The 72089-nt window shown below is 40.4% G+C and overlaps 3 protein-coding genes and 2 gene segments (V, D, J or C); 1 reads left to right on the top strand and 4 right to left on the bottom strand.

Annotated features, from left to right (window-relative positions):
• Window positions 1-25991: 25991 nt before the first annotated feature.
• tgfb2 (transforming growth factor, beta 2) lies at window positions 25992-52055 on the bottom strand. Its single transcript, XM_036587455.1, has 7 exons — window positions 50766-52055; window positions 34786-34949; window positions 32153-32285; window positions 30029-30139; window positions 29543-29708; window positions 29279-29432; window positions 25992-28342 (listed from the first exon to the last, which is right to left on the bottom strand). Exons 1-7 carry the CDS (start codon window positions 51109-51111, stop codon window positions 28184-28186), a joined length of 1233 nt encoding a protein of 410 aa, XP_036443348.1. The 5' UTR covers window positions 51112-52055; the 3' UTR covers window positions 25992-28183.
• A 3243-nt stretch (window positions 52056-55298) lies between these two features.
• Window positions 55299-59345, bottom strand: rrp15 (ribosomal RNA processing 15 homolog). Its single transcript, XM_036587467.1, has 5 exons — window positions 59261-59345; window positions 58442-58740; window positions 58035-58132; window positions 57387-57576; window positions 55299-55839 (listed from the first exon to the last, which is right to left on the bottom strand). Exons 1-5 carry the CDS (start codon window positions 59307-59309, stop codon window positions 55684-55686), a joined length of 792 nt encoding a protein of 263 aa, XP_036443360.1. The 5' UTR covers window positions 59310-59345; the 3' UTR covers window positions 55299-55683.
• A 1053-nt stretch (window positions 59346-60398) lies between these two features.
• Window positions 60399-63795, top strand: LOC118813170. The gene is made up of 2 exons (XM_036578365.1): window positions 60399-60512; window positions 62288-63795. The coding sequence occupies exons 1-2, from the start codon at window positions 60494-60496 to the stop codon at window positions 63793-63795; spliced, it is 1527 nt and encodes a 508-aa protein (XP_036434258.1). The 5' UTR covers window positions 60399-60493.
• Window positions 63796-65407: 1612 nt separating this feature from the next.
• LOC118813164 lies at window positions 65408-66613 on the bottom strand. The segment is given in 2 exon segments: window positions 65408-66051; window positions 66580-66613. Coding segments are annotated over 2 exon segments (366 nt in total).
• A 2224-nt stretch (window positions 66614-68837) lies between these two features.
• LOC118813766 lies at window positions 68838-69855 on the bottom strand. The segment is given in 2 exon segments: window positions 68838-69615; window positions 69768-69855. Coding segments are annotated over 2 exon segments (360 nt in total).
• Window positions 69856-72089: the final 2234 nt, after the last annotated feature.

Here is a 72089-nt window from a genome sequence, read left to right as displayed (position 1 = left end):
TGTTCTGAGAGAAGACACTGGATTCCACTATTGTTCTGAGAAAAGACACTGGGTTCCACTATAGTTCAGAGAAAAGACACTGGGTTCCACGATTATTCTGAGAGAAGACACTGGGTTCCACTATAGTTCAGAGAAAAGACACTGGGTTCCACTGTTGTTCAGAGAAAAGACACTGGGTTCTACTATTGTTCTGAGATAAGAAACTGGGTTCTACTATTGTTCAGAGAGAAGATACAAGGTTCTGCTATTGTTTGGAGAGAAGACACTGGGTTCCAATATGTTTCTGAGAGAAGACACTAGATTCCACTATTGTTCTGAGAGAAGACACTGGGTTCCACTATTATTTAGAGAGAAGACACTGGATTCTAATATTGTTCTGAGAGAAAAGAAAGAAGCAGAAAGGAGCAGAAAGAGACAGAGAGACAGAGAGGAGAGAGAGAGAGAGAGAGAGAGAGAGAGAGAGAGAGAGAAAGAGAGAGAGAGAGAAAGTGATACGAATAGATCAAATAACCCCAAAAAGCATAGAGCAGCTTTAGTCCTTCCCTGATCTCCTTAATCTCTGTAGTGAGCACACAGTGGTTAATGTTACCCAGCTGTCAGAAATATCTAACACATGAAGATATACACACAGCCCCACTCACACACACAACCCCCCTGCAGTAATGCACGAACGTACACTCATATCCCACACACCAGTCATTTTGTGAAATTATCCTTAAAAGTGCATGACATTAAAAAACACGAAAAACACATCTGCAGAGCCATTAGCGCATCTCATTGATGTGCATAGCTGTCGGAGGCCTCTCAGCATGTCCGAACACATTTCCACAGCCGATTATAAGATCATTTGTCCATATTTCATGCAAAAATAAGGGAACAACAGCAAACTATGGGTTTAATGTTCTCCCGCAATGTCCCATCTCAGAAAGGGAACACTCTGTCCAGGATTATGAGGGGCTGGAGGATCAGGTGGCACCTAAGGCCTGAGGGAAAGTCTGTGTGTGCGCACGTGCATCGGGGTTGTTGGGGTTGTTGTATGGAAGCATAGCAGGTGCCTGCACGTCGGACAGTACATTAAGGAGAGGCGACAGCCTCTGATCTGGCGCATAGATAGGCTTCACACACTACACTGGCCTGATCTTCTTTCAGCAGACACTTCTGTCACGCGGGATCCCTCCCTCTGTCTCTCTCGCTCTTTCACTCTCTCTCTCCTGTCTCTTTGTAGTCCTTGTCTTTTGGAGAGGATAACGGCGCCAGGGCTGGGTGACTAACTCAGCTTTTTGTCTCTCAAAGTTGATCTTCTCTGTTGATCTGAGACCAGCGTTGAGGTTTCTGGTTGCAATGGTCAAGTTTAGAACTTGAGCAAAGGGAACTTGAATAAGTGCAAAATGGCCTTTTACCAAGCTCTAGCTGATAAAGAGCAGGCAGAGAGGAACTCCAGGGTACTTAACTGGGCCTGAAGACTGTAGAGGTTCTTGTACTTCAAAAGGCAAGGAGGGTCGGGGTGGGTGAGGCAGGGCCTAGACCTCCTAACCTAGAAACCAGCCCTGCAGATTTAACTGCTCAAAACAAACAAGCAAAGAAAGAAAGAAAGAAAGAAAGAAAGAAAGAAAGAAAGAACATAATGTAACATGAAAATCTTACAAAATACAAGGTCATGCTGTGTTCTATAATACAGGATAAACCCAAACATGCTGAGTTCTTGAACTGTTGTTCCTTTTTTTCCACCCTAAACAAATAAAAGTGACCACCAAAGTTCTTCTTTAATCATCACTAATTTTTAGTGTCTGCTATCACTGTCACTGTTTTACTACAATTCTGCAATAGTGTACAAAACAATGTTTTTTTTTAATCACATCATGTAAACACAGTGTTGCTCTGTTTCTGCAGATTATGGAAACTTATCTGAGCTGCGTTCATTCCTAGCAGACACTCATCTACCTAGGAAGCTAGGTATTTGATAAAGCTGACCGCAGTAAAGAAAACAAGGTTCAGTACTGTGAAAAAACAAGAAAAGCGCAATTCTTAACTATTCACCCAAAACATCTCGGCCTAATGCTGTAAGAGGCAGGGCACTAGCTAATAAGCCAATATTTGCCATGGCATGCTGTCAGATGTTATAGTAACTAAACAGTTTAATGCAGCAGTCATGTGCTGAAAATTTCATTTTTTCTGTTTGGTTGTGGAAGCTACATTAAAGTAGCCTGTTTTTTGGGGTTAGCCACACTATAGCAATCTGGGATGTAATGCTTCCCAGCTGCTCCCCCCAGAAACCTACGGGGCCTTGCTCATGACACCCTATATTATTACGAATAATGCATGGCATGCAGTGTTAACACATGGGAACAATATTAGCAAGTTAGTAAGTTGTGGGAGCGAGATCATGCCTTATTAAGCTGTGATCAAGGCTTAAATATCTTATTCCCACTACTCACTAAGTCGTGGCCATGCATTAGGATATCGTTCCCACGCCTTACTAAGTCATGGCCATGACTTAATTATCTTGTCCCACACCTTACTAAGTTGTGGCCATGCATTATTTTTATTTATATGGGATGTTGCCAGCAGGGCTTCGTATAAACCTGTAACCAGGCCCCCTAAAAAATTCTCGCTAAGCCTGGTGCAAAGGATGTACAACTCCTGTTGCATAATGCTAGCATTTCAAACTGACCTACCTGTGGTAATTTGAAGAAGATGCCTGTCCTGTACAAATGGACCCAACAAATCCTTTACAAATTACATAGCCAAACTTTTCCTTATGAGTGCTTAATAAATACAGAGGGGCAGACAGACAAAGTGCCCTCTTTACTGTAGAGAGAGCTATTATTGTGAAGTTCAGCTCCATCTCATGGTTTTCCAAGCACAGATCAAAAGATCTAGCACAAGAATAAAGGCAGGTTATGTCTATAACACAGTATTCCTAAGCAGTGGTTCGTTTCCATTACACAGTCTTCTACTTATGTCAGACTGTAGGATTTGAAATCCTTGACTCTACGCATTGTGTTATTGGCAAACAGTCTTTACGTGCAGATGTATTCTCAAACTGAGGATGGGAACAACAGCTACAGCCAATTGCAGAGCTTCTGTCCCAATGCCAGAGAGCAGGAGCAGTTAATCCTTGACCCGACACACTCTACAAGCAAATGACTTCAAAAATCATTTACGACCTCCAGATTTGTCCATGTGGCTGAGGGCCTTTCGACAGCTAAAAGGCTGCAGCCTCAACTGCACTTTAAGCAGAAGTGTCCAAGATGTGGAGTCACTGCAGAATAGCGATATAACAAACATAACCATGCTGGGTTTTGGATTTCGCCATTGTTTGTATTGGTAGCATGCTATTGTTCTTTTGATGTACTGCCCATTTGTCCTCAACAAAGTTACAACTCTGAGGACTGGCATTAATTCAGGGCGGCTTTTTAAAAATGCTTGTTGATGGGTTGTAGAAAAAAGTAAATCCTGTACAGCCTGTTGTATTGACAATATATATTTTGAGAATAATCTTTCTTGGACATCTTTCACATGAATGACATCTCATTGTCATTGCAAGATAAAACACAAAGCGGCAACATGCAGCAATGCTTAGCCAAGCAGCTAGCCTGAAAGTTCATGTCACTATCTTTTATTTGTATCAGCATTACTACATGATCACTGTTTACATTGTAAAAAATATTGGTCGTCACTTTAACCGAAAATAAATACTTCATGTGCTAACAACCAATTTAAACTGGTTTTATTCAACTCAAATACATACTTTGAATAAAACAATGCAAAGCAAAATATTAGCTTAATGTATAAAATATTGCTATACTGCTAATATTGCTAAAGATATTTTTCTTTAAGTGTTAAAAACATTTAATATCAAAAGCTTCTACATGTGGAGCACTAGCATGTCAGGAAAATCATTTACCCACATGCACATCAGACTAAGAATTTTAGTGACAGACAATGGAAAGAAAATAAAACTACTGTAGTAATAAGGAATAAAGTTGAATTAATAACATAATTATTATTCCTATTAATCACACTGTTTGTTTTTGTGTTTTAATATTGATATCTCAAACATTAGATGTCATGGCAATATGGTAACCCTAACTGTAGGTATTCTTTGTTCATCCACTTTTACATTTGAATCGCTGTATAAAGGTTACCACCTCCTGATGTTGCCCCCCAACTTATAAGACCTAATCTGTACGCCTGACTATAAGTATCTTCTGGGGGCCACTGTAGATATAGACTTCCCTGCGCCAAATGTAAATCAAGCCTTAAAACTGGTATATGTAGTACAACAGTTTTAAAATTTTGGGCTGAATGGGTGGAAGATTTTTTAGGATGAGAACAAACAGAGTGCAAAATTTCTAAACCAACCAATATCCTGCGAAGTTGGAGCTTAAGAAGTTAAAGTTTTAGAGGGGGCATAACCTTGTTTGATTTCTAACGCCAACATTTACCCTAAGTTGTCCCTGGACATGTATTCTCATTAGGAGATCATGCCTGGCCCTAAAAGACTATATATAGTATTGCTACTCTAAGTCTTATTCATAAAGATTGTAGAGGTTGTGTTGTGCTAGATCAGTCACACCCGCAGCTGTTGTGTCTCTATTTACTCATGGCCCACTTGTTAGCTAGGACTTCCCCTATAGGGTAATATCCTCTGAGATGCATGAAGCCAACCACCACATCTTTTTAAGCTCATGCTCAAACACTGGATGACTGAACACACTAGGAGGAGAGTATTTACAACCCAATTCTGTTATGTGAGCCACCAGACACCTGTGACTGGCTAGCATCACATTGATCAACAGAGGGAGAGGGAAACAAGGTCATCCTTCATATCCAGAGAACAGCACATTGCACAATAGGGGATAGGCAGCAGGGCCTATTGTGCTCTTTTGGACTGCCTGCCACAGAAGACCGTAGCATAACTGGGATTCAAACTCACAATCAGCAAAGTCTACACAGTTGCACAATTTAGGAGCACCCAAAATATCATTTATACTATGTTATGGAAAACCGCAACAAAAAAGGGTGCAGGCACTGAATTTTCTTCCACTTTAAGGGAAAGGGATAAGAGTATAAACTGATCAGCCATAACAATAAAACCATGATTTTTTCAGCTCCATTTAACTCATGGGTGCACTTTGTAGTTCTATAATTACAGACTGCAGTCCATCTGTTTCTCTGCATATATTGTTAGCCCCCTTTTACCCTGTTCTTCAGTGGTCACAGGAACACTATACAGCAAGTATTATTTGGGTGGCGCATCATTCTCAGCACTGCAGTGACACTGATGTGATGGTGGTGTGTTTAATGTGTGTTGCACTGGAAGTCGATCAGCCACAGCAGTGCTGCTGGAGTTAAAACAATGTTAAAACAAAAAAGCCTTTACACAAATATTGTAAAGCAAGAAGTCAATGGTCATTTTATAGCCTGTTCTGTTTAATTCTGTTCCCTTTGCATTTCTTTCTTTTTATGCATATTTTGAGGCTGGAGCTGATGTAGCCACACTTTGACATTTGTAACATAATGCTTTATGCCTCAGTTTGATTCATAGCAGATCCCTGATCAAACCTGACACGAAGGAACACAACATCCTGCAGAATGTTTTGCTCAGCAGTTGAAGCACTGAAGACAGAGAGATTGTCAGGAGGGGACTTCTACTTGAAAAAAAAAAAACCCTGATTCAAAGCTTTAATGTTGTTTTGAGGGAAGCAGGAACGGCTCTGACCTGGACCGCAAACACTGAGTCATGGTCTGGAGTAAGCTGATCCCAGGGGGATCTTCACTGTGCTTCTTTCTTGTCTTTGGCAATTGCTGTGGATTGTCTTGAATCAAAACAAGTCCCTCTCTATCTCCAACCTTCAAGACAATGTGCTAGCTGAGTTATGGCACCTCCAGCACCCACTTAAAAGAACGCATAGTGCGGATTCTTCCACTGCGGATGGTCTGCTCCATCACCCACAGCCCCCTCATACCTGGGAGATTATTGTCTTCTGCTGAAATGCTGCAGATTGCTCACATTCTTTCCCCCTGTTTTCATAAGGCTCCGGAAAAGTGAGACGGGAGCCACTGGCTCGACTGGGCCAGGAACAGCCTCTGAAGTTACAAGGTTCACCAGCGGTTCAGTGTATTTGGTTGGAGGTGTATGTGTGAGAGAGAGAGAGTAAAGGAGCTCTGTGCTCAAGGAGGTCTATTAATTTATGTGGGAATGAAAGTGTGTTAGTGTGAGGGAGAGAGCGAGGTGATTTAGAGAGTGGGTGGTGGAAAGACGGCTTTTCTTTGTATGGGAGTGAGTGTGGGGGGGCAGTGTGCGTGAGCGTGAGAGCATGGCTTGAAAGTAATGTCACTGTTAACCTTTTATACACAGATAAGAAACAACAGAAATTTGTAAAGTGGGGGGGGCCTTTGGGGTTTTTTACGTGTGTTACACCCTTCTTGATGTAATGAGTAGATGAAACACATCTTTAATAGGCCTGGAACTTCAGAACTTCCAAAAATGGAAACATTGTAACGTCTAAACTTGGGGCATGAGCACATCATAGAAATACACAATTCTGATGCCATCTGTGGATTCTTATAAGGGCAGACAAGCACATGCTTGTCATAGCGGCACCACTCATTCTGGACTGTAAATTGCCCCCAAAAATCCAGCGTGATGAATATTATTGGCCAAATTCCCAGACCTAGATTAAGCTTAAGCCTAGTCTCGCGGGGCCAGATGTGATCTTGTAAGTCATTTTAGGCTAAATGTGAGCGGGAAGGTAGAATTATTAGGGGTGGAATAAACTGAGTGTGAAATTTCCAAACCAGTCCAGTGCCTCATGAAGAGTTCAAAGTAGGAGGCAATGGTGGGCTTGTCAACATTGTCAGATGGACAACAAACCTGTGGTTAGCCCATGGATGTAAGTTATAATGGGGAAAGTAGACTCCAGTTAAGTATGTAAATGTCTGTTGTGGAAAAAAATAAACATTACCTCTTGCCAGTGAAAAACAGCTCTGTTAGCTAACAATAGCTGGCTAGCTTGTTGCTTGTGTTATTGATTATACTCTGAACGTTAAAACAGCACAGAGTGCAGGAATTGAGGGGCAGGTTTTAGAAGGTGCATTCTGTGGATTTTGCTGCAATCCAGCACCAAAAGTTTAACAAATCATCCCCAGAAGTGTGTTATGGCCCCGTGAGACTAGCGTGAAGACTAAATAGGATTTTTAATGGTTAATTCAGGCTTAATTCATGACCAGGAAACTGGCCCTATATGATTAAGATGGAGAATATTTCCTTCAAGTATGACTGACACCATTTTTGCCAATTTTCCAGGCAGTGGCTCCTACAGTAAATGCTAAAAAAAGGCTCTGGCTTGTCACAGCTGAAGAGAGGGATTCCATTCAGCGGGTCAGAGTCACTCCACAGGCAGCCATGAGAAAAAGGACTTTCAGATTAAGCAAAAATGTGCTCGGGAAGAAACCATGGGTCATTAAAAGAGTGGTGGGAGGGATGAGCGAGAAGAGAGGAGAAGTGCAGGGAAAGGGGGTACAGCAGCATCGGGGCTATGTCTCTGTCTAGCATCGTCTGCAATGCTGATGGATAACCTTTAACCCCACTTCCTGCGTTCAGAGCACCACAGCTCCCTCAAATCCAAAACATTGCACTGGGCTATAGGTCTGGAGGGACACTGGTGCAGGGAGAGCAGACCACCAAGACTTAGCGTGTGTGAGTGAGACAAAGACACTGTGGGCACAGGAAGACACACATACGTCTCGTCTGCCTTTCCCATGCCACTCTTGACTCAGGAGTCAGTTTGTGTGAAGGGAGAAGCACGCTCAGCTCTTCACACAGGAAGGAGAAAAGCACTTGCTGACAGTGTAGCAGACACACACCAGCGTTTCTGAACAAACACACCCACACACAGCCTCTATCGCACGCCCTTTCTTTCTTGTCTGCCCGACTCCCACACACGCTCTGTCTGTAGGGCTGGTCATGGTGCAGACGCCGAGACACACACAGCTTGCGGGATGGAGTGTTTGTTTAAGATAGGAAAGAGAGAGGGGCTTTCCCTGCTAGAGTTAAGCACTTCAGCCAGCACCACACGAGCAGCCTACTGAGAACTAGTGTGAGTAACACAGAACACTGCTGTCTTTCTGCAAACACAGAGCGTTCCTGCCTAATTCAGAGACATCAACAGTCTCACAAATCACAAGAATCCACTGAATACATATACACAATCACTGTCATTTACTTATTCTCCTTCATCATACCATCATCATCCTCATCATCATCACCACCATCATTTCAAACACCCCACCACCACCACCATCATCATCATCATCATCCTCATCAGCCTCTGATGATATTCATCATCTTCAAACATCATCATCAAGCTTAATTACATTTTTTCAGTTAATGTATGCCAAAAACTTTTAAATCTTACAATTATACTAGAAGCACTATTGTGTTACTTTGTACTGTTTATCATCATCCTCATCTGCATCATCATTAACTTATTCTCCTTCATCATTATCACTCTTGTCCTTATGTCCCCACCATCATCATCATCTCAGTGATGATCATTTCTATCACCCTACCATCATCGCTATCAAATTAAACAGTTTCATTAATGCTACCACACCATATTCACCGTTATCATCATCATCATCATCATCATCATCATCAAGATTTGATCATCACCTCTAGAAAAGGAGGCCTTCTAGACATCAATATTGAAATTGACACTAAACAGCTTTCCGAGTCATTACAGAATCATTTACAACTTTGTGCGTTATGCTGGAAACATCCTAAAATTCTTCATCATCGTCATCATCATCAGTTATTGTGGAAAGGCTAGTTGCAGAACACACATATGTTTAGATACTGCTCTATTATAACTTTCTGATCTTTCAGATTAGCTGGGCCCAGCTCCAGCATCTCTCTCTCTCTCGCTCTCTCTTTGAGTCTTTCCAGTAGAACGATCCTCAGCAAGGTCACTTATCTTGCTCCTTCACACACTCCTTGCCTGAATGCACCTACAATAATCCCTCTCTTTTTACCAGCACTCCTCACTGCACTCCAGCTTGCTGCCAGCCGGCGGTGCCTGCAGGCAAGGTCAGGAGTTGAGCAGTGTGAGCCACCCACAGAGATGCACAGGTACAGTCCATCATCGGCAGGAGGGATAGTGTCAGCTCCAGCAGGCAGGGAAGGCAGCCAGCAGGTACTACACCCGGAGCAAACCACCCAGGAAGCGAGGCCTGCGTCTGTCAGAACCGGAGACGCAGAGTCTCGAGCAGAGTGTGAGTTATGGCACAGGGAAGGCAGCTAGAGGCTGCGGAGGAAACATAGAGCAGGTACCGCTGGGGAAGTGCTAAGAAACAGTTTCACTCCCAAAATGCAATATAATCATCAAGTAATAAAACTGCTGGAACTGTATGTGTATGTGTGTATGCTTTTAAGTATTTGGGCTTCTGCAAACAGTCTTAAAATAAAGGGTCCAGAAAGGGTTTGTTGGAGCAATGCCAAAGATGAACCACTTTTAATTACCTAAAGAACCATTCAAATATATGGATATCTTGGATCCACTCCTGGAGGGCACTAGCTGCAGTTAAAATCTGACTTAAGTGCCCCCCTACTGTCAGTCACCACTTCCCTCATCGCCTTTTGCCATTCATGTGAATCACTGAAATTTGAATTAATTTTAATCCCTACTGTCAACAATTATGTATATATATATATATATATATATATATATATATATATATATATATACATACATACATATATATATATATATATATATATATATATATATATATATATATATACACACACAGAGTGTACTGCTGCTAGGGGGCGATAACATTTGGCCTGTTTACACCTTGCATCAACATGTTATCAGTAATCATATCATGTTCAGATTTTACTTGACTGCAAGAAAAGCCAGATGTAAACACCCCTAGGACACATTGTAAGCAATTATGATAGGATCACTCAAACCACACTCGGAGGTGGTCAGAGGTGGATGTCAACCACATTCAACACAAGTGTAAACTGAACGCGTTTTTGTTGTCCATATACAATCATGTAAGCAGAAATGTATCTGCCAAGGGCTAAATAGTACTAAACAAAACACATGTTAATGCAAGGTGTAAACAGGCCCAGAGACCCGTCTTGACCACATTTAACCCAAGTGTAAATGAGAGGCATTTTTAACATCCGTATACAATTACTTTAGCAGAAATGTGTCTGCTGAGTGCTGACTTGCAGGTGAGAGGTGAGATCAACATGTGTTGATGTGCTTTTTATGCGTGGAAAGGAAAGTCAAATCCTATCTGGTCACACTGGGAGCACATTTCAGAGCATATCCAGAGACAATCCATACATGAAATGCTACCAGGTGTAAACAGACATGAATGCAGTTAAATGGTACATAAATGTAAAAAGAGAGTTTCATGAGAAGAGAAATTGGTTTCGTTTTCACATATGATTTCTTTCTCCAATAGCTTTTGAACAGTGGGTGTGAAAAGGTTAATATGTGTAAATGTTTGTTGTTTGCAACCAAGACAATCCACTACCATTTTGTTTTTGTGTGGTGAGATTAGATTACATTTATTTAGGTTATATTTCCAAAAGCTGTTAAATAGCTTTTGCCGTTTCCTTCCTGTGGCTGCATGCCTGCAGACCCCCATAGAAGTTCCTGTTCAACTTCAGTTCAGTGTTCAAACCAAATGCCCTTGCTCTAATGCCTCCTTATTTTTAAGTAGGCATGTAATTGTTTGTGTATATATGTGTGAAGCCATTTAAAAACTGTGTAAGTTTCATAAGGGAATGAAATTGGACAATTAAAAAAAATCTATGTTGTGAATTCATAAGAATCCATTAACCCCTACATTTTCACACCAACTGCAAAAGTCTTACTGTATTGTATGTGTACAGCTAATCACCCAGACATAAGTGGATCTAGTGACTAAGCATAAGATTACTGGATAAGCGTATTTATTTTTTTATGTGTATGTGTGTGTTACACAGACAATTCCCTGCTGAGCCTCCAGCTTACACAGTACACTGCTTATACGGTGGGTCCAGTCTTTTCCTCCATAAAGGCCATTAGTGTACTGTCAGCCTGCGCCAGCAAGTTCTCGTCTATGCTGTATCCTGGCTAGCAAGGCTGCTGTGCAGAAAGAGGCAGCACATTGTTCAGAAGGCATAAGTGCACTCTCCCCAACCCGCACACAGCGTGGCCGGGTCGGCGGGTTTACCCTCGATTAGCCTCGTCACACTGATGGACAGGGACAGTTGGGTTTTCTGGCTTCGGCCCAAGACCGGCGTTCTGCCTGAGAGGCGCTTTATTCAATAAAGAGCCCATTTCACATGGAAGCTTTATTCAATACAGTGCTGTTTCATGTGCTCAACCCAGACTGCTTACAAATAGACACTGCAAACCGAGTTTGTGTGTGTATGCTTGGTGTTTAGGTGAACTACAACTGCATTCATGACAATGAATGCATTTGCGTATTGGATGTGTCAGTTTGTGTCTCTACAGTTTAGGATGGAATGTGAACTGGCATCTAGAATTCATGAGCAGCCTTGTGCTGAAGGCTACTCAGCTGATTCCTATAAACATAACAGACACAGCAGTTACCATGCATGCAATATGTCAATGGTTTTATATTAATCTGTCTATGATCTGATCATGTAAACAGCACAGTTTGATTTTCAAGGTCAGATTAAGGTCTTAGTTAACCTGAGCTTAGTGCGACTGAATGACTGCTCTTGACAGAGTAGGACATGTAAATACTCAGTTCACTCCACTGACTCTCACACAAAGTTTTGTGACATTGGGCTGTGCTTTCTGCAATAACAGTGTGTGATGACAGGTTTATGACAGCAAAACGAACAGGAGTGATCAAAGAGGCCCACACATTTGGAGGAGGAATAGACATCCATCATGTTAAATGTTTTACTGAAAATATATGATCTATCTAGATAGAAGAAAAAAAGAAACATTGATTTTTTAAATTGCAGGAAACTGGCATGTCGTGAAGTTGGCACGCAAAGTGAGAAGTTAACACTATGCTAGTGTGCAGGTAACCTACTGTTAAAAAGTTTGGAATCACTTGTTGTATTAATAATTTTACACACAATAATACCTTACAAAGTAGGTTAATTTGCATTGAAATATTATAAACTAGACACCTAAAGGTATTTTTAGATGTTTTATTAAATATTTTTAGTAATTATTAAATGATGAATCATATACAGTAATTCTCAGTTCACAGTCATTTATGTCAGATTTTCTGCCCCATGATTTAATCATTACCTTTGGAAAAAGAGGCCATCTAGACATTGATGCTTAACAGCTTTCTGAGTCATTTCAGAATCATTTACATTTTGACTCTATTCATTATTCGGGATACATTCAAATTTCTTCTTCTTCTTCTTCTTCTTCTTCTTCTGCTTCTTCTTTCATAGCCTTCTACTAATTTTTTGAAAGATGTGAAGTAGCATATTAGATTATGTTGTTCTCCAATTTATTTGTTTTTATTTTACTGAAAACATTGATTCCAAACTTTTGAATGGTAGCATAAATGGAACTGTAAAAGGACTAGTCTTTTATACAGCTCTTGTAAATGTCTATGTTTGGTCCAGTTTCTAAGCCTAAGTGAGTAGCTATTGGGCTACTGTGTGCATGTAAACTTAATCAGTGTGTTAAAACACAAAGTGATAAAACAGGGAAGCAGCAGAATCCAAGTGTGTGTGTGTTTGAGAGGAACACACATGTGAACTCGGATGTAGAATTTCACCCTGAGACTTTCTGCAGCCAGCCTTTTTTTTTTTCTCTTCCACAAAATAGCAAAAAATGCAAGACATCCTTCGTTTGCTTTCATAAGCCGGGGTTTATGCTCACAGTGATGATATTAGAGCATTGTGAATGGCCTGACTGGACTGTCGGAGATACACACAGCCTTTTTACTCACAACATTGCTACACACACACACACGCCTCTTCAGAATCCAGCCATTGGTCCTCATGGAGCCTAAAGACCAAAATAAAGGTTGTCTTTGAAGATGATTCTGGAAATATGAAATATTCTGGAAATGAGAAGGGGCTATTGTTATAGTTATCTATTATTATCTATTTGTCATGTTCTCTGCCTTGAGATGTGACTGACACCTTTGAAACACAGTCAGGTCCATAAATATTTGGATGCCAACAAAGTTATTATTTTTTAGCTGTCTATCACAGTGTATTGGAGTTGAAATTGAGTAATGAATGTGAACTCAAACTTTCAGCTTTTTAATTTGCATTAAAATCAGGAGAATGGTGTAGGAATTTCAACTATTTAAATTTTTGATGCATAGATGCATAGATATAAAATGTAAAAATCTTGGGTTGATTTCACAGTACTCTTTGGGTCATTATCCATCTACACTGTAAAGCACTGCCCAATGAGTTCTCAGGTATTCAACTGAATCCACATCATCAATAAACACAAGGGAGCAAGTTCACTGACGGCAATATATGCCATTGTTATAACACTACTTCCACCATGTTTGACAGATGAGGTGGTATGCTTTGGATCATGAGCAATTCCGTCCCTTCCCTTCTCTATACACCTCTCTTCTCATTATTCTTGTACGAGTTGATCGTTGTCTCATCTTCCCATAAGATGTTGTTCCAGAACTGTACAGGTTTTTTTATATTGTTTTTTTGGGGGGAAACTCTAATCTTGTCTTCCTGTTTTTGAGGCTTACCAGTAGTTTACATCTTGTGGTAAACCCTCTGTATTTACTGTATTTGGTGAAGTCTTCTCTTTATTGTTGACTTTGATATAGATATGCCTACATCCTGGATGGTGCCCTTGATCTGGCCAACTATTGTAAAGGGAAAGAATTCTTCTGTCATTCACCACAGTTGTTTTCCATGATCTTTCAGGCCTTTTGATATTTCTGAGCTCACTAGTGCCTTCTTTCTTCTTTGGCCACAACTAATGTTTTTGCCATCTTTCTGATCAGTTTGTTTCGGGCCTAAAGACTGGCAGAGACAGCCCTCTGTACTTCATATTGAGAGTTAAAAGCATCAGAATGAAAATGCAAATGCTATACTGGAGATCAACTCTAGACCCTTTATCAGCTGACTTGTAAGTGAAATAACAAGGGAATAACACAATCCAGGCCATGGAACAGCTGAGCCTTAAAAAAGCAGAGGGGAGTGCTATGTCTGAAAGTCTGATCTCACATTCATTATTTTATTTCAAATCCAATATGTGGTAGACAAAAGTAACAATAACTTTGTCTAGGTCTATAAATGTGCCTGACTGTAGAAGTTATTAGGAATATTAATTTATTTCTTACTTCATGCAATTATTTTAGAATCATCTACAGCTTTGTTCATCATTCTGGACATATCTAACATTTTACAGCTTACTATTCATTTTTATTATTATTTATAGTATTGTTTGTGATTATTAGGGTGATTAAAATAATTAACCTTGATTAATCACATTTGTTTGTGTAGTTAATCAAGATTAATTGCATTTGTTTTATTTGCATAAAATTTGAACCTAAAGAATGATTTTTTCCATTTAAAAAGCAGTGTATTTGTTATAGCTTTATGAGAGGACAATTAAGCTTTGTCAAAATGTGTTTAGCAATTTCAATAATTCAACATAAACCTGGATACAAAACTACTTGCAGGCAGGTAGAACATGAAAACAAGGTGAACGCAGTTTCCAGTAAGAGCCCATCTACACTGTTAGAAATAAAGGTTCTGTGCAGGTACATTTTTCATTCATCATGGTACAAACAATGTAAATGTACCCTCAAAGGTATAACAGTGGTTTTAAAGTCCAATTGTGTACCTTAAATAAGCTTTTCCAGGTGGAACATTCATATTTGTACTTTTCATAGCCTAATGTTTTAAAACAGAACAATAAAATAAAAAGCCTGGAGATGAGACAGGGTGTGTGGAGTCAATACAACTTAGAAAATATAATTTCAATGGATTATGGTACAATTATGTTCCCTGACTAAAGGTCATGGTACCACCCCAGTGACAAAAGCGGTACTGCCCCAGTGACACTTTTCGTATTACTGAGAGTGTATGAGAGACTAGCGTTTTGCTATTGCTTTTGTTAATATGTTGCTCATTGACTCATCCACAGTTCTCCCAAGCACTGTCCAGTGTATTTTCCAGATGTTGCCACATCAGCAGTGTGATTTGCTTTTTAAATGATACTTCAGAATTGATAAACAAATTCATGGCACTGCAGTAGTTGGAAATCCCTTTTATCAAGGTAGCCATCAGTAAAAGCTGCCGTATGAACACTATACTACAGTCAGGTTAAAAGGGTCAATTTAGGAAAATGCATTGATAGCACTAAAACCCAGCAGTAATTATATAAACTTGTGATGTTCCACATAACTAGCATGTTAGAATAATTTTATATTATTTACCCACACTAAATATACACCATACTAATTCTACATTATTGAAAACATTGATTCCAAACTTTTGAATGCTAGTGTACATTCACACAGATAGAAATAGGCATGCAATCAAACACAGACACAAACACAAACACACACAGCCCACTTGAAAGGTTGCTGTCCCTCCCAGGAGAGTGTGCTGACTCACTAGTGCTTCCTGCAGACGCTGCGCCCTGGACAGAGACGAGATGCAGCAGAGTCTGACTGGAGGCTGCTCTCTGGAGACGTGGCTGAGCACTGGAATGGTGCTCTGAGGAATGGTGCTCTGATGAGGAGGAGGAGGAGGAGGAGGAGGAAGGAAGGTCGGCGGGTTTTTAGGGACGTGTGAAAAATGACGTTGGCCCTGCTATTGCTCACTGCCGCCAATGACAGCTCGATTACGCTCAGCATTACAAACCATTATGTGCCATTAATCTTGCAGGCTGGCGCGACTCATTATGCACTATTAATCTCTGCTAGCTGGGTGCGACTCATTATGTACCATTAATCTTTAGCAGTGGGGCTCTGCAGCATGTGCAACCACAAGCTGAGCGAGTCCTCAGGTCAGACGCACCTCCGGACTGCCACTCCAAAAAGCCACATTTATCACCAGAAAAGGCCCAGTGCTGTTTAAAAGCTTCCTTAGCTGGTGAAAGGAGCCCAGAGCAAACAGAACAACCGTTACCCTTCCCTTTCTGACATACCTTCACCCCCACAGGCTCTGTCTCACACAACGATATGTGATGGATATCCCTGAACACTTAATTCCCCTCTCTGAGACAACAGTGTGCTAAAGACTGAGAATTTGTCAAATGCATGATGGTGAGAAATACTTCCTTGGCTATCCAATCATGAGCATACAAGGGATGCGAAAATACAACCACTTCTGACTGGTAGATCTCACCCCCTCTGCACTTGTAAAGAATTTTTTGAGGTAGCTGCTTAAATATGAAACTGCTTCCCACTGTTCTGTCACTATATCAGTGACACCCACATTTTCACCTTCATGTTGGGGTGCAGAGAACCCTTTATTTGCAAGTGCAGCCGTTTATTGATGGTTGTTCAGTTAAAATTATGGGATCTGGTTCTAAAATTCAATTGGCTAAGCCATGTTCAATGCATCAATTGAATTGACAGAACAATGCTAAGTGATCTTTCCTAGCAACTGTTGCTAGGTGGACATGCTTTACAAAACGCTAGCAAAAGTCATGTAGAAACTGAAACTGCAAATTTAACATTATAGTGATTATAAACCAGAGGTGCAGACTCAAGACACATAACTTGGAATCAAGTCAGACTCGAGTCATGAATTTGATGACCTTAGACTCAACTCAAGAAAGTGAAAAAATACTTGCGACTCGACTCTGACTGGAACACCAATGACTCGGATAACCTTATGACTCAAAAAGACTTGAGACCCAAAGTGGAAGAAATGTGGCAAAGAGTCTGGCTACAGTCTACAGTCAGTTATTTTTCATGTAAATTGATGCATTTCCAGACGTATTTTATTTCAGAGGACAAGAGACAAGCTTGTCCATAAGTTGGAAACAAGCGAAATTCGAGCATCAATAAGGCTTCACTCAGGAATGGTGTACTGGTATAATTTACCTGGCTATCTTAAAGTTAAAATAAAAATTGAGCTCTCAGTATTTGAATGACTGTAAAACAATTTTAAAAGTCGACAGTTAAACAGCAGTTAAAATAACCATAGAATTCTCCATTATTTTGCTCTCTTTTCTATAAGTGTTTTTTAGTCCGATGATTTTGGTTTCTATGGATTGTTGTCTAAATTCAGTCCTTACTGAAAAGCCACATGTGTGGTCTAAAAATCTCATGATCACAAATAAACACAGGCAACATCCTATGAATGATATACAATCACAGATCACGTCATGCCCTGAAGTGGCACATGATCACATGTTTTTCATATGTGGTTACATTTTCTCATGTCATGTTTTTTATTTTTTATGTCGTCCCGCATTTCTCACGTGATAACATGTTTTGTCAAAAGTATATGTAAAATAACACAAGTGTTACTGTCTAAAAAACATGACTACTCCCATGAGAAATGCATGTGTTTTTATTTATATATATTTTTGTAAGGGAATTCAAACTAGCAGTTGTGTTTAGTTTATGTTCAGCTTGTTAGAGTCATTATCATGTGTCACTTGAAAACACAGAGCATTTTTGCTATAATGATTTATTTCACTGCATTAAAATCACAGAACCTACCCATGGTTTGTTTTGCTTTCTGAATGGGCAGCATTGGGTAATAATAGCAAGCTAAGCTACTAGTCAACTATGTTTATCCTTATCACCTTGCAGCAAAATAATGTTAATGTTGAGTGGAGGTAAAGAGGTCTTGATCATCAGGACTTCAGTGTCAAAACTTGTGATTTACTTGTTACTTGAAACTCAGTAACTTGCTCCACCTCTGCTATACACCAACCAATTTTTTTTTGTTGTTTTGCTAACATCTTCTAAAGCCTGCCAAAAGAAAGCATTAGTGGGTGGCACATGGATGGATTAATTGTTTATTGTTAGTATTATTATTAATTAAATTATTTATAGACATTGATTTAAAAATATATATTTTATCATATTGCATTTTGTCACGGTTTCATTAAAACAATGACTCCACTTTGTGTCATGCCTAGTAACCTTTGATCTTGGTAAAATTGCAGTAGTGCACTCTTGTGACTTATTGCTGTAAGGATACTTTATTAATTATGCAAAGCACCACTTTTATGCCCCATCGTGCGCTTTACCTGTGGTCATCTCAACAGCTAAACCACCGTTACTCTGATCGAGTTGCTGTCATACTTGTCAGCGGAAGCAGCATTCAGTGGGCCCTGGGTTTTATGGTTCTTTAATTTGTACAGATGCAAATTATGAATACAAATGCACATGCATTTGCAAGATCCTATGAATGAGGATTCATGCCAGTTTTCTCCTTTTCAATGATGCACACCATTAATGTGCCCTTTGTGGAGAATCTTCAGCCCGTTAAACATGAGTGGGTGAGTGAATGAGCCCCCTCCAGAGACACAGCAGTAGCATGAGAAGTGACTTGCAGGACTTCAGCCCCCTGCCTGCTGCATGGAGAATCATGGGAAAGCATCTGCTGTGTGTTTCATTACTGCGCACTACTATCTGCTCTTTCCCTGCTCCCACCTCCACAGACAGCCCAAGAAAAATGCTGGATAGGTAATTTGCTCTAAAAAAAGAAAAATGAGAGAGAGAGAGAAAAAATGGAAAGAAAAAGAAAGAAAAAGGGAAAAGGAGCACAATCTGTTGCAAAAACTGCTGTGGTAAAGTAGTGAGTAGAAGAGGAGCCATGCACATAGTTTCCATAAAGTCCTTCTTCCATATCCCCCCGCCTCTCTCCCTCTCTCTCTCAAAGCTGAAAGACCAGGTGGCACCCCCCCCACTCCTTCTCTGTTTATAGGGGGCCTGGGTTGAACCCACTTATTTAGAAAGACCTTTCACTTGAGGTAGACTGCACTCACACGTGTGCACTATTTAGGAGATTCTAATAAGAAGGCCAATTTGCCCCACAGCACGACCTCTTTTTCCTTCCCACTGTCACTAATGCACCCAAAATACTCACTCTCCAAGACTCTCTGAGTTTTTTATTCTGTCAATTTCAAAAAAGAAACACTGTACAAAGTCAGGTCCATTTTGTTGGTCTCGATATTGTATTTAGCCCTGTTTTTCTCTGGTGTTCTTACAAAGTCAGGACATTTTGAGCTGAAAACAAACACACACATACACACACCCACACAGGAGTTGTGGTGGTTGCTTATGTGTTGAGTAAGCTGACATCGAGTAACACCATCATGAGGAATGTCTCATAGGGTACAGTGAGAGAGTGCGAGCGAGTTAAAGTCAGCAGCAGCACGCAGCGCTAGGTAAGAGTTAAACCTTACACGGCTTTCTGTGGATGTCTTGGCAGTCTCCCCATAATGACAATACCAGATTGCTATTATCAGAGGTAATATGAATGCCCAGCACCCGTCTCCCCCCTCCACTCCCTGCCCGTACACTTCTCCCCTCCAATGAGAGGCCTGCTTACTTTCAGGGGCCGTTGAGTTTTAATTGTTATTTGCTATTATGGTGAGTTTTGTTTTTATATGTAAAGTTGGAATGTTCCACAGGGATCCTAAACTTCTCCAGTGCTGAGCAGTGGTCACTGTTTGCCTGCCTGACTCACACTTTGTGGATTTTCCCTTCACAGCAGAGTGAAAGAGCAAAAGACTGAGGTGGCTTTTTCCCACAAGGCCATGCTGCAGTGAAATGCTACTTTATACCAGCACAGTGCATAACAGAGAAAGGAGCCGACACACTGCTCTCTTAGATAAGGTTGATACTTGCGTGTGTGTGTGTGCTGTGAAAGGTCTCCAGCATAGCAAACCGCACTATGTAGAGTATTGAGAAATCAAGTCTGTTCTGAGAGGAATAGAAACCCCACTGTGATGGCACAGCCTGCACTTGAACACTATTTTATATTGCTTTCATACTCGTTCCTCTCTTTACAGCTATAAATCTACACTGCCTGTGCTAGATGTGTGTAGGCACACATGTCTATGTCTGTACTTATGTGCTTATAAATACTTACATACTTACATTTGCATGCAAAACTTGCAAACATCTGGTCAAATTACATGTTTTGTTGATTTTGTGATTTAGTGAAGATAAATTAACACCTCCTCTTCAGGGAGCAAAGTTAAATATGGCATTTTTTTTACAGCACAAATTTCTGTTTATTTGCTAAGTTTAACATATTAGGGAAACCCCAAAAAACATAGCCGTTTTCCCCACAATATGTTAAATTTAGCAAATGCTAATTGTGCATTAAAATGTGTGTTCTCGTTAGAAGATGTGAACTTATTTTCACTTAAACAAAAACTTAGAATTTCACCACAGGTGCCCAAACGTTTGTGTATGTCTGTATATACATATAGACCTATGAGCAGATTTGTTTGTGCGGTTTCTGACACTCTGAGACTTACTGTTATCTATAAATATGAACCAAAGAACTGATAAAACCCAGGCCTCAGCATGTCTGCTACTACTCTTTTTAGCTATGTGACATATTTCTGTCTATTATTATAGATAACGGTATGTCATACAGTGTCAGAAACCATATAAGCAAATCTATTTGAGATAACTTAAATGCTTGAGGCAAACATTAGATTATTTATGCATGCAGGCATACAAAACATGTTTAGGCTGACTGACTACACTTGAAGTAAGGGAACAATTGTATGCCTTTGAGTTCATGCCAAACTGCTGGATTAAGTGGATTGCTTATGTGTACAATAAGAACCTGATAAGTGCCTGATTAATGACTCAGCAAGTAATTATACATGTGTAACTACATGAGCTATTGAATCATCTACCTTTGGCAATTCAACAAACATTCTGCTGATTGGGTTTCTCCTGGAACAGTGTCTTTATCAGCATGAGGCCTTACTTCATTACTCCTTGTGTGTATAGGAGTACATGTGTAGTGTATGAATGTGAGTGGTTTCTGTATGACACACCACCGTTCAAATGTTTTTATTTTTTCATTTTTCAGTAATATACAACCAATTTTGTTACAGACACATGTATAATGGTATGGTATAGTGTAGTTGGTAATACCTTTGCCTTCTGCGCTGTAGCCTGGGGTTAAATCCCGCACCTAGGCCAGCACCCTATACTATACCAATAGGAGTCCCTGAGGAAGAATCCTGACACTACCTTTGCCTACCTGTGTCTGTCAGTCTGGATAAGAGCGTCTGCCAAATGTCATAAAATCTGCCAAATGCCATGAAAAAACACTTTTGCCAAGAAAATAGTCTTAAATGTGCTTAGCTTCCTAAGACTTTTGCTTAGTCCTGAATCAATCTATAGTGTATGTGTTATTATTGAATAAGTCAATAAGACAACTGATTTTGAATGGTAGTGCATGTAAAGCTATGAGAGGTTTAGTGAGATTGTGAATGTGTGTGAAAGAGATGTGGGGAAGGTAGTGGCTTGTTTTGGGTTGTTTGGGTTGGGGTGTGTGTTTGTGTGTGTGTGTCTGGCCCAAACAGCAGGCAGGCAGGCCGGCGCTGGAGGGATTGAATGACTGAGGCTCCAAACTACTCGCCCTGCCTGTCTCTATCATTATACCTCCAAGATGCCTGTCAAACTGAAGGGTGATGGCAGTGGTGGAGGTGGTGGTGGTGGTGGATATTGTGTACTTGGATGCGGTGTGATCCTTTAGTCTGCCTGCTTTTGTGCTGCTTTTCTGCGCCCTTACAAAGAGAGTTACTAATCCTCAGCTCAACAGAACAGGCTGTCCTGTGTAATTACAGACACAATACAAGACTCTGTCTGCAGGGCAATTATTGCTGACATGAGAGAGAGAGAGTGAGAGAGAGAGAGAGAGAGACGGTAGTGGGGGGTGGGAGCAAATGCCATCAAAGGAATTTTGTTAAATTCACATACAAATAGTAAAACAAACTCTCTCTCTTCACTCACTCTCTCACTTTCTCTCTCTCTCTTTCTCTCTCTCTCATCACACACACACACACACAAACACACACATAAACACACATACACACACAAACACACACATTAACACACACACACACAAACACACACATAAACACACATACACACACAAACACATAAACACACACACACAAACACACACATAAACACACATACACACACAAACACACACATAAACACACATACACACACGAACACACACATAAACACACACACACAGAGCTTTTGAAAAGTCATCTCTACATTCTTCTCTGTGCTAATGGGCTCCCTGCATTGCTGCACGGTGACATCACTGCTGAGAATGCTTCTTTCTGATTTCATATTGTTGTGTTCAGGCAGCTGCAGCTGAATGACCAAATCCCCTGAACGGCTGTGATCACGCAGGACTGCCAGCCCTTTTACCCCAAACCTCCCTCCTTCTCCCTCATTTTCTCAGGCCTTTGGTTATGTGCCTGTGCGTGTGAGTGCTGCACTGTGGGCAACTGAAGAGCATATGAACACAGAGGGAGGGTGCGAAGTGAGAAACAATGCAAGAATGAAAACGCAGAGTCAGTCTCTTATTAAAACAGCTAAGACTTTCACTGATCTAGCTCTCTGATGCTTATGCCAAACATCTGAAAAAGACTAATTAAACTATTTGAACAACGTTTTGTCTTTTCCTTTTTCTCAGGGTCAAATAGAAAGCTACGCTGTGTTCAAACTTAAAGCCCTTAAAGTGCAGGCTTATTACTCAGCAGCTACTATGAATTATTCAGTAACCATACTATGAAACTGTGTAAGTTATGTAATCACTAGAGTAAAGAAGTGTGGGCCCACACAGAAGCCCTTACAGTTTTACTCCTTGAACCTTATTGAACCTTATTATTCAGTTACTGATCTTAAGACAAATTACCTGGTAACTATTATAAATTATTTGGTAACTATTATGTGAGGAAAATAAATGTGAGCTGACACACTGGTTCTTGAAGGAGAATTTGTATTGATTTTTTTCAATATCTGCATAAAACAGTCATGTAAACAAAGTCATTTAGAGTATTTTGATGTTAAATGGTGCATTGCAGAGAAACTTACTTTTTTTTTCTTATAATGATGGTGATAGAAACCAGGGCTCACAATTTCATTTACTTTTCAAAACAATCAGTGAACCTCCATGTGTCTTTTGAATGGTAACTCAGAAAAAAAATATATATATATATTACTACTACTGTAGTAATACAGTAAAAAATTTGTTTTATTTTACAATGACCTCCTTGTATCTTTCTGCCATGAGTGGGCTTTAGAAAACACATTTTAGGCCAAATGATTTCTCAAAACCAAACAACATATCAGGCATCAGGCAGCGTATTCATAGCTTTTTCTTGTAATTTCTTTCTTAATTTTAAAAGTTAGCATTTAGGGGCATTATACGCTCAGATGTCTGGTTCCTATCACCACCACTGTGAACAATTCTGACAGTTCTTTAGAAAGAAACATTTTACATCAAGCCACTCTGAATGATGTTTACATCTTAAATATGTAATTATCCAGAAATTTTAGAAAAGTTATTCCACTTTAAGCACTTGACTGAGACTCTTCCGGAGAACTCTGAAGTTGTTCCTTTTGCTGAAAATGACAGGAGGAGGCAGGGCTTCCAGTAACTTTGCAAAAACCAGCAAATCTCACACAGCCTATACTTGTGACCTCATCTGCTTGCAGTGCATTTATCTCTAGAATGTGGAGTTTGGGCTTAATCAAAGCGCATGCCCTTACAGATTGACAGTCTCCAGAGCATACTCCAGCCCTCAGCCTCGCTCCTAAATAAAGAACCACAAACTCCAAGCTAATGAGGTTGGCAGGGCTCCAGAGCCGTGGGGCCACTGGAGGATATACTGTATCAAAGGATCCTCAAAATAAGCTAAAGGGCATATATGGCAGTTGTGTGTGTATACAGGCTCATTTGTGTACGTGAAACAGAAGAAGAGAAAGTAAACGGAAGTGAATTTCTGGGTGCTCCAGCAGGTGACCTTTCCTAGTTTACTTTTGTGATATTGTAACTCTGCGTTTATATATTAGCAGAGCCGTTTTTCTTTCCCGAGTCGAAATAATGAATCAATTTGCAATGTGTAGAATTTGTTTTGGCCAGGCTGTTTGTCTGCTGCAGAGCCAGAGTCTATATTAGGTTCTGCAGTCCCTCCGACCTGCCACAGAGCACGGACCACACCGTCTTTATTTATGCAAACGCTTGCCCAGAAACGCACCACATAATACTTTCACAGGCCACTCTCTCTCTTCCTGAGGAGGAAGCGAAGCATCATTCCAAAACACGAACTGATAAATGTGTACTTCTTCCTCTTCTCTCTCTCACTGTGCATTCCTCTTACTCAGTCTCTCTCGCGATTTCTCTCACTCAGCCCTCTCGGCTATTCAGAGCTCAAGAATAATAGCACATATTTGACTGATTCATTTAACAGATTATATATGGGCTATGGATACACATATGCTATGTACAGTACTGGGCAAAAGGCAGAGATGCCTCATTTATTCATTTCCACTCCAAAGAACTATTAATTAAAGTAATTCATTTTTAAAGGAGATTAGATTATACACAAGGAAATGGAAAAGTCAAAGGAAAAATAAGTAAAAAGCAGGAGTTGACAAAACTGGAGTTATAAAAACTAGTAAATGATATACAGAAAATGTGACTCCTAACAACTGTGCAAGACCTGGTAGACCACCAACATTGTCCCCATCAGGTAAACACTACTTAAAGCTTTCATCTTTGAAAAATGAAGCATGAGAAACCTCAACATCACTGAATGTGTTTGGGGTTATTTGGGTCACGAGACACGAAAATGCAACCAATTTCTGAGACTGAACTTTGGAAGAGTCTCCCAAAAATGGTAGTTGTGATAAAGGCAAAGTGCAATACATTCAATTCTGAAAAAAAGTGACTTTCTATTTAGTTGCTGAGGCTTCTGTGTAATTTTTTTGTAAAACATATGTTTTCACCTTTTTTTCCTTACTTTCAAAAATGACTAACTTGTGCCAAATGGTCATTTTGACTAGAAATAAATGAAGGGAGGTTTTTGACTTGCGCAGTACTGCATACACATCAACGAAAAAAACACACTTACTCACTGGCCATTTTACTTACTATACAGGTGCACTGTAGTTTGACATATGCTGACTGTAGCCCATTTGTTTCTGAACAATTTGTTTGCCCTCTACCCCATCCATCAATGAAAAGGGACCACCACTGGACCACCACTGGCAAGATATTATTTGAGAGGTGGATCATTCTCAGCACAGCAGTGACACTGACATGTTAGTTGCATGGTAATTTGTATGGCTCTGGTAGGAGTGTAACGGGCACAGCAGTTTTGTCAGAGGTTTTTCATTAACCTCTTAAATGGCCAAGTTCCATCGGCAGGCCCAAAGTTTTATTACCTCTTGAGAATAGTCCACCAACCAAAAACATCCAGCCAACAGTACTTCTGTGGTCAGAAACTGACCACTGATGAAGGGCCAGAGGATAGCTAACACAAATAGTGCATATAAAAAGATAGAAAGCTATAGTTTCTAACTGTATATCCACAAGGTGTACCAGAATGGTAGGTATGTCTAATAAGGTAGCCAGTAGCTGTACACAGTGTTTAAAGACTCTTTCAACACTGCTGTGCTTGATACACTGATACCAGCACAAAGTACACCAACACATGACAATGTCAGTGTAACCGCTGTGCTAAGAATGGTCCTCCACCCAAATAGTACCTGCTTAGCAGTAATCCTGTAGTTATCACTATTGATAAACTGTGTTGATAAACTGTGCAGCAACAGATGAACTACTGTCAATAAGTGTAAAACTACAAAGTGCACCTATATGGTAGATAAAATGTAGAGAAAATGTTTAATGAGCATGAGCATTCAGTGCAGTGTTTCTTTACATGAGCTATACGGATTTATGTTGAGACAGAATACAATGAGGTACATCAATGGAAAAAAGGACAAGAGGATGCACGTTCCCTTGTAACTTAAATAATTTATTTACCACTAGAGCACCACAACAATAATGTGTTACAATACATCATAGTGGGTCAACAACATCAACATCATCATCATCATAAACAACAACAATAAACACAGAGGTCACTGATCTGGTCCTTGAGGACCCCCAGCCAGTCCATGCTCTCTTCCACATCTCTCCATATTTGAGCCAGGTTAGCATTCGACAGCCCTTCCATATCTGGCTCAAGAGTATTGGGAATCGGAATTAAAGTACAAGGTGGACTAGCCAGGAGTTTTGGAGGACGGGATTAAGAACCCCTGCTCTAATGTGACAACGCTGGCGCCTGCTTCCACTTCCATTGTCATAAGGAAGTCCACTGGCACTACTGCCCTAAAAGTTGAGGGGTATAGTGTCACTTACGCATCATGGGTCTGTTGGTGGAAATGATGGTTCTACATTGATCTTATGAATATCTTCTGGTTTCCTGTCCCAGAACTGCATAAAAGGGCAATATTTATCAAGAAGCCACATCCTGTCCTGTCATTAACAACATTTTGACACGTGTCACATGGGGGAAGAAATAACTACAAAATAAAAACAAACAAACAAACAATAAAAAGGTAGAAGTAAAATACAGTCAGTGCAATTCGTTGTATCAAAGGATCTCTGTTCCTCAGAGAGGAATCAAAATCACAAAAAAAATAAGGGCTTTGCTCTTGGATTTGAGCGCGGCGCAAAGTTTCCCGATGGTTTTGTGTTCCACGGCTACTCCAGTACATATGTAACAAGTGGCCTCTTGGGCCAATTCATGTCACATGTTGAAACAGGCTCAGCTGGATGTGCTCGTCTCTTACTGACTCCCATTACTATAGTGAGACGCAGACATTGCGCCAGACGTCTGCTCTACAAGCCTCCAATCACTTAGCCAAAATCCTTCTGCTGTCTTCCTGCCCTTCCTCTGACACAATACCCTTCCCTCTCCTCTCTATGACACCTCGTCACCTGCCATGACCCTGCTCTCTGTACCATTCTAAACATGATTGTGTTGCATCACTTGGTAGAAGGTTGACATCAGTGTACCTGGTCAGTATGGGGTGATAAACAGAAGTACAACTGCCTTAACAAAAAAAATTCCCAAAGAGGCCTAAAGGAAACTATTAAAATGTGCTGTTGGTGCTTCGTGTCCTTCCTAAAAATAAAACTGCCCTTTAGGGATGTGTATGTGTGTGTGCATGTGGAGGTCAGTGTTTTTGAATTGTGACAGGTGTGTATACAGTATGTTCTATGGTGTGTATTCATGACTGATTTGTATTAGAAATGCATAAACAGAGCCAACTGTTGCATTTAACCGTATTTACCAATCACTCCCAGTGTCTCCATGGTTACACTTCCCCCACTTTCAGAGCTCTTCAACAAGCAACTTTGTTGATCATTTTTTTTACTATGATAATCCCAAACACTGGACACATCGCGAGGCATTCTTCACACCTGCTGCATTTTAAACTCCCAGCCAGTGACGCTACGCAATCCTGGACATGCTTGCTTTGTGGAAGTAGCCTGTTCATCTCTCATTCATCTCCAGCCATTCAGTTAAGCTATTTTCGGTCCCCTTTTGTCTCTCTGTATCCCTTTGACAGGAAGAACATGCTCACTAACAGTCCTGGAGTCATTGACAACCTCCAAGAACCAAATCCAGCTTTAAAACAACAATAAAATCAACTTTACTACAGTTTTTGAGGGATGCACAGGTAAAGAAAGAACAGAAAGATAAGAAGTGTTTGCTGTAACTGCTTGCTGAAATGAAGGATTCTCTCTTCTACTTCACATGTAGACACATCATGTGCTTCCAGTGTTTGCCATACTCGCGTCCTGGTGTGATAAGTGTGTGAGATGAAACGTGCTGACGGCCATTTTTCCCAGCACACGTGCACACACACACCCACACATACACACACACATACACACACACAAACACACACACAAACACACACGCACACACACAAGTGCAAGGCAATGACTGCATGCATGTCTGGGTATTCTGTTTGAATGCATTTGCTGACTATAGAAACACCTTTCCATTCCATGATACCCTGTCTGCACAACTTTCTCTACCTGCTTGTGATTGCATTTAAGTTATAATCTGTGTGTGTATGTGTGTGCATGTGTGTGTGCCTGTGCGTGTGTGAGTGCAGCTGTAGCCAGTTCCTAGCTGCATTTGCAGGACTTGACGATCATGTTGGAAAGCTGCTCAATTTTGGGGGTCTTGCCAATGAAGTAAAGGATGGTAAGAGGCTCCAAGTCTTGGGACACACAACATGGAGAGGCTGACGCTTCTGGATTTATGGTGTTATATAGACCAAGGACCTGAGAGAGAACACAGGAGACACCATCATCTCTGACTCCATCTCAGTTTATAAGGTACACTTATTACATATCTATGCTATGCCTAGAAACACTTCTTTCTGAGTTACTGTTGCTAGGTTGGACAAATTTTACAGAACGATGGCAAAAACCATTTAACCTAATAAGAGTTTTTGTAAAAACTGTGTAATTCATTTCATATTATATTAATTTTGCATGCTTTAAAAAGTCAAACTATTGGGATAAGTTTTTGTTGTGTAATCAAGCTAATAATAGTATGATGTTAAAATTGGTCATTGTCGTGTTTCAGTCAGCTACAACAAAACAGTCCAGCTCATTTACAACAAATCAGTATAACTTCTCATTAAGCTAACCAGGATTTTGTCCAATGTTCTCTAAAGCCCATTCAGAAAAAGTTGCAATGAAAGAACACATTTGTGGGCATTAAGTAAGTGTAACTTATCTCATAACATAAACTCTGGGGACAACCATGAAAAATGTCAGGCTAAATGTAGGTGGGAACATACACTTATTAGAGTGGGAACAAACTTAATTTGAAATTCACATCTTGTGAAGGCAGAGTTCAAAGTAATGGATGTACCATAAGTTAGCATGGCTGAAAAGTCCCCCCATATAACTACAAATAAGCCTGATGTGTGTGCAGAGAACACATTACATGTGGTAAAAATGAACATTACCTCTTGCAAAGGAAAAATAGTTCAGTTAGCTAAAGATAGTGTTTCGCTAGCAAGCATATTTTGCTTGCGTCATTGAATTTGAGGCAGTTTTTAACAGGGTGTACCACTATAGGACCACCACTCATTTGGGTATTATTTGGGTGGTAAACCCACTGAACTAAACACAAATAGTACACAGGAAAATATATAGTTTCTAATTTTACACCAACAAGGTAGGATTTTGGGCTGTGGTTCTTCTCACCTTGCTATGCTGAGTGTCTGCACTCCAGAGATAAGGACACGCTCCGGCACAGAAGTTAGCATTGTAGCCTTTTGGCTCATGGATCCACTTCCATCCAAGGTCCTTCTTGAAATCAATGTAGAGTGAGCGCAGGCAGCAGTTGTCCTGGACGTTCCTGTGGAATGCAACAGCTGATTTATTATGGTCCAGATGCATGCAAGCCGGGCTTATGGTAAAATGGGAGCGTTTCAGATATGTACTTTCTTGGAGGAAAAATGGCCTGACCTGGAGCAGAAAGCAGCGTCCAGAGCTCGTTTCTGTCTGTGGCTCCTGTGTTGGGACTCCAGGCGATAGGAAGGAAGCAGCATGAGCAGCAAGTGTGGAGACTGGCCACTGTGACGGCGCTTTTTAATCTTCAGATCTCCACTGTGGATGAAGCTATCATCAATCCCTGTCAAGTATCCCCACCAACAAAAACTGATTAGCCAAGCCAAGAACTGAGCACGCTGACAAAAAGTTGTTGCATTTATTTAACAGTTATGCTATTCATCACAAGTGTTTTGATCAGATAGGTGGATTTGGAAAATTAGGTTTGCTGGTGTGAAATATGAACATGCAGAATATGCAGAGCATCTGCATGATTCTCTTATTACAGAGCTGGAAACCTCTGCTCCAGAAAAAATCCACTGAACTCTGAAGGAAACAAATGGCGAATTTTCCCCATTTCCTCCTCCTTTTCACACACGCACACATTCCCACACCCCAACCCACCTGCAAAGCGGGCCTCCAACTCTTCGCTCTTGTTTGGGATGATGTAATTATTTGACGGCACAAACGTGCAGCAGGGACAGTGCAAGCTGATCTTGAATCCATTGTTTCTGTCTGAGGGGAGAGAAGGACAGGAAAGGAAAAAAGGCAGTCAGGTCAGCTAATCTACTGCAGATCGATGAGCTCACCCTGGCGCTGGCACAGGATGCAGGGTGAGTAAGACAGTGATAGCTCACTCCCACTCTCGCGCTCTCCTCAGCCCTGGGGAGGCACAGCCACATCCACCAGTCTCCCCACTCCCGCATTCATCACAGCCATGCAAACAATGCTGACTAACTCTCTGTGCACTCGCTGCTCTCTTTCTCTCTGGCACTAGGTAGACTCCTAATGCTCTCCATTTGTTATTAAGGCAATGAAGTGTGCATGCACAGAATATTGCTTGGGCTTACTTTTCAGACAGAGTGTTAGTGTTACTTTTTATTTCTACTGGATCTTTGGTGAATATTGGACAAACTTGACTTTAAGACACAATTCTTTCCTCTGCTCTGACAATTCTCTCTATTTACTTGAACTCTGTATATTGTATATATGTTTTTTTGTCTTATAGAGCTTATTGGTGGAGCCTGACAGATGTAAGACTTATGCTTAATATAAATAGAGAGTTTAAGAGCTAAATATTCAGATATTTGATAACATAATTTGATGTAATTTCAAATAGTCAAAAATAGGGATTTCTTGATCCAGTTTGTTTGTCCCTAATCTGATGCAAGTACTTTAATATTGAGTATCGGCCGATACTAATCAATCTTTGTTTTCATAGTTTATACAGCCACATATGTTAGGCTGGCAGTAAAATTAGTAAAGTGAAGTGAAGTGAAAAATGTGCTGGGAGTGTATTTTGTATGGTTCACTCAAAAAGCGTTAAAGCCCCAGAAAGTAGACGAAATGTAATCGCTGCATGCTCACATTTTCCGTGCCAGCGTTTAGACGAAACATGGCTAGCTCAAACTCAGTCGAAACACTGGTGCTGCAGTATTTTCCTATTTCACTGTAAAATGATTCCACAGTTGACATTTAGACCACTTTGTTTACTTCTGAAAATGTGCCTCAATTCTGCAGGTTGTGGTTAATGAACTTTTATGTCATCTGCCTGACAGTGGGTAAATATAACTCAAAAAACAAGAAGTATTTTGACATCCCTATTCAAGAATAAAACTGACCCTAATAGTTCTAGTCAAACCAACCCTTACTGAATGCTATGACTGTTATGTGTCAAATATGATTAGCAGTAGGGAAGCACCAAGATGGGACTGGTGGGTCGCTATACAATACTTTTCATGAACGTACTGATGCCAATACATAGTTTCATGAAATATATCAATTGAGACTAAATTCACCGGGAGTAGCATTACAGAGAAGCTGGACATTTACTTCTGTAGGGTTACAAATGCAAATGATTGAATGAATAAAATGCAGACATTTTAGCACAGTAGCTTATTGCTTAAATGTTCTGCTCTTTCAGAACAAATCGTTAATCAAATATCAGTTTAAAATATCAAATCTAAACACCTGTCTGATGTTGATACTTTTTTGTAATACTAATATGATTTTGACAACTTAATTGAGAGTCCTCAACTATAAAATTTCTTAAACTTAAATATACAGCAGAAACTCAAAGGCTTAAATAATATTAATAGAAACCAAGACCCTTTATAACTTAACCTTATAACTACATTATAAAGACCATAAATACCATGAACTCTCAAACAAAAGCCCTTAATAGTACATCTGACTTTGTTCAAAATAGCATGACATTCCTGTCATGACATTCATGTGGTTTACTTATATAACATTAAAAAGAGGCCATTGCCTCTTATCGAAGGTAAATCCCTGAAACTATTGGACTATTTTATTGGCCTGCTGATGTTTTGGCTGGGCTCTATTTTGTTCTAGGTTCTTTGAATTAATAATGTTATTTGATCTACGAACTTAGGCGTATGATTACATAATACATTGGCGAATAAAGCATTTTCTGAATTTCTAAAGCATGTTCCTCTCCTTTTCTCTTTACACACACACACACACACACACAAACACATACACAAACACAAGCATTCTGTTCTTTACCTCTGTGTAGCAGCCATTCACTGACTGCCTCGGTAACATCGAAGGACAGCCACTCTCCCTCCGCATTGGTACGCACCACCTTGCTGTCGATGTAGCGTTGTGTGGGTGATGTGAGGTCTTTATGGCCCAGGATCTAGCAGGAGGAACAGGAAGTAGTTAGGCACCAATGGCTCACAGCCTCCAGACCATCTCCAACCCCTCTTTCCTTTCCCATTCCTGTAGTGTCCCAGTGCAGGGACAATTCAGGCTGGCCCTCTGCCCAGCAGTAAAAAGCCCCAGTCATACACAGTACAGCCACACAGGTCTGGTGAAGGACCCCCCTGGCCCCATACACATCCTCCACCCCCTCCTTCACCTCCTCTACCCCTCCTCCTCCCGTTGCAGGCTCCCTGATCGATTAGCCAGGTCTGGGAAAAAAGCTCGGAGGAGCTGCGCTGGCGGAAACAGATGCTGGCCGGAGCACGCTGTTATTGCTCTGTCCTTCATGGCTGCGTGTTTACGTTGGACCACGCACTCCTTAATGTGTAAAACACTGCTCGGTCTGCAACACTCAGAGAAGCTCAGCCTGCCTCACCTCGCCTCTATGGCAAATGTGAGACATAAGGCTTACACTAGGCCTCAGAGGCACTGGAGACCTGAGCAGCCCACAGTTGGAGCTACAGGCTTCTGAAGGTGAAACTAAGGCCTCTTATCCATAAACCCATGTAACAACTGAGCTTTGGGACCTGTAGTTTGGTTACGCTAGAAACAGTTAACAGGAAAAAACAACAAAATTGAGAAAACCAGTAATAATGTTCGTAGAGCATAATCAAAAACAGGATCAAAATCACTCCAGAGTAAAAACTTTTAAAATGTGGCTAGCTGATTTATAAAGTTATAATTTCATTCTGGTTATTCATCCTTTATTGAATAAATGTAACATTCTAACATTGTCAAAAGTTAATTAAGTGTTAAAATTTGTTCTTGTTTTCAATTAAGTTCTGTGAAAAATATTGTGCATTTTCTGTACAGTTTCCAACAGTGTTTACACCACTACAGGTACTTTGATACAATAAAGTCCACTAACAAGATGAAATGACAGCCTCAGAAAACTGAAGACATCAGAAACGGACCAACAAATAAGAAAGAGATGAGAAAAATGACACCTTCTAGTTTCATCTGAAATAGCCAGTCCATTTTTGCCTATTTTTAAAGCTTCCAGAGGAAGACAGTCTAAAATATGTTCTACGCTGAGCAGAAAAACTTTTGGGATGAATAAGCATCACACAGGCTAGTGTCAGTGAGGGAATTCGAGCCTGAAATAAATGCTCTCTCTTTGCACTTCTGTACAACATACATCATCATCATCTGTGTGTTAGCAAGAGTGAATCCCAGCTCAGCCAATGTTTACTGCACCTGTCATGACTGCCTCTGGGCATAAACAGCACTGTGTGGAGTGGCCCAGAGAGGGGCAGGAGGCAGGTGGGAGCCCGACACCGGTGGGCTTTTCACTCAGCCCCCAAGACCCTCCACACTCTAAATCACAGCACAGCATTCCACACACACTTCTCCCCACACACACATAAAGAGAAAGCTGATCGATGGGCTGGCCCACCTGCTGTAGCCTATGGTCCCCACTATGCAAATAAATGAACAGATGGAATGAGAGAGAGAGAGAGAGAGAGAGAGAGAGAGAGCAGAGATATTTTAAGTTGAAGGCTGTTATTCAGATTAGTGGTAAGTGTTAGCACTTTACATATGGAGAAATGAGTCTGAATGAATCAAGAAAGAAGAAAAGGGCGGACGTTAGCATAGATTTGCATTGATATTAGCATAGTGATTGGGCATACGTACTAGAACAATGATGTGTATATGTAGGTATACCCACCTCTAAGGAGACTGGTTTACCCTACACCCACCTAAAATAGCAAGAAATATGTCTGTGTCTATGTGTTTTGTGCTTGATTTTTGACCGTGAGCAAAGAGTGCAATTTTATACTCATCTATTCACAAGTCATAGCCACATTGTCTGCTGTCATTCCTTTTTCCCACCATGTGCTACAGTCACTGACAAGACTTTGTAATGCTAGCCAGTTAGCAACTAGCTAGCCAATGGCACAATGAAGCAAACATATTAAATAAAGCGAATGCATCAAGGTACATTATTTGATTTTAGGAAAAAGCTTTAAGCCAGGACTGATGACATCATCACCAACAATCATGATAAATCCAACAAATCAGTTTGGTGTGCTTTTGTGGTATGTGGATGTAGGTACAATAGGATGGGGATTCCTTAGAAGGCACAGTATACCCAGTTATCCAGACAACAATACACCACTGAGCAAGCAGAAACAGAGAGCATGTGGGTAACCATTAAAACAGCAAAGGGTAAGCAAAAACACACTAATGAAATAATAGAACAAGTACAAACACTAGTACAGTAAACCACCAGTGCCACACAGTGAAAGACAAAGGGGAGACAGGGGCTATACAAGCACAGATAAATAGGTGCAGAAACTGATTACAGGCAGAAAGAGCTTAAGTGATATAGAGTCAAATCAACGATACCATGAAAGTGGGACCTTCATGGTGACTAAGAACCAAGAATTTGATAACAAGGTGGAATAAATACTAAACTACTGCAGATGGGTCACCTGATATAGCTCAATGCGCTGTTCAGGCACGCGGGCCTTTGGGTTCTGTAGCCGGAAGATCCTCAGCTCGGCCTTCACTAGGTTGGAGGCATTCTTCTCCATGGAGCTCACGTCAAACCTGAGCCGTCTGAAGTAAGGGTTGTAGTGGTTTGAAGAGATGACATCTGTAAGACATAGAGAAGCTTTGTTATTAGCAACCAAAGCCATTGTCACTGGGTGTGTGGGGCAGAGATGTCAAACAATATCAGCACATTTTTCAGCTTTTGGCAGGACTCTTTATAACAGTGACCAGAAGCTGCTGCCAAATAACTGGGGTTACAGAAGGAGCCATATGGTGGACAGTTCAGAGCGTTCCAGAAGACCTCTGGATTACACCTGCAGCACACATCTTATCACTTATTCAAAGGGGGGTTACTTGGAGGATGTTGGAATTGATGTCGGATTGCCTGATTCATAACATCTGAGTTTATTTCAGAAGGAGCTCATGAGTAAAAACTAAGACGTGATGTTACACAGATATTTTGACATGACACATTAGGAATAGGATAAGGACGTTTTTTTGACAGAGGCTAATGAACAGGTCATGATATCCTGTGTATCATAAATAAATCCCTCAAAATGGGATGTTTTAGTAAACAAATCAGAGGCAGCTGGGGTAAGGCCCCACTCCATATGGTGCATGTACGAGCCCAGTAGTACAACAACACTCACGTAATACTCTAAACCATGTGTGGCTGCTGTGTGATTTGACAGGGTCCTGTATACTGCAATGTGTAGTAATAGTGCTCCCAGAACGCAAACTAAACATGCCTTGAATGGTGTGATGAGAAAATTGCTCTGCAAATGAGTGATAACTACCAAAAGCCAAATGCACTACTATGTGATTTATGACATATAACCACAATATTGGGCAATTTTAGTTTTCTAAAATAATGCAATATTTGAAAAACAACACAGTTAAAAGTTTACCCAGATAAGCTTTTCCCAAATGTACATAATGTCTTGCAATTCATTACAACACAAAGGCAGGAACTTGTACAGATAGATACCCCATAGGGAGCTTGAGCCCGTGCCCTTTCACTGTCACACTGTACTTGGTCAGCGTGTATGATAATTGTGATGATAGCCATTCTTAAAGATATGGGAATAGAGCTGGTAGGTCAGCTCAAGTTCAACAAGCTTCATTGGTCCTGGTTGCCCCCTGTAGTGGTGTACTGACTAACTGTGGGGACTTCACCTCAGTACTGCCTACCTGTCATGAATGCATGCATCACCAATCAAGCACTGAGAATCTCTTGTAGTAGTAGTAATATAGTGTCACACTGCATAAGGTGGTTGTTCTGAACAACAACCAAACATAAGATTGTCAGTAAAGGTCATTAATAACTTGTTAAACCAAGCTTTATACCAGGCTCTGCAGAGCTCTTAAATAGAGTTACCGCTCACTATTTTGTAGTAATGAGAGAGTGTAGTGGGTAACATTACAGCATAAAGGATGTTGGGGTTCCATCCCTGCTCTGGGATCTCCTTGTGAAGAACTCAACTAGGTTTGCTCACAGCAGTCAAAAAGTGCACATTGTTTTCAGTTATATCAATATCGCAAAGGAATATATCACAACAATTATTAACAAGTTATATATTGTGCGCTGTGATGGACTGGCGACCTGTCCAGGGTGTATCCTGCCTTCCGCCCGATGACAGATGGGATAGGCTCCAGCACCCCACCGCGACCCAGAAGCATAAGCGGTTTAGATAATGTATGTATGTATGTATATATTGTGCGACCTTAACATAGTACTGCTGTCGGAACAAAACCATGTATCTCCATTTTTGTCGTTTTTCAGTTTTTGACATAATTTGAAACTACCTGTTGCCCTTTATATTGTGTGTAAATTACATTATCATTGCACCAAAAGAAATGGTCCAAAATAACTTGGACAAAAAGTCTGGTTCCATTGACTAACATTAACAGTAAAATATCTTTTTTCCTTCTCCTGTGAAGTTACTATTTTGGAGAAACAAAGTTTTGTTCCAACAGCAGTGATAATCATTATTGGCATTAAAGAACTAAAACTGCAACATCTGAGTCTAAGTGATCACAGCGCAGTTTATTAGGAGCAAACAAAGCATAGCAAGATTCTACTCATACCACAACATGTGTCCCTAACCATGTGTGAGCTGTGTTCTTATCATGCTAGGACAGAGAGAAAACATGTGTATGGCTGTGTGGGCTTAGTAGGAGTCTGCTCAGCAGTGTCGGACAAGGCCCGAAGCCCTAAATTGATGGCTGTTAGGGTGCGCAGAAGCCTGGGATTAGGGAGCTGCGATGGTTTGTTTAAAGAGCCTACACAAGCAGGACGTCCGTCCAGAGAAGACGGAGAGCGATAAAAATGCTTAGCAGCTGCTCCTAGAGCCAGCATAACTGAAAGAACAATCAGAGTCTTCAAGAAAAAAACATTTACCAGCTTCTACTTCAAGGCAAAGAAATGTGTGTGGAATGAAGTAGACTGAGGTTGCTGTGTCCATGCATTAGCCATGTCAGAAGCATTCCTCAGCAGGAGCGTGGTGCCTAAACCATCAAATATTGCACAGGGCAGCATTTCCGGAGGTAATGCATGGTTTGCTGTTACTCCTTTGTGGTATTTTGTCACCACATCTTTTCAATGGAAGTTTCACATAAACTCTGTATGATGTGTAGCGCAGAAGATCAAATGTCCAACAGAACTTTTCTGATCACAGAATAGGGGCCTAACAGATGTAACAGTTGACTGACAACATCAGATAATTTTGACACCTTGTGAACTTTCCATTATTAACGAAATGCACTTATTAAGAGTTTGTTCTTTTTACCCATTAAAAAAAAAAACTCTGATATGAAGAAAACTCTGTTTAATGGAGCAAATGAAATGAAATCACCTAATACAATTTTAATCTATCATTACATTTTCATATTCGCCAGGCCATAATAGAGATTCATTTCCCTAAATCAGGCTTTTGCTTAGTCTCTCTCTCTCTGTCATGGATGATCACAGTGACAGGGAGCCAATACTAACTTTTCACTCTATGACCCGGAGGACAGATGGGCCAAGACTAACGAAGCTCTTGCTAGCTTCCTTCCCATCCATCAACAGAAAAAAGTCACACTTCAAACTTCCAGTGGGCCAGCTTAAGGAGCACAGTTTACATAAACTTCTCCCGAGCATCCTGCCTCTATGAATGACTCTGCTGTGCTCAGCTCCACACTGGAGGCTTTGAGCTGAGAGCTGCCACAGCAAAGCCACGCTGCTATGGTGAACACACGCTATTGTGTGTTTACACACAAATTACGTCACACGCACATACGCACAGATGATGTGACCTCTAATCCTAATATACCACGATTTTCCTGTCACACTCCAATCCACCAGGGAATTTGGGCTGACTCAGTAAGTAAACCACTGATTTGCTGAGGTTCAGTAGCAAAGAGAAGAGTCAAACCACACTACCACTGATTTATATGAACGTGACACGAAAATCATCCACCACAACTGGCGCCACTGTGGGCTGAGCACACGCTCACTCTCACTCAGAGCCGGATTAGGACACTCATCCTCACGCAGTGATGTCACACCAAGCAGTGAGCTCACGCTACGGGGGGCTCATATTGTTATGCTGTAATAAAAACCAAAAATATGATGAAGAAAAGGAGCAAGCAAGTATCTTTCAGAAGTCAGTACATATCAACTCTGCACTGGCTGAAACTTGCCAATTTGCAAAATGACAAATGTAGTAAAGGAAACTAACACTACCTCTAAGAACGCTTGCTTTATGATCGAGAGATGGATTGAATGTGATCTTTTACGTGCTTATTATTTCCTTTTAAGGTGCTGGTGGTGAACAGCAGCTCACTTGCTTATATAAGGACTCTGATAGCGCTTTGTAACCTTATTTGTAAAACCACAGCTATAACTAACCACTATCACACCAGTGTTCAGATGAGGAATGAGATAGTGATAGTAAGAGGGGGAGCTTTGACACAATGCACTTTCTACCTTTCTGAAGGAAAATGGAGCTCATTATAACTATAATCCAGTCATTTTATTGTAGCAAATCAAAGGGGTTCACAGATGCCAGTCAAGATCATTCTTAATTATGAATGCTCCAAATATGATTCAATACAATTCAATTCAGGATAGATTTATTGGCATGGCTGTATTGAGCACAGGGTTGCCAAAGCATATAGGTTATAAATGAACATGTTCATAAGGCGTAATACTACAGGTAATGTTAAGGTAATTTAAATAATAATAAGTAATAATAATACATATCTAACTTCTTTTATATGGGCAGGTGGCTGATAAGGACCACTGTGGTGGGAGTGGAGAGTTTCTTACACATTGCCTCTCTTGGATATTGGATATTTTTCATCAAGAGTTGCGTGCCCTTTGCCAAGAAGAATTTCTCATTTTTTAACACGTTGAAATGATTCTTGGCTTGAATGTACATTACAGTAGTGCAAACGCCACAGACAAACCTTCATTCATTTAATTTCCAATCAAAATGGCCATTAGGTGTAGGTTATTCATTTTTCAGGGGATATTTTCAAAACTTCACCGAAAGATATCTAAAACATGGAACCCCTAACAACCATGCAAGAACCTAGTAGACAACCAAAACTGTCACTATCAGACATAATTTATCATTGAGAGAGAGGAGAAAATCAAGCTCCACTCTTGATTCAGATCTGAAAAATCCACAGGTGTTTCTGTCCATCCTTCCACTGTAAGAAGTCAGCCTGTCTAATCGCAATTTTTTGAGATGATTACAATTATTAAAGCTGACTGCAGTCATTTTCCACAGTCGTTAGATTTCACATATAATGCTACAGCAAACAAAATGTGAATGGGATGTGTTGGGTTGAGGCAAATAAAAGTAAACAAAAGAAAGCAGTAAATTCGTTCATTGAGATGTGTGATGAGCCTTATGAAAACAACAAAAAGTTCTAACTTCTAACTTGGTGCTGTAACATGTGAGGACAGCCCAGAGTAATGTTTGTTTATATTTTTACTCTCATGAAGATCATGTAGCTTTGTTAAATATTTTTGCTTTTTTAATGATGCCAAAAAAAGGCCAATTTGTACTTAATGGCCATTTTGGCATGGTAAAGAACCACCAAACCTTAAAAAATGTTCTTCACACTCACACATCTCAATTACAAAAAAATGTTCTTTGAAGAAGCATCTATTTAATGGTTCTTCAAGGAACCAAAGTTGGTTCTTCTATGGCATCGCTCCAAAGAAGCCATTATGGCACCTTTATTTTAGGAGTGAAACTGCGCTAGTATTTCAAAATTTCAGATGATGTTTTTCTTCTTTTTGAAATGCATCAAATCTGTGCGGGACTCAGTCCTAAGGTCTTTCAGATGTTTCCTTGGAAATAGGATACACCTAAGCCTTTTACAGCTTCACACATTCGCCATCAAGCAAATTTGTGAAGTTGCCAAAGCACTGCGAATAATTATTTCAAGTTTACACATGTAGAACATACCGGCATTTGCACATGCCCTCTTTTCACGCTCCCCTTCATAAATCACTCCATCTCAGGCCATTTCAAACATTTGGCTAATAGATCTTGAATGGCTTCCTGAGTGAGCAGCACTTGTGATGAACAGGAGGAAACTTGTACTCACAGCCATCAAACACGAGCTTCCTTCCTGAAAGGGAAGGCTGAAGCTCATACACACACATGCCTTTCCCTCCTCTTCCTGCTTGGCCTGCAGGCCTGTATGCAGTGGCAGCAGTAGATCTGCGCTCGGCCTGCTGATAATCAGCGACCGCCACTCAGCCTACGCTCAACCAGCTCCCAGCTAACACATCTCCACACCAGCAGCCTCACCTCGTTCACCCTCTCAGCTATGCGCTTACACACAAACACACTCGAGGATATGACATAATGTTTGTTTCCCCGCAGATTACATGCATACTAGCGGAGGAGCTGTTTACCCTAAACAGGACATGCATCTTGGAGGCATTACACTAAATAGACATTTGTTCTGGCACCCAAATGTGCCAGACTCAGCCCAGGAATTTGCTCCCAGTGTCCTTTGCTTCTCTGCTGACCCCAGATTTGTTTCCTGCACTGTGGATTCACTCCAGAATGTCCTGCTGAACAGGAGTGTGTGGGCTTGAAGGCTGGCCTGCTTTCTCAGTGACAGCACTGTCTGTCCGTTTGTCTGTCTGTCCTTGCAGATATAAATACTGTTGCTAAGCAGGCCGTCAGCCTTTCACAGTGGAAATGCAGTGAGTTAGACGGGCATTTAATGGAGAGATGAGATGGCACTCAGATAAGGTTACTCACACATAGGCAGACGCTTACACAGGTACATGTACATAGACATAGACACACTAAAACCAAATAGCTATAATAAGCCTAGGTCATTTTTAAAAATTGAAGGCAACTGAGGGACGCCTTTTAGACTGGTTTTAAACGCAATTCGGACATGTTCTGCCCATGTTATGAATGAAATTGGTGTACAAGCCTCAGTATATGAGCCATATGCATGGTTAAACACAAAATGTGCTTCTTTTTCCCATGCATATGCATTAGAGGGAGGGCCATGTAAACATGTGCGGATCATGCAAAAAGTGGGTGGAGCTATTACATGTGTTGCTGATTATATAATCTTTTCAATTTACTTTGTTTAAGCAACTCACAGCAGCCAGTTTTGTGTCAATTTTTATCCACCTTTTTAAATCAGGCGTAAATTTGCCTGATTTTAAAGGTCTCCAAAGACATGTTGCAGAGGGACTTTCTTTATAAAACACAGTGGTTTGACCACGTAACCATCAGAATAACACTATTTATACTCTCATGACCAGATGAATGCATGCGAGAAGATGTGGTGCAAAATAAGCCATGAAGCACATGATAAAGAATATGTTATTGTTTTACTCTATTTTCTTAGCCGGTTTAAAATAACACCACTGTAGAAAGTTTTGGTGGAAAAAAAAATCTTCATTTTCATCTTTCATTAACTATTTTGTCTCCAGCTAGTTGATGGCTTCATTATTTCTTTTAAACTCTGTGGCTCATGAGCAGTTAGAGGGTGGGGCTATGTGCAGGTTTTGTAGTAAGCTGCAGTCTTAGTAAACAGAATGTTAAATGTAGGGGCATTTTGGACACAAATTGCAGACAGATCAAGGGACATTTTGCACTCACTCATATGCACATCTGGCCTACTGTTTTTTTTAAAGGGCATATTCCCTTTATTATGCTTTACTATATCTGTGTCTTCCCAAGTATAGAAATACAAGTCACACATACACACATTTTCAGGCTGTTGTGTAGAACATTGTAATGGTTTTAGATTTTAGTTGCCGTGGAGACCGAGGGCATGACATGTGGCTTCAATAAAAAGCTGCCATTAAGGATCTTATTTATGAGGAGATATTAATTGCCTTGGTTGTTACAAGCAGTGAAATACAAGGAAAACATCCAAACGTTTGTTCGATTTCAAAAGACGTTACTCTGATTTACGACTTGTAGAAATTACCGGATGCAACTGTTTGCTACCTCAGAGTCATTTTTACCACTCGAAAATGGAAACTGAGACCAAATATTGGTAGCGTGGTGCTAAAAGCTCCAGGACGGGGAGTAGGAGGGAAAGTATTTGACCTACTTTTGAGCATTTCTCACTTCCGTAAGATATGCTCTTGGATTCCCCCTGCTTCCTCTGCAGAAGGACACTCTGTTCTCTGCTTTGCACACTTGTGTAAGGGCCAGAAAGAGAGAAAGAAGAGAAGGTGAAGGTGGTGACCATACGGAAGAGTGGTCAGATGGACGGGTAGAGGAGCTCTCTGAGGCCGGACTATTCTTCCATTAGTTTACGTGGCAAGACTGGAGAGGCTGAGAAGGTTTCTGGCTGAGTCAAGGCCTGGAGCTGCTGGAACTGGATCCAGACTTACCAAAGAGAGCAGCAGGAAACCGGTGGAGGAGTGGGAGTGTGAGGAGAGAGAGAGGGAGAGAGAGAGAGAGAGAGGGAGAGAGAGAGAAAGAGAGAGACAGAGAAAGGAACGGCCAGAGAAGGGAAGGAACTGGAGAGGGGAAGGAGAGATGGAGAGAGGGAGAGAGAGACAGTGGGAAAGAGACAAAGAGAGAGAGAGAATTTAAGACGGAAGAGCGCTCCCGCCTGTGTCATTCCCTGCAGACGCCTCCGCCCAGCCCCTCACCTGCCAATAGCAAATTGAAAACAACTCTGCACATAATCCCTGGGAACTAAAAATACCCAGCACTTTTGAAGGCCCCGTCCATGAAGTCCTGTCAGTCTGCACATGATTCCTTCCCAGCAACAGCCCAACACTCACACATACACATTAATGATGGGGGAAGGAGTTAAGAGATGGGCGAAGTGGAAGGCACTGTTGTCTTGCTGGCATTCTGTACATGGATCCTCTCGACTGTTGTATGGCAACCAGAAAACAAGCAACGGCAATGAATAGCAGTCTCAGTGACCCCGTTAAAGGGAGTGGAGATAGACAGACAAAGTTTAACCCTTTATCGAATTTCTAAATTGGCGACTGTTGCCATAGTTTCATGGATAATTTGCAAAGAAACAACAATGACCGGAAAGCAGAGACCCGAGTTCAAACAGAAGTGTCACGTCTTTCTCTCTCTTTCTCTTTTTTCTCCATGCTATCTGCCTCACTGTGTGCTCTGCTGTCATGTGCTGAACTGTGAAATCATAATAGAGATAAACAATAGCGCTGGCTGGGCTTAGCTTATTCTCTCACGCAGCCTCCTTGCTGCAGCCTCCTCTACGTTTGACTCCATTAATCTTCAGCAGCGCTCCATACGGCTTCCCAGTCCCAGTGTATCCCTCCTGCACACTCTTACTCCTCCAGAGCCCGGAGAGATAGATGGGCTCCAGATCTCTTTCCCACACTGTGCTTTACTTGTGTTAGAATATCGTATTACACAGGACCTGTGCTCTTGCTGTAAACAGTATAAAAGCGTTGGAGGAACAGTTGTTATTCTTTTGCGCTTTCATTCCCCCCTCTCTCTCTTTTTCTCTCTTCTGTAACTCTCTCTCCCTGTTACGCAATAGAGCTTGGCCGCTGGAGAAGCGGCAGCACGTCCAGGTCTTGCGTAAGTTTACTGAGCCCCACTTTTCAACAACAACCCCACCATGCAGAGCCCCCTGAAGCCCATGGGCCGAGTCCTTAGCTTCATCAAAGAGAGAGAGAGAAATAGAGAGAGAGAGAGAGAAAGAGAGAAATGACAGGACAGGGTGAGAGAAAATTAAAAAAAGGGAGAGAAAGATAGAAAAGGAAAGAGAAAGAGAGGGGACGAAAGATAGAGAGTGACAGAAATGGTGAGGGACAGTGAGACAGAAAGAGAAGAAAGAAACAAAGAAAGAAAGAAAGAAAGAAAGGGGGGGAAGAGAGACAAAAAATAGAAAGCAAAGAGAGAGAGAAAGAGGAGTAGAACGAAAGAAAAAGGAAGAGAAAAAGAAAGGAGGAAACAAAGGAAGGGGAAGAGATACAAAGAGAAAAAGAAAAGGGAGCAGGAGAAAGAGAGGAGAGAAAAATGGCAGGGGAGAAAGAAAGTGAGAGCAAGTGAGGGAGGGAGAGAGAGAGAGGGAGATGAAATTTGATTTAGTATTTAAAAAGTAGGAGTCACAGTAGAGAGTAAACAAATCTGTGACCAGGATGTCCTTAATAAAGCCAGACAGTTAAGGCCATATGTGAAGAGCCAAACTGGTACTTTATTACACACAGTGGACCCAGGGCTACACAACAGAGCCTGCAAGATTCACATCAGAGCCAGGAGATTGCAACGTGCAACACATTACTCCCAAGGAGGAGCAGTTCATGAACCGCGGAGCAACGGAGCAACAGATCAAATACAGTTGTTGGCCGCATATTCCCCCATTACGCTCCCCAGGCCTGTGTAAATAAAATGTTATCACATGCACGTTCGCTCCTTGCGGGTTGCTGGAGATCAAACTCTATTTGTTTCCACTGATATCACACAGATGCACTGAAGTTAGCAGGCCGCACGTTAGGAGAGGCTTCCCCTGACGCAGGCTCATCTCTCTCCCTGGCCCTGCGTCCCACACGCTTGGCCGCGCTGGGTTGTTTTTGGGAGAGCCCCTCCACACCACAGTGTTTATTTACAGAGGGAGAGGCAAAGAGGGGTTCGAGTGTTCTCTTGGAGTCACTAAACATAATCTGTCATGCACACGCACCGGGCTTCTCGCGAAGCTGCACAAACACTGACACACTTCAAACTCTCAAGCTCTCCTTCACATACGCACGCACATGCACAGACAGCTGCAGGCTCCTCTTCATGCTGATGTGTGTTTATAATCATCACTGAAAGCATATTAACAAAATACATAATAACAAAATTACTAACCAACATCAATTATTAAAAAAATTATATAGTTTTAGGGATGCATCTATATGAGAATTGCGGGCCAATGTCGATATCTTTTCCACATCTACCCATGTCAATACTTATATATTTATTAAATGTACAAATATTGCATACAGCTACCTCAAATATACATGTAACATCTATTTCTGTATGGTTACCAATGCAGCAAAAAGAATAAAAAACAGACATTTTAATGCAGAAGCCCAGCATCACCTAAACATTCTGCTCTTCTGGAAAATAATAAATACATCATTAAAGATTGGTTTGAAATATTGGTCAAATCTAAACATCTAAACATACTTTTTAAGCAATTACCGCTGATACTGGTATGATTTTGATATCACTGCGCATCCTTGGTATATTTGCTGGTTTCAGTTCAATAGTTTTCACAAGTACAGTATACCATGTGACGAAGTTCTGACAATAAAATGACGTGAATGAACAATGTTATTTCTTAAAATACAGTTATTTTCCAACTGCCTAACTGAAGCCTATTGTACAATTTAAACCTAGCAAATGAGAAAACTAAGCTGCAGCCTGCATTTAGCAGAAGGTAAGTCCACACAATATGTTGTTTGTTGATCACTGCCTTTGCACATTTGATGAGAAAAGGCTGTATGCATGAGCCCTCTAACAACTTTTTTGTGTGTGTTTGTGAGCACTGTGACCAAACTGAGATGTTCCAAGTGAGTTTCTGTAAATGGTCTGATCAATCAAGGTGTTCATGTGATCCATTAACCAAAATGGTTTTAGTCATAGGCCAGTTATTAATCAGGTTATTAGAGTTCTTAATGACAGAGAATGTGTTGCAAAGCATATTGCAATATGTAGCAGTTAACTTTAATGTGGTATTTTGTATGTCATGTTGTCCTGAAGCGTATTACTAGAGTAATGTTATAAGGAGTTGACCAGAATATTGCACTACTACTTTAATTGCCACTCCAAACACTGGCACTATTTGGGAATACTGCATCTTGCTAATCACAATATTAATTGCGTAAACCTAAAATATGGGGTGCTCTATCAGTATGAATGCTGCGCTGTGTGTCACAGCTAACAAAAGGCCGATAAAACTTCATGGCCCAAAAGAGCCTTCACTTGCTTGGGGCAAGTCTGGCATGCAATACCTGATGGTAAGACATACTTTTGGCATCCAATCAATATGCATAAAAAAAGCAATAACATGCATGGGCCTTACTGTTAAACTAGATCATCATGTCTGTCATCTGTTTGCATTCATGCGATTAAACAATCTGTGCAAACCATTAAACAATTACAAACAACTCAATAGAACAGATTTTTCCAATTTGCCAACATTAGTAATGTTAGAGGATCTCATATGACACCTATTACAGAAACAAAGTGGCAAATTAATCAGCTAATCTAAAGTATATGGCTGTGGTTGTATAAATTGTCCATCATACTGTAATAACCTAAAGTGTTAAATTACCAAACTCCAAATTATGTTTAACAGAAACTAGAGATTGCAGTGATCTGGTACTAGGTTTCAGTATTGGGTTGATATCAGTAGAAAATGCTGGATCGGATATGGGAGGGGAAAAAAGAATGAATGTGATCCAAATCTGTAACAAATCTATCCTGAAATAGCACATGCTCACATTGTGGGTATTTCTTCCTGTGAGGTAGTGGAGTTGAGTAGTTTAAGCATCATAGTCTACTTTTAGATGATCGTCCTAAGTGAAGCACTTAAAAATAGCTAATTTGGTATGCTATCATGCCATCTCCAATGGAAACAGATGAATAAAACCTTACACTTTTCATTAATCTTAAAAGTTCATAACTAGTGTCTTTACAGCTGCTGAGCTTTATACACTGGTATATTTCTTTAGTCTTTATTTTGGATTTTGTTCTAGCATCTACAGTCCTCAGGCCAATTAGATCTGAAAGCGCTTTTTACAGCGAACACTGTTAACAGTGAAAATAATTTACTGAAGTTAGATTTTATATGCAGAGAAGGAGAGGTGCAATTCAAACTAGCAGTGAATAATTTCTGATTACTCCATATGGTTTCTGTTTACCTGAGTTTATATTTGGAGCCTTAGGTTTAAGTTTTTATTACACTAATTGTTGACCTTATAAACCTCCATTAAAATGCTTTTCATAAGCATTCAAATTTGAGTTATTGAACAATTTGACTACTACTTAGCACAACCACAAAAATGTCAGCCTTTTGTGCTCACTAAGTGGTTCAAGTAGGTTTTCGCAATTATATGGAAGTCCTCTTGACAGCTCACAATGCATTCAAGAGCCTGCTTGTGCCTCTTTACTAAAACAAGTTGTAAACCTAAATGGTCACATTCAATCATTTACGCTTTCTCAGTCTAGACGTATGTAATATTAAATAATGGCAATTTTTTACCCAGTTGACCGTGCAAATAAGTGAAAAACACACTTCAACAGCTTCTCAACAGGGCATATCATAACAAATCATTCATAACTCAAATACACAAGCCCCATAAAACGACTGCAGCTTAAAACATTTCCAAGCCCTGTGTTCACGTACTAATACAGTGGCTGCCTTGTGTTCATCTGCACATAGCCACAAGGGAGCTCTATACCTGCCTGCAAGAAACATACATTTACTAACATGTGGACAGAGCTACACCATGCTAGCATACATGCATGGACATTTAATCAGTATACGCCAAGGAAATAACAAATCTGGCCAAGTTTATGCCATATATAATGACTGTTTCTGTAGGGCACCAATGTTTCTGCTTTTTTATGCCTACAAATACGTGACAGAATAATCCATGTATCAAATTGTATGTCCAAGACATACCAAGCACATACAGAACCGCTGATATAGTAGCACAGTGCGCTCACTAATAAAGCACATAATTCAAAATGCAATGAAAAAGACATTGCTGAATGTTCCTAATAAAAGAAGGAAACAGTTGCTTTTGAAAATATTTACTTGGGATGAAATCTCTCTTGCTCTCTCACTCTCTCTCTTTCACACACACATACACACATACAGATAAGAGAGTGTTAGCGGTGCATTGATACATGTATTTTCAGGCTCGATAGAATCAAGATTCGATTTGATTTTTGGGTATTTTATGTGTTAAACATGTCTTTCTAAATATATATTACACTGATTGGTTTTGGCTCAAAAAATATGAATATTTAAAAACAAAAGACTGCAAAGTAGCAATAGATCAACCTCTATTCACATTGGATGGGGGTCCCTCTGTTAAACAATGCATTTTTTTCTTCAACAACATTTATAGTATATATTTGATGGAACAGGGTATGATTTACTAAAGCGAACTGGATTATCACCTTCATAGATAAGCAAGCAAATCAGTTTTTTTGAAAGTGTTTTTATTGTGATTAAATACTGTTTTTAATGTAGCAGATTTTCGTCCATTTTATATTGGCATGGCCACCTTTGTGGTGTGGCCTTTTCTGCCTCTCTCCTTTCATTTCTCATTGCTCACTAGCAGCTAAACACAGAGTCACAGCACTGGACACACAAACAGCCCAAAGTGTCCTAGTTAATCTGACAAGGGAGTTTTAGGAAAACTTGAAGTCTGATAAGGGGGTTTTAGGAAAACTTGGAATCTGATAAGGGGGTTTCAGGAAATTTGATTATATTTTCATTCTGCTGGGCGAAAGAAAGAGGCTGCTGCCCTTGTCCTGTGACTGTACAGAAAAGTGCAGCTATAAACAAAAATAGACAGATCACTGACAGTGGTTTCCATTAAGGACAGCAGATGAAAGACCCTCGAAAGAGACCATGGGGCATACTGACAATACAGTTTTACATTTCACTTTAATTTTTTACTTTTCGATTATCTATAGAAATTATTTCACCTTTCATCAGTAAGTCCTATATGAAAGTGTGCATCAGAGCTGGGGGCAGGGTGTAGGGCAGAGAGGACTGTGCGAGGACTGGGCAGAAGGAAAGGGTGTGAAGGGGGAGAGGGGTGTAGGGCAGGGAAAGCCTCTCTGGTGACTAGCGCTCCACACCCCAGCAACAGTGCGTCTCTACGGCTGGAATTTTCCATGGAGCATGTGGCATAGTGGAGCACAGTGCAGCGTATATGCACGCTGCTGCGCTCTAGTTTAAATAGTGTTATAATGTGGGCCCTGCCAGCTCTCTGTCTCTGGCTGAGCCCCACTCACTCGCTCACTCACTCTCTCTCTCTGCATTTTTGTGTAGCTTCCAGTGCCGTTGTGCCCTGCAGTGCTGCCTGTGAGGACTTCCTGGCGCCCAACCAAATAAGGCTGATACCCTCTGCATTTATGTGTGTGTATGTGTGTGTGTGTGAAAAAGTAAGCTGGCAAACATCAAATCTACGCACAGGAGACCAGACACAGGCACTTGTTCTCGACTGAGAAAAACAAACCATGCTCCTTCACGAACGTGATCTCTCCCTCCGCTTTCACAATCACCTCTTCCCTGATCAGCACACTCACAGTTACAGATGAATAAGGGACGAATCCTAAAATAATCCACCTCTTTTCTCTGTGTGTTGACTCAATATTATTTATACCCCATAAACGCCTTCCAGACTGGGGCTGGCACTGAGCCAAATCTATTCATATTTAGGGTATTTACACAACGGGCAGGGCCAAAGATAATATTTAATGCAAAATATACCTCGGGGCATATAAAATACCACCTAATTTATTTTTCCTTCATGCCATGTACTCACATTTGATCTGTGAGAGGAAAACAATTTCAGAATTAATGGCACAATAAGGGCATTCAATATTATTATTATGCTTACACAGCCCTGACTCTGAAAACATGAATGTGCACAGTAGGCCTGTGTAGGTACACAGTGGCTTATTATTCCAGCAGATGGGGGGTGGAGAGGGGGTCTAATGAAATAAGTAGGTCTTACTTACTGAAACATTGTTGTGGAAATGGCCTGTGTAAAAAGGTTTAGTTAATCCAACACATGAAAGTGGCCTTTCACATGAGGCCTATACTAAGCTCTCTCTCTCTCTCTCTCTCTAGATTGCTTTTTCAGCCAAAATATCGTAATGTGGTGGCATCTCAGCTATGAAAATACATGCATGCCACTGCTTACAGCAGTCTGAAGGACTGAACTAAGAAGTGCATGGAGAGATTTAAGCCAATCTCTGAGGCTCCTCGCGTGCCCCAATCAGACACTAGATTAGTGCGCTCATAGGCACGCGCAAGGCCACGCGCATCCTGAAAATATCCTTTAGCAGAGCTGCTTGGGGGTAAAAACGTGCCCTTTAAGATTTGGACCGGCGACCAGGGACAATATGTTCTCCAAAGGGCAGCGCATGAAGTGCAATCTGTCCATGTGCGCTCATATTCCTACATAATCAGCGTAGCATCTAGTTTTAGCACACCCAAGCCCGTTTATAGTGCCCTAAAGCAATAATATATCTTTTATACCACTGGGAAATCTGTTTGAACACACAAATATGGCCTAAATCCGTGGAACCTCAAGAGTAAACAAAGCACAAGTGCGCTCAACCAGCGCGTAATTCGGTTCCACAGCTTTCAGAACACAAAAAAAGAGAGGTTTAAAAGCATGCGCCCCTGAGGCACTTACTCTCTGCGGGGTAGAAGGGGTGCATGTCGATCTTGTGCACCTCCTTGGCGTAGTACTCCTCCTCGCTGCGCTGGCGCTCGCACGTGGCCGCGCGCTCATTCGCCTTCTCCTGCAGCAGGTCGCGTGTGCTGTTGTAGATGGCGATGATGTCCCGGGACACGTCCTCGGGCTCCGGGTACTCCTCGGGCGGGCTGGTCAGCTTGAGCTTGCTGAGGATCTGCCCGCGAATGGCCTCGATGCGCTTCTTCATGAACTGATCCATGTCGAGCGTGCTGCACGTCGAAAGGCCGCGCGCCGCGGGCGCCAGCTCCAGCGCGAGCAGCAGGGTCAGCACGTACACGTTCATGGTGGGGTGGGGGTCCAAACGCGCCTTTCCTGCCTCGCTCTCTTTCCCCGTTCCCCGTACCCAACGCGCACCGGCCTGGACACTTTTCAAAAACACACACGCAAAGAGTCTCGCAGAAAGTCGCGTTAGAGAAGGCGGGACGCGCGCGCTGCGCTCAGCGGAGAGGAGAAACGCATTGCGCACTAGCAGAGTTTGGGGGGCTATATCGAGGCTGGTTTTTCGGGGCTTAAAAGCGTCTGAAACGTTCAACGGCTTCCCCTGTAATTAGTTCGCACCGGGACATCCAGTCCGCGCGCCGAGACCGCAGTGACAACGAGGATGATGATGAAGATGATGAAGGAATCCGCTCCGGACCGACAGCTCATTCCACGCAGCGCGCGCTTAGAACCGTCCCGCTCGTGGCCATGAACTCAAATTCACGCGCCGCCGCCGGGCATCGCGCGCACGCATACATAAACACACACGCACGCACACACAGGTAGGCGCACGGTGCCGCCCGCGGAGGCTCGCGCGTCCCGGTCAGAGAGGAGAAAAGCTGTACGGTCGAAGCGCGCGCACGTCTGAGACGAGAAACAACAACAACAACAACAACAAAAAAAGACAAAAAACGGGAGCAAACGAGACGCCTCAGTGTCCGTTCAGCGCGCGCGGCCGTTAACGCGCCTCTCCATCGCCTCGAGCCGAAAAGCCAAACGCGACACTCGCAGCTTCTCCGTGTTGAAGAGCGCCAGCACTCACGCGCATCTCCTGAAGGCCGGGGGTGCACACACTCACACGCGCACACACAAGCGCAGACAGAGCGGCAGAGAGATTTATACAGGACGAGCCTCACCACGTGCTCTCTCTCTCGCGCTTTTTCAGCCTGAGGTTGTGGTCATCCCGATCAGAGCGGAGCACTACCGCAGCCCACGGTCACACAGCGAGCGACTCAGTGTAAATACTGCAGCGCCGTGCGCCCGGACACACACGGCAGCGCAGAGCGCCACACTGCAGCCACGGGGTCCTAATGCCGGCAGGATGAAGGTCACTGAAGACACGTTAAAGGAATAGTTTGGTTAAAAAGTCGAATGCAACCAATTCCCCCTCACCCCAGATGTACTTGATCAGTCAAAACATGCTTAATGTACTAAGCTTTTAAACAAAATGTCAGTGGTGGAAAAAGTACAGAGAAACTGTAGCCTGTTTACTGTGTCATAATCTTACTAATTTAAAAGTTGAAGCATGGAGCAAAATATATACTTCAGTGAAGTAAAAAGCATCTACATTTAAACATACCCATGTATGTAGAGGTTAAAAGTAAAAAAAAAAAAAGTTTTCTCTGTCTGGTGGTGTGTGATGAAGTGGTTGTTCAGAGGTACTAGTCCCTCCACCAAGACAAGTTAACGCAGTTGTTGGCAGCTTCAGTTTACACTGATATGAATTTGGATGGATGTTTTAAAAAAAAAAACAAATTTAAATGCATAGAAGCACAACTGATCAGCAAGAGATAACATGAAAAAACTGTTTTTTGAGATTTGCAACGAAACTCTGAAGGTGTAAATGAAACCATAAGAAGTAGAAAGTGTGCATTTACCCTTAGAAATCAAACTGAGTGAGAGTACAAGTGTTCAATTTAAATAATACTCAAGCAAAGCGAAACTCTTCCAAAAAATACTTAAGCTTGGGAACAAGTATTTCCCTCCCTGGTGATATAACCCTACACACACCAGCACTGTGTAAACTGCATCATATACTTCATACACTCGCCTCGAATCCTGTCAAACCAGCAAGTAATCTTAAATAGACTTGCTTAGGTGGTTTCTGACACTGCAGGGCATGACAGAACGTCACACTGCAGGGCATATCAGAACCACATAGAAACATTACTGAACACTTTGATGTGATTGGAGGCAGGTGTGTGATAGTCTAGCTATGCAGTGTGTATGATGTTAACTGGTGGGGTTTAAGTTAAGCTTCCATCCAGAACTATATTATTCTTCAGCGCAAAATGAAAGAAGCAAACATGTTTTGGCTGATCAATGTCACTTGCATTTTTACTCGCTTTAATGCCTCACTGTGCTCATGGAACTTCTAACATTATGGTGTTTTTCTCTCTTACACATGTAAAGTTCTTAATTCACAGGACAGCAAATTTTATTATACTGATTAGAGTTAAAAATTACAGCTCCCACTACTGGCATCTTGATATCCTAGTCAGAAATTTCATACTAGCCTTGTTACAGGGAGAAACAGGGAGAGGCCACTCAGGCTTGTCTGTTTATGGATGAGTATTTTGTCATTCCAGTATGGATAAGCTTCCTATCTGTACTGTTTTGAGGCGTTTGTGCTCCTGCCCCAAGTTTCTACCTGTGAAGAGCAAAGCTCTGAGTGTTCTTCAGCTCTCACACAATCCCATAACCCACAGCACCAGTGTGATTTACACTTATACTCCAGAGACAGTCCTGCTTTATTTTTTCATCATTTGCCAAAGCACCCCCTCCCACCCCAGATCTCCCAGCCCACAACCCAACAATCGATCAGCTATGACAGGCAGCCAGAACTGCACTGACCGTCCAGTCCACTGGTGTGAACCAGATGTGGCCACTAAATCAGTACCACTCAGACAGATGTGGAGCGGAAAGAAGCCTTTAATCGCACGTGTGTACGTGCGGAGGGGGGCGTTTCCATATTAAACATGGTGTCAAGAAAGCCCCGCACTAAGTGCACTGACTCAGGCACCTGCTCTTTCTCAAAGGAACCGACAACAGCCCACTCAGGTGAGCTGCTTTAATTCAGACAGACTCCTGCTCGGGCCAGGGAGATGAGCTGGAGAGAGAAAGCATGCAGAAAGGCAAAGAGGACACAGTCTAAGGCCAAGTGTCAACAAGGCCAGGAGGAGGCTGGCATTCCTCAGTCAAAAGGCACAGTGTTGCCGTAACGGATGGCTGCTTTACGTGGCGAGACAGGTCGGCTGAAACGAGGTCCCGTTGCCCTCTCTGGGCAATAAGGTGCTGGGCAAATATTTCCATTCAGTGTGTGAACTGAGTCAGACTGAGGATGACAAAGAGTGAAAGGGCGAAAAAAAGAGCAGTCAGCAGAACTGTCATTCCTACATGGCTGCTCCCTAAAAGGGCAGACCCACACACTGAGCAAGACAGATTTCCTGGCAACCCTGGTACTAAAGGCACGCAGACAAACATGCACTGAGACTCACACAATTTTATATCTGTATAAGTGAAAAATATACATATATTTATAAAAAGTATTTTTATAATTTATTTGATAATAAAAAGTCTTAGGGAACTTATTTTAACTTACGACATTTATATGATGTGTGTGGGTGTGTGTGTCTACAACCCTGAAATGCTACTCAGTGCTCTTGTGATGCCATAAGTTACGAAAATGAAGTTAAACATTATGTTCCCGGAGAGCTTTCTGTTATTAATTCCATCATATTAAGTGAAGTGGGATTTCCCCCAGGTCATAAAGGCACAAAGTGACCTGACCATGCTGTCATACATACCTCTCTTAATCACAGTATACTAGAGTTTGGCAACAGCATCACCTTGTGGTCACACAAACACAAAAGAACAAACTACAAATGAAACAATAGTAACATTTTAGAATGTTACTTTTGTAACTTTTCAGAAGTAAAACAGAGATTTCTACAAGCTTAAACTAAGTATTTTGACAAATTATCTACTTTCAAAGTTGCCTCTGAACACTTTTATGCAGTGGCCATAAGCATGCTAACCCAGGGGAGTTGAAAAGAGGTTCTACAGGCGCTCAGTTTAATGTTCATCCTATTCTGAGCCAAGATAACTCATGAAGGGTGTGGGAACTAGTTAATTCAAGTGTGTTACATCAAGGAAAGCACTAAACCTTTCAGTGCTCTAGGCATTCTGATAGATTGACTATAAAACTGCATATAGTTTTGCAGCTACTTCAGTCTAAAGCACGGGGTACATATATATGTATAAACAGTTTCTTCATGAAAGCACTGGAGACTAATAAAACATACGCAGTACCAGAAATGCTAAGCCACTGACCTCCTGAGTACATCACTAATGCCAAAATAATCTACCACAACTGGCTGCATTAGCGAGCAGCCTAAGAGAGTGTTTGTTATTCATGTCAGTGCTGCTGAAGCCAAAAATGATCACTGTGCCAGTGATTGCAGCATAAAGATTCAAAACTTAAGACATTGATCAAAATCAACAACCTATATGAAGAGATTTTTAATTTCAGAGTGAGGGTCTATAATGGAAAAAAACATATATACAGCACATAAGCAAAACAATGCTTGGCAATTCACAGAATTCTCTGGGAAGATATGACAATTCATTAAAGAGCCAGGAGAGATCAGGGTGACGCTGTCCAGGAACGGCTTCTGACTCCTTGGTGTCTGCCCAATCCACTCTCATATAGGCCAGGCACAAAGAACTCCGGGTGACAGTCCTTTGCCTGAGAGCAGGATCTATGAATTCTACTCCCTCCGCATCTCATGAGATACACAGTACACTTAAAATGTTTGTGCTGGATAAACATACAGCAGCATTCCCACATAGGCACAGATACAACACTGTGCTTAACTCAGTCCGAGTCACTGTTGAAATCCTCTGCAGGCCCTGACTTCTCTTCTCCCTGCTCTTCATCAATTGCCTTGTCCCAGTCCTTCATGGATGCACCCATCATGAAATCATCTCTCAGGACACTCCACACTGGCTTCTCATCTTTCGGCTCTTCAGGCTGTCAGATATAACCAAAACTGAGTTAACATCACATAAATGTAAAGGAACATTCACACATTTTTCAATCTTGTCTCTATCTGCCACATCTGTATCATAATAGATTACCACAGATAATTTAACTGTACTGAGAATAGTACAGAAAACCAACTGATTCAAGTACCTGCCTATTGGCTTCCACTATAAATGTTTCGAGTCAACAGGTTTTATGTTCGTTTATATAGCACAGGGAAACTTTTTAAAGCTAATTTTCGTGACAAAAATAAAGTGTCTTCAGATGCAGCAAATAAAGATTCGGATGAAAAACACTGGAATATTTTTTTTTGAGTCCTATAACAAGGAAAAATAAGTACAACTACTTTTAAGGCAAACAGTGCCACCATGTGGACAAAAGCAGGACATACCTGATAAGACAACTTTAAAGTGCTATTCCATCATTTTTTCCTCAAAACATTTGTCTCAGATATTAAGACTGCTCTTTTACTAATTTTAGAATAGCAGAAGAAGTTTTTCAGGGTGCTCCATGGACAGTCTTTACTAGCACAAATCCATGGTGCTTTGGACCAAAATAAGCATGTAAACATTAATGCTATTAGTTGAGAGTACATTCCAAAGAGAAAAAAAAAATGACAAAGGTCAACGACATGGATATGTCTGTGCATGGGAGAGAGAATCCATGTTTTAGCTCATGTGAAACCAATTTACTCAAGCCATTAAGAAGCTGGAGGAGAGTCAAGTATGAATCATGCATCTTTTCCTGATATTTCCCCATGGAGGCATGACAACTCTAGTCAGACGTCTGAATGAGACCAGACATGTAGGAGCTACAGATTACTTGCTCTATTCCTATTTGTATTATGACAGTGAAAAGAAAACTGGACAGAAAAAAACAGCTCCACTAGGCTGGTCTATATTTTCTGGTGCTCAATGTATGCTTTCAAATTAGGGAAGTGCACAGGTACACAAGTACTCGATTAACTGTTCGAGGTGCCAGTATTCTAACACTGAAATCCCTATTTGGGTATTAATTTCATCACATGAAGACGGAAAAAATATACTGGCTAACAATTATGTTGAACACAAAAAAACAAAATATATAAACAGCACTGTAAAATGTTCCTACTTGTAAGCCTTTTTATTATATTACACTTTGCTGCTCCTAACCCAGCAAAGTGTAACATATGTTAAGGATGTGACTGAGAAGTCAGAGATAGCATGGCTTTATTGCTAACCTGGCTAAATAAGTTACTCTAGCTAAGGTTATCTAGGTCCAGAAATAGTCATATGTTGGAACAACATCCACACTGTCAGACATCTATCACATTACATTACAGGATAAAAGTATTTATGATTCCTGGCATGAGTCACTTAAGTTCTCACCTTTTGGCAACAGCATTGCAGACTTCTAGCATCAAGCCAATGATCAAGTTTGACTATAGTTTTGAAAATGCAAGGTACTGCCTGTCTCCCTTACAAAACAACTCCTCCAAAAATTGATTCAGCATCACCACTATGAAGGCTCATATGATGAAATAACAGCGCACTCACCATAGATTTCTCTTTCTTAATGGTAGGTGTAGTGGCTCCTGCTGTCCCTCGCAGTATATCAATAAAGTCTTTTTTCGACACAGAGGAGAGGACTTTTGCTTTCTTCCTTTCAGACCCACCAACTTCCTTCATTTTTTCATCCAGATTCTGTTGGTGTTTCCGCACTGCATTGAACAACTGCACTACGCCTCTGAGGAGATCATGGAAGAAATGAACACATTTAAAAAAAAATAACAAATAAAAAAAAAAATTATTTTCACCAGCCACTTTATGAGCCACCATGTTAGAGCATCTTGCTCCTCTCTTTAAGTACACTACATGATCAAAGACATATGGACCCGCAAACATCACATACATAAGTCCTTATTCAACACTTTATTCAAAAAGATGGGCAATAAAGCAACAGGCTGCCAAAAATCAGCTTTACCCCCCTCATCCCAAGCACTGGGGACACGATATGTCAACCAAAGTGTTTGAAGTCTGCTTCTTTAATTTTACAGTGGAGCTACGAGGCTAACACAATAGACATCTACATAATAAATAATAATAATTAATCTCTGTGTTTAAACATTTTAGAAAAGCCGCTGAAATACAGAATGCTGAACATGGACAAAACAGATAATTCCACTGAACTGTAAAATAACCTACCTGGTAGCAGTTCTCTGTAGATTTCTCTCCTTCTCTTTGTCCTGTACTACATCTGGCTTTACCCGGCACATCATTTCCCATGCTCTCTTTTTATCTGCCTGTCAGTCAGAACAGACAAATCCACAACAATTGTGAACATCATGAACAGACACTTATACCCACTTACTTGTTTTGATTTCAGCCACTTTGGGGTGCTGTAATCAACCTCATCTTGGATTTGGGGGAATTCTATGTTTAACTGAGCAGTATCACAGGGGCTGATGTTTGACAGGGTCTTTTGTTGTAGGTCTACGTCAATATCATTGCAAAAGATGACAAAGAAATATGTTGACTACCTGCTATTGTCTTATTAGCATACACTATTGTCTCAGTGCTTACTAGACCAAGTTACCAGTTCTTAACTTTACCTGCTTTTTTTTCTCGAGCTTCTCTTTCCTCTCCTTCTCACTGATTTTGTCTCGTTGTTTGTTCTTCAGCAGGATGCAGGGCCTGTCATCTGGCGTTTTCTTCCTCAGGATTTTGGCCATGGCTTCTGCCCAGCCAGCATTAGGGTTTTCTTTCATGTCTTCATTCTGCTCCTCCTCATCCTCTGCCTCTTCACCATCACTCCCAACACTGACGTCTTCCTCCTCTTCATCACTCCCTTCACTGCCTGATCCTTCTTCTTCACTGCCTTCGATCTGGCTGAGATCATCTTCCTCTGAGTCTTAGCATGAAAAAAAAAACAAAAAAACAAGTTTAGCGATACGAGAACGAGAAGAACTTAGATATATAAGAAAAGCAGTAAATAAATATATTACTTAGTACTGGATTTATTGTCTATAAAAGTTTGAGAATAGTGTAACTTAGTTGTCCATAGTTCTTCACCATAACAGTAAGTTAGCTAGTTTGCTAGCTGGTATCCAGATGGATACAATTCAGCTGTCAAATGTCTCAAATTAGACACAGTCAAACGAACACTAAACACAGCCCAGCTCAGTGAAGTAAAACAGCTAGTATTACATTCTACATCTATTTCACACCGGCCGCAAACAAAAGCTAGAATTCGCTCGTTTCTCTCACAGTAACTGAAGTTGGTGGATCAAGTCTGTCAGTTACTACTTTCCTCACAGCGGCAGGCAGAACCATAAAAAGGCGTACTGTACAGTTTCAGCGAAAATAATGTGCTGAAGTAAACAAATCATGCGCACTTATAGAAACTACACAATAAATCAGTTTATCATCACCTCTCTCAGTTTCAACAACAACATGTGGCGTCTCCACCGAGGCTGCCATCTTCCACTAGGCTTATGAGTAATATGAAATAGGGTCGACAAGGAAATGCGTTCGCGCTAAACGTTCCGGGTTGGAATTGTAAAGTTTCGGACATGGCCGTTCCTCAGGGTTATGGGCGTCACATTCATTATTATTAATACTACTACTAATAATAATAATAATAAAAATAATAGGCATTAGTTTCATATCAAATTCTAAATGACTTGCTTAAAGAGGCATTCCGGCCTAAAACTAGAACATAGTATGGGATTTGTCATGTTATGTACTATTATCTAGTGAAAGATTGCATTCCCCTGCCTTATTGGGGTGACAGAATTGGCAGTTTTACATCTGTTTTACGTTTTTGTCAATTTTGTCAATAATTTTTTTCACTACAATACATAGCATGCATAACACAAATATGTAATCTTCCACATGGTGATGAAGAAAAACAAAAATATAGATATGTAAAAATTAAGATATGTTATTTGGCTTTCTAGCAGTAACTTCAGCTATCTGGCTTCCTTCTGCATTGGACAGCTAATGGGGAAAAAAAAGACAATTCTCACATATCTACCCCAAAGAGCTTGTAGTTTGGCAAAAGTTCCTCCTACCTTCAAGATACATCATCAGAAAGAGATTTTTTATAATGTTTATGCCACAAATTTCTCTCTCTGGACTATTATGGCACCACTGTGGGATGTGAGTAGGCATGCTTACAACAGATGTAGCGATGGTTACACACAAGAGTGTGCCTTTAAACCAATTTGTTATTGACCAACAGAAAATGGGTGTAACAGTAATGCAAAAAAAAAGTGAAATTAAGTTGTTGTTTACTGGTCTTTGCATCCAGAGCTCGAGACTCTTTCTTTGAGCTTTATAGCAAATTAATTTTTAAAGCATTTCCAAACATACTCTACAAAAACAATGTAGAGTATATTACAAAGAGAGACCATGCAGCAATGCACACTAATGAGATAGTGGTAGGCAACAGAGATCCCAGTGATGTGTAAAGTACAAATACTAGAGTGAAAGAAGAAAAACAGGTATGGGGTGTGTACATTTCAGCTTATTTACCAAGAGCACCACCACTTGTGTCTCAGAGAGACGGCTGCTGCCTCAGCTGGAGCAGCGCTCTGAGGGACACAGTCTTCACACTTGGGTGGAAGGAGCCGCTGAAACACACTGCACTTTCCTAAATCACCATGGCACCGTCCCAGCAGAGTAAGACAAGAAATAATGTTTATCTCTGTTAAAAACTGAAGTCATGCATATCATGTCTGTTATCTCTTATGAGTGTCTAGGGGCTGAATGTGTAATTGTGTGTCTTTGTCTTTCAAAAGGCTTTGTTTTTTTAAATGGTTCAGGACTGTGAAAAATAGAAGCTTTTGACAGTAACTTTTATGTCATGTCTCTATTACCATATTGTTTCCATACTGTTTGTTTATTATATGACCTGTTGTCTGATATTGGCAAACCTAATTGTAATAAAGCTGCACATCTGACACATTTTGTGTCATGTTGTGTATAAAAGAGCCACTGAGGCTAAATTTTTGTCTTTCTTGTGCCTTTTTTTTAAAGATGAAGACTAAAAGGTGTAGCCCTGTGCAATAAACTATAAAATTTATCCACCAGTGATTTAAGTTAGCTGTGTCACAGTTACCGTTGCTGAAAAATGTTAATCCTCATTAAGAAGTCTTAATTCTTTTTCCTGGATTTTTTCATTAGTTTATCTTGTTCAGTTAGGCAAGTACACAGGTGGTTAAAATAAATGTAACCTTACACCACCACCCCCCCTCATACTCACCCTTTTAACATTGACTGTGTGTGCACAAATGCAGCATCAGTTGCATGGCGACAGGTTAGACAGGATGGGCATGTTTCCTTGAAATCCCTGACCTCGGGCAAGTTTGTTTAAAGTTGAAACTAGAAACTTGCAAATTACAGTTCAGTTCTGAAAAGACCTAAATAAGTTTAAACAAGTTATTTTTTTCTCCTAACAGATTGAAACTTAATTACTCTTCAGTGATTTCTCTATGTGATAAATTCTTTAAATTCTTCTTTAAAGTGTTAAAAAGATGATGCATTTAACTTAACTTATAAAATGAGATAAAATAGTATATATTTTGTGTAGTTTTTACTTTTTAATACAACATAAAGTACTTTAAAGGGCCCATATCCTACATTTTCTTGTATCTAATGCTTGCATTGTTTTACATGGCAAAAGCAGTCATAATTCATTTTTAATGAATAAATTTAAATTAATGTCCATTTTCCAACCTCTCTTTATCCTTTAGAATTAAATAGTTCTGTGCTTTTAAGACTGATATATTTAAATGAGCTCTATTTTGATTTGGCTGCCTTGTGTTGCGTCTCATTCAACAAGCATTCCAGGCTGAAACACTTCTTACAACTTCATCATGAGTGGGCAGGGCTGAACTGCTGTAGGCTGAATAGGAGTATATATGTAAATGTCTTGGTCTCCATGACATCAAAGAAATGGTGAATTCAAAACAGGACATGGACTGTATAGAGTGAACGGTATGTTTAGAAACATAAGCAATGTTTACATACTATATTAAACTATTTTGTTTAAAAAAGTGATGAAAATTTAATTTCCCATGATAGGGAAACTTTAAGTGACCCATGTTCTGTGTCTTTTCTTCACATGTCAAATGAGGCACATCACATACAAACAATGCAACCATTCATTTGCTTCCTGTCGGCTAGGAATAATGCAATAGTTTTCCTCTTCACCTCCAATAACTCTGGTACATACTGTCTGCAGCTACAACCTTGTTGTTGTAAATAGAAATAGCCTACAGTAACTGCTGTAGGCTGAAGGGGTGATCATATGTAAATGTATTCATGCTTGTGACATCAAAACCACGATAAACTTTGTGAGTTTTTTCGTGATATGGGCTATATTAATATAATTAAATTATTACTCTGACTTCTCTTCATTAATCTTTTGACATCATATTCTCTTCTCTTATCAGATACCAAGACCCTGGTGAGGGAAGGAGCCGTTGGCTTCGTGCTGGGGGCAGTAGGGGGATGTGCCCTGGGAGCTACAGTGACCCCAGTGAACAAGGCCATGACTGAGATCGTCTCAGGGTCACTGCTGAAACCAGTCACAGATGGAGTGAGGACTGTGGGTCCTCTGGGTCTGGGGACTCTCTTGGGAGCAACTGCGCTCACCACAGCAATGACAGCAGCTATAGCAGGAGTGACTGTGGCTGCCTCGACTGCTTTGCTGCTCATACGGTTAAAGAGGCGCAGGGCTGGGACGGCCAATTTAGATGGATTTATGTGGATTGCAGCTGGGCTGGCTGCAGCCCTGAGCACCACGTCTTGTGGAGCAGCACTTGGAGTCATTATAGAGACACTTATCCTTAGGTCTGGGGTTGTGGCGCTGCTCTCGGCTCTGGGGATCTTCACTGTGCTGAAAACATTCATCCACGTCATTGTGCAGCTAACATGCAGAGAGTGGGAGTGCTGCGGCATCCTGCGGCTCACTGCTGAGGCTGAGGAGCAAGAGCAGAAGAAGCTGGAGGCTCTGGAGGCTGAGCAGAGAGACAGAGTGACAGTGGAGATTGAACAGAGGATTATTGCGTTTGAGACTGAGAAAAGGATTGAAGGAGAAGATGGGCTGGACTACAGAACTGCTTGGAAGGCCCAAAAGCAGGAGAGAGAGGAAATAGAGAAGCTACGAAGGGAAGCAGTAGAGCTGGCAGTGCAGCAGAGGACTATTCAAGAGCGTCTGACCAAAGTCGTGGCCAAATACGTGGAATTTCTGGCCTTCTCTGGCATTCCGATGACGGTGACTGCAGCTGTGACCGCTGGCTTTGGAATCTTTGGATTTGGAGACTATAGATTCGTTTTTGTTGTCCTTTTAACCCTTGTGCTCAGCATGGCCTTCATGTTAATGAGGTCAATGCATTTAAACTTCTGGATGTTCACTGGCTGCGTAGGTATGTTTGCAACGTTTGCAATTGCTGTACTCACTGTGCACGCAGGACAGGAGGCGGTGGAGGTGTCTTTAAGAATGCAGAAGGAGGGACAAGTGCTAAGTAAGGAGAACATCACAGCTCGGATGGACCAAAGAGCTTCGCTTGAGGCCATAGCTGCTGGGTTCTTTGTGTCAAAAATATGTCAGGTTGGCTTAGGGGCCTCTGTTGGAGGTCCACTGGATCCAAAAGTGTTGGATAAAGTCATAGTAGGAGCATCTGTGTCAACAGTAGCTATTATCTCAGTGGTTGAAACCTTGTCAGTAGTTCTAGGAGTTGGTGGTGTGACAGGGGCATTGCTGGGGGCTCTAGGGGCAGCTGGTGTGTCGCTGGGAGCAGCTACAGCTGTAGCAGTTCAGTGGTCCTCATTGACAGGAACCATAAGCACCACAGCTGGAATGCTATTTGGTGCTTTGGCCATTGGACAGTGGGACATTGTTAACACTGGATTGCAGGTGCTCGTTGCCTACATGTTTGCAATGATAAATCCTTATTGACTAATTTCTGGGTTGACAGTTGAGGATTAGGCTCATATTCTAATAAATGATGCTTCTGGGATAAGAAGCTATGACCTAAGCAGAAGCATAGCACTGAGTTGGTTCTAAGTGTAGTGTGCAGCAGTTTGTAAATTGTTAAATGCTTAAAACTGATCAAAACATTTCTCATTTATAAACCGTGTTTGCTTCATTACATTGTTCGTCTCATAACTTAAGTTCAGCCACTATATTGTGTTTTTTTTACATCTACATTAGAATGTAAATTATTAGTCAGACTTTTTATGTTTTTTACTTTCTCGTTACAAAAGAAAATTACAGCTGACCAAAGTGGATCATTTAAAAGAGTAAATTAATCATTTTGCAATTATTGTGCATTCCAAGTAATATCGGTCAAACTGCAGTTAAGTTGTTTTGATTAAGTAAAAAAAACTCAACAAAATACAGGTAACTTACAAAATTAAACTTAATTGAACATTTTTTAATGTACATTTTGTTTTTTGGCAAAAGGAAAGTCATTTAATGTTAAACAAAGCCATGTAATGGATAAAAGTTTCTTTTAAGAGCGATATTTAACATTCTTTGACATAAAACAAGTAGGTAATATGCAAAAAAAAATTACAGCAAAAGCAGCTCATTAATGGTCAATCTGAAACATTTAGAAGATCATACCTTGCAAAATCCTAAGGTCTAATCTCAAAAGGCTCACTGCTCCCTATATAGTGCACTAATATGTGAGTTATGACATTTTGGCTTTTACACCCAAATATTGCACCAGTATGTGTCCAGTATGGAATTGTGCACACATGGCTGAATCCAAAGTGGTCCTTTGTTAGACAGACTGTGCTCTGTTTTGATGCAGTAGCCAGTATTACAGTAGCCTATATTCTGCACTTTGTAGGGAGGAGGGAGCCATCTGAGATTTTGCATAAAACAGTTGGCGGCAGTGTTGTGTCATATATTGAGTTAGTTTACATAGGGGTCTGCCTTAAAGGCACAGTAAAAAAACCTCCTGCGTTGGAGAAAGGTTGAAAATGGCCATATAAAAATGAATTATGTTTAACATAAAGCCACATATTTATTATAAGAAGGCCTCAGAGGAAATGAATAAAAAAAAAGAAAATAAATACATAGAATATGGCCCCTTAATTACGAGGTTTAGTCGGTATGATAGTGTGGAGAGAAATCATCTATCTGTGCGGGACACCATGTCTCCAGTACTTTATATATATATTTTTTTATTTGTAATTTCTCCTAAAATGTATTCATTAGAACTGCAGGTTTAGAATTGGCCAAAATTAGTATAAGCTGCTGCTAGACCTGTACTAAAATGTCATAACATAATTTTACATATTACTCTTTGTACTGAATAGCTCAGTAGCCAGTCGCCTCATACTTTCAAAGCAGCACAATACACAGGCAAATTATTTTTTATTACAATATATAAGCGAATAAGCGCTAGTCTTTATTTAGACTAGTTATAAACATATTTAATTGTATGTGCAATTTGGACGTAATGTATGACTCGTGGATCATGCAAATAACCATAAAAAACAGTTTCAGAACATAAAGAAACTCTGACACAGTTAGGCTTTAGATATGAGAAAAGTTTATTTTCCTTATTTCAGAATTTTAACAAAAAGGAAAAAAGAGGGTTTATTTACTTTGCTTTATTTTACTTTACCTCTATTTACTTAAACATTAAACATTTTACTGCATCAGTTGCATGTAAACAAAAAGACCATTACTCAGATTTAAGTATTTATTTATTTATTGATATCTAACTTGTAAATGTGGGGATGGGGTGTGAAAGAGAGAGAGAGAGATATGAAAGTGTGAAAGAGATGAGAGATGAACTGAAAAGCAGAAGTGAGACTGGGTGTGGGAGGTTTCAGTTATAACTCTCTCATCACACCTGCTCCAGCGGTCACTCCAGGCACTGGCTCTTGCTCACACTGTGGCTGGCAGGTGTTTTCAGACTCTCATGCTGAACCTGGCAGGTGAAAGCCTGGGCACCCTCCCAGGAAGAGCGGGACACAGACAGAATGCTGCTCATGCTGTACGTCCCGTCAGAGCTCCGGACAGTCTTGGTGTCCTTTTTGTCTCCAGATGCATCCTGTCCATCCACACTCCAGCTCACAGTAACATAATCAGGGTAGAAGTTTTTCACCTGACAGAGGACAGTGACTTGATCAGGAGTGGACTGCTGCTGAACAGTTGGACTCAGCAGGCTGATCTCCGGAGAAGACAGCGGCCGACCTGAGGACAAAACGATTAAAATGCATGGCAAATCTGTTCATCTTAATTCTACTTTTTCATAATTCCTGACTAAAATGTTTCTTCTAATCATGTTAGACAGAAATATGTTGAATATTATTACAAGAATAAAACAGAATAATAATTAGTCAGACATATACCCAAAAACATTCAGAAATGTCTCAGGCATTCTAGTAACTCCTTACAAACACCAAAGTAACTTAATCAACAACTAATGGATTTATGTTATAAATAATAAAGCAATCTACTAACATGACTTCTTTTCTGGACATGTCAGAAATTTGTAAAACATGAATACAAAATATACTTAATGGCGGAAACCTATGACACGGTGTAAATGCATGATGATATGTAACAACTCATATGTATACAACTAAAAGCGTGCAACTAAAATGTAATAAATAGGTAATGTGACCGTTACTAACCTTTGTTTACTGCCTTACAATTTTGTTGATAAGGACAATTAACATTTCTTCAATCCATTAACAAAAATAGCTGTTAAACACTTACTTTTCACAATGAGTTTGGTGCCTTGTCCAAACATGTACCACAGTGATTCAGCAAGCCAAAGTCATCGTACAGAAACCTCTTCCTCATTATTATTTGTCGCTTTTCAGTGTATTACTTAACCATTTACAAACATATGCTTAAGACATATGTTAGTCTTTTGTATGAACAAATAGTATGCAGTCATAAACATAAATGTTTTAAAAGATATGTTTAAAAAATGAAACTGAAGAGGAAAAAATTTAAGACAGCACAAATTCACATTCCCCTTGGCAAACTATTGTCAATTATCAAGGTCCCCAAGGTTGTAATACATTTGCAATTCCAAAATCCTCAAAGAATTTTCAGTGTGATTCAAATCAGGAGATTGATCAGGTCATGTAAGCACCCTCACTTTCTTTTTTTAAAACACTTATTTTGGCTGTATGTTTGGGGTCATTGTTTTGTTCAAGCGTTTATCTTCCAGCTTCAGTTTCTTGCCCCGATTAAATTTCGAATTTTGAATTTTCGAATATGTCTTCTTACTTCACTCCATTCATGTTTCCTTCAGTGATGTGCAATGCCACAGTACCATTTGCAAAGAAGCAGCCTCACATCATGGAACTCACATTTCTGTACTTCACTTCCAAGAGGAAGAATATGTGCAACGTTCATTTCTCCCAACATGATGAGCTGAATTATTGTCAGAGTTCTGTTTTTTGTTTTGTCTGACACGATTACATGTTCCTAGTTCTTATTTGTCTGTGTGCTTGTGTGCATATTTTGTGTGTGATTTTAAATCTATGTACTTCTTTTTTGGAGGGAGTTTTGCATGAAGTGTATAAGAACGCAGATGATTGTAGTGCAGGTTATTGTTTTTGTTCTCTTTGTGATTGTTGTTCCTGCTTCTTTCAAGTCATCCTGCTATTTCCAAATGACTGCTGGCTTCTCTCATATCTTCCTTATCATTAGTCTGAGAGCATGTTGTAAAATCTTGTGAGGTGCTTCTGTCCAGGGTAGGGATGCATCAACACCATTTTTTCAGATTGAGTAAAATTACAAGTACAGGTTTTTAAGTACTTGCTGATACTGATACCGATGTCACAATGAGCAAACTACTGAGGAATTAGTGTAAATGATTGCAATAAAAATCAAGCTGATCTGATCATGTGAATAAGCTAGCTATGCTACATTAGTTGAATTGAGCAGCATTGAGAAAGAGAAGAGTGGGTTTTGTTCCACATCAGAAAAGAACTTCTGTACAGCTGTAAGTAAAGTATGTTAGATAGATCCTCTTATCTGTCTCTTTCAACAACTGAACACTGTGCACCGAGTACCAAGCAGAAATGCTGAGAAACTGTGCTTCAGCAGCATTGCAAACTTGTGCCACACGGTGCACTGAAGCCAAAACCAGATGGTGATAGAATAATAGACTCTTTCTACAGCCTATTTTACAAAGACAGTTCAAATAAATCACCATATTAAAAGTTATACTTCGCAATTCTATTCACAGAGGAACAGAGTTGGCATAACAGAGGAAAGTTGGCATAAAATGACTTTGATAGCAAATGTCAATTTTTTTTCCTCTGTTTTGCTAGCCAACATTTCTCCACTCATATTGGGGAAGTTTTTGTGTTTGTATGTGTTTAAAATAGAATAAAACTGCTCTGGTAGGAATATCCCAAGTGACCAATGACTTGGTGTCTGACTCCCACGGTGTAAATAACACTTTGCTGTGCAAGCAGACCCTTATTCACTGCCAGCTTAAGTCATTTGCTCATTAGCACGGCAGTGTGCACTCGGCTTCGTCATGTGGATGCTGGTGTCTGTGCATTTTTATGACAAAGAGTATGAGTAAATGAGCTCAGTATGGGGCCGATACCAGTATTAGTATCAAAGCATCCATAGTATGGGGACAATAAGTTGTGTTTCCAAGAAATTTCCACTTGCATATTACAGACAGGGATGTTTATGGTCTTTGGATTCTGTAGCTTCTGATTACAGTGTTGGCTCTGAGAACTTTAGGAAGCTCCCACAGCTTCACCATGATTGCTAAATGCATGAAATCTTACCCAAACAATGACAATGGTTTTTATAATGACTTCACAATTGTTATTTTTTTTAGCAACCTTAATATTTATTTTATGTTACCTTAAATATGTCATTGTGTCATATTTCATGATGAATGGACCAAAATTACTCAGAAAAAAAGTTGTTACATTAACTTCCATTACAAATTAAGAATGTTATTTTCTTTTCTTGTGAAGTTATCGTTTTGAAGATATGAGGTTTTGTTCCAACAGTGATAATACATTCAATATTATATCTGAAGACATTTTCCTATCAGACTCTTTTTTATAAACATATCTTTGTTGTTTATGCTTAAAAAATCATGTTTAGTTTATGTATATAAGTCAAAAGATGTGTTTGAATTTAAATTGGATACATGAACTGAAAGCAGATTAGATGACAAAAATGTGTCCTTACCTTAAGAAACCTATGTTTGTTCATTTCTTCCATGCTTCAGTTCAGCAAAGCTTTGTTGTTTTTACACTCTTTACAAATCCAGATGCTGTGTAGTCCCACACATAAGTGAAATAATGTGTAATAGGTTAATAAAAGCCATAGAGATATACTCCTTTTATATTTGCTAATATAAGCATGTGTTCTTGTTATGCATTTGATCCACTGAGGCATAATTGAGACCAAGATATAGCCTGAGACCTTAGAGAGGTTTTTGTACGGCGTTAATTCACTGTGTGAGCGGCAGCGTCTCAGTTTGTTGGCAGTGATACTCAGCTTCATCCTCCACCTGAACGCCTGCAATGGTGAAGGTTGTCAAGGCTCCTGTAAGTTTTCCACTGAATCTCTCAGGAATACCAGATACCCTTTGTTCACTGTCATGAATTACTTGTTTAGGAGCCTGTCCAGGTTTAAGCTGATACAGCTCCATGTCATTGCCAATATCCTGTGAGGCTTGACAAAGAATCTTTACAGTGTCGTGAGGCTGGACGGAGAGAACTGCAGGAGACTGATCTACTGTGATGATCCCCAGAGAAGCTGAGACAGAAATCAGAATCAGTTGCAGAAGTAGAATAAGGTAATGCAGGTGAATTATAATCAGAATTCTACAGAAAGCACATATAGTCAGTAAGGGTTAAATATTTTATCTCTATTATACAAACAGAAAGCAGACTTTAAAGTAATCTTACCCTGACTCCAGAGAGCTGAGAGGAAGAGTGAGATGGTAAATGATGAGCACATTGTTCAGTTGTTGTAGACTGGACTGGCAGTTTGAATGCTCGGTGTTTAGATCAGTGTGGAGATGAGCTTTAAAGGAGAAGGAAATGAAAATTTATGTAAATACTCTCAGCAGAGAGCACCCAGATGCGCTCTTTAGGCTCATATATTATTATTATTATTATTATTATTATTATTAATAATAATAACAACAATAATAATAATAATAATAATAATACTTTTCTAAACTTCACTGACTTCACATCACAATTCGGTTCAGTGCTGAATCATCACAGCTTTCCTGCTTTTGAAGTAATGTTGGACCAAACGCACGATTCTGTGGATAAGATTTTGTAGTGTGTCTTTAGGAAGCATGGAAACCTCCAACATGGGCAATGCAACCTTAGTAATGTTCTTCTTTTATGTTTGTCTGAACATTTGTCTTTATGCTCTTCATTCCTAGGTACTCTATTCCATTTAGAGTGAGTAATTGTTAATAAGTAAGAGTATATCTTTAATTTTTTAACAGCTTTAAAAGTTCAGTAAAAAAGTTCAGTAATCTCAGCATTGTACTGATGAAGATATGGTGACAATAGTAGATAATTCACTCACATCCTCGTAAGACACGTTTTGACTGAGGTTTCTTTGAATGCTCTTTCAACACACAAAATTTTGATTCATCTGCTTGTGGGGTTGGAAGCACAACAACTGCTTATTTAGTTTTAACTGAATGATTAACTATTTGGATTCTTGCAACTGGTAACAAAGGACACTTGACTACTGTGGTAAAGTCAATCTCTCAATGAATGATCAGTCTGGGTGCCTCTGTGCTTGATCTGTCTCTTAGGGTTACTCATATGACAACCAAGGCTTGCTTCTGCATTAAGACTTCTCTTAGAGTTAACACATCATGAAATGTTATTCTTGCAGATTACATTAAAAAGGCTTGATGTTATTTCCCTCAAGTTAATTTATCTTCTGTACATAATAGATAATATTACATTTATTGACACTTTAGCTTCTGGTTCTGTCAGATATGCCCAAGCATTCTTGTTTGCTAGCTATATGGAAGTGTTCCAAATCAAAATGAAAAAGGATGGTGAATGTTGGTGACAGCTGGTGAAGATTGTATTTTTTCTTTATATAATGCACATGTATATGAGAAAACTGTGAAATGATGATATAATCAAAGCTTTCTAGGGGACATTATCACACCCTGAACACACAGATCAGAGAGTATCCATGAAAATTTGATTCTATGTGATAACAACAGTCACAAGTGTGAAAAGATGTGGAAGAATATTGATGTTTATCATATAAAGGTTTAGGTTAATTCCATGGTTTTTAAAAGATAAGAAAAATGAAAAACTTTGTGTGTCATTGGCTTTAGAGCTTGTGCAAAAACCAGAATGCTGAAATTTACAGTTTATTTATACTTTATCCTGTTTAAATCATATAGTTTTAAGTCATTTATTACATACAGTAACAAAGGACTATTGACCACTAACGTGATGCCAGGCTGCTGAACCACTGCAGCATTACTTCATTTATTATTCACTCGTGATACAGACCTAAAATACAGTAAAAATGACCACCTCTTACATGTTGCTAAATTTGCTATGAACAAGAGGACATCATCACTCACTTACTGCACATATTTCAAAATATCTATGGGTAATTTATAGACTACTATTCTATGTAACAGCCACAGTCACATGTGTGAAAAACCTGGTAATTAACAATTAAGTTTGTGATTTTTGATGATATAATGTATGTGTATGTGAGAATATGTGAAAAAAAATGAGATGCGCTGTTTTCTGGAGACTGACTGCACATACGTGAAGCATCTATGAAATTTTTATAGATTGTAATTCTAAGTGACACTGAGGATCAAGTGTGAAAAACTGTGAAAGGATACAGACGTGTTAGGTGAAAGATTCATTCTTTGGTTATTATATAAGATAAGAAAAGGAAAATGTGCTTTGGTGATTTTCAATCTGTGGCCAAAATACATAAATAAATGAATACATAAATAAAAATGTATTGATGATAATTATAGTTCTACCCTTAATACTATTAAAATAATATGTGTGCAGTAACTGGTAACAAAGGACACTACTAACGTAACTCTAGGCTCTAATCAAGTGATCAGTCAAGCTGAGAAACACACAGAGGTTTTTGTACAGCATTATATCACTGTGTGACTGGAAACTCTTCACTGTGAGCACAGTGATACTCAGCTTCATCCTCCAGCTGAACACCTGAGATGGTGAAGGTTGTCAGAGCTGCTGTAT

The sequence above is a fragment of the Colossoma macropomum genome, unplaced genomic scaffold (assembly GCF_904425465.1).
Source record: "Colossoma macropomum unplaced genomic scaffold, Colossoma_macropomum, whole genome shotgun sequence".
NCBI classification, from domain to species: Eukaryota; Metazoa; Chordata; class Actinopteri; order Characiformes; family Serrasalmidae; genus Colossoma; species Colossoma macropomum.
This window is presented reverse-complemented; position numbering and strand designations above follow the sequence as displayed.

Excerpts from the sequence above, each read along its gene's own strand:
- tgfb2 (XM_036587455.1), bottom strand. The coding sequence starts at position 51,111 with ATGAACGTGTACGTGCTGACCCTGCTGCTCGCGCTGGAGCTGGCGCCC. Across the intron at positions 30,140-32,152 it reads TGAATGGCTGCTACACAGAG|ACAGAAACAATGGATTCAAG; the intron begins GTAAAGAACAGA and ends CTCTCCCCTCAG. Across the intron at positions 29,433-29,542 it reads GACGCTGCTTTCTGCTCCAG|GAACGTCCAGGACAACTGCT; the intron begins GTCAGGCCATTT and ends TGCATTCCACAG.
- rrp15 (XM_036587467.1), bottom strand. The coding sequence starts at position 59,309 with ATGGCAGCCTCGGTGGAGACGCCACATGTTGTTGTTGAAACTGAGAGA. Across the intron at positions 57,577-58,034 it reads CTACAGAGAACTGCTACCAG|AGGCGTAGTGCAGTTGTTCA; the intron begins GTAGGTTATTTT and ends TGATCTCCTCAG. Across the intron at positions 55,840-57,386 it reads TTAAGAAAGAGAAATCTATG|CCTGAAGAGCCGAAAGATGA; the intron begins GTGAGTGCGCTG and ends TATATCTGACAG.